General features: G+C 45.9%; 8 protein-coding genes across 8 annotated transcripts; 5 read left to right on the top strand and 3 right to left on the bottom strand.

The window, feature by feature from the left end:
* Positions 1–16,693: 16,693 nt before the first annotated feature.
* Positions 16,694–18,429, bottom strand: PtA15_2A890 (uncharacterized protein; the record flags this gene model as incomplete). Its single annotated transcript, XM_053166957.1, has 3 exons — positions 16,694–16,721; positions 16,801–17,224; positions 18,420–18,429. The coding sequence occupies 3 exons, from the start codon at positions 18,427–18,429 to the stop codon at positions 16,694–16,696; spliced, it is 462 nt and encodes a 153-aa protein (XP_053018128.1).
* Positions 18,430–26,972: 8,543 nt separating this feature from the next.
* Positions 26,973–32,764, top strand: PtA15_2A891 (uncharacterized protein; the record flags this gene model as incomplete). The annotated part of the gene is made up of 8 exons (XM_053166958.1): positions 26,973–27,069; positions 27,155–27,505; positions 29,560–29,669; positions 29,740–29,819; positions 29,917–30,011; positions 30,089–30,188; positions 30,288–32,537; positions 32,650–32,764. 8 exons carry the CDS (start codon positions 26,973–26,975, stop codon positions 32,762–32,764), a joined length of 3,198 nt encoding a protein of 1,065 aa, XP_053018129.1.
* A 1,137-nt stretch (positions 32,765–33,901) lies between these two features.
* PtA15_2A892 (uncharacterized protein) lies at positions 33,902–35,582 on the top strand (the record flags this gene model as incomplete). Its single annotated transcript, XM_053166959.1, has 9 exons — positions 33,902–33,953; positions 34,067–34,080; positions 34,156–34,335; positions 34,412–34,534; positions 34,590–34,852; positions 34,920–34,990; positions 35,058–35,202; positions 35,275–35,463; positions 35,552–35,582. 9 exons carry the CDS (start codon positions 33,902–33,904, stop codon positions 35,580–35,582), a joined length of 1,068 nt encoding a protein of 355 aa, XP_053018130.1.
* A 3,596-nt stretch (positions 35,583–39,178) lies between these two features.
* Positions 39,179–39,661, top strand: PtA15_2A893 (uncharacterized protein; the record flags this gene model as incomplete). The annotated part of the gene is made up of 2 exons (XM_053166960.1): positions 39,179–39,487; positions 39,575–39,661. 2 exons carry the CDS (start codon positions 39,179–39,181, stop codon positions 39,659–39,661), a joined length of 396 nt encoding a protein of 131 aa, XP_053018131.1.
* Positions 39,662–47,164: 7,503 nt separating this feature from the next.
* Positions 47,165–48,496, bottom strand: PtA15_2A894 (uncharacterized protein; the record flags this gene model as incomplete). The annotated part of the gene is made up of 8 exons (XM_053166961.1): positions 47,165–47,441; positions 47,544–47,690; positions 47,763–47,841; positions 47,917–47,993; positions 48,079–48,173; positions 48,250–48,266; positions 48,361–48,371; positions 48,447–48,496. The coding sequence occupies 8 exons, from the start codon at positions 48,494–48,496 to the stop codon at positions 47,165–47,167; spliced, it is 753 nt and encodes a 250-aa protein (XP_053018132.1).
* Positions 48,497–51,125: 2,629 nt separating this feature from the next.
* PtA15_2A895 (uncharacterized protein) lies at positions 51,126–51,877 on the bottom strand (the record flags this gene model as incomplete). The annotated part of the gene is made up of 3 exons (XM_053166962.1): positions 51,126–51,143; positions 51,345–51,446; positions 51,521–51,877. 3 exons carry the CDS (start codon positions 51,875–51,877, stop codon positions 51,126–51,128), a joined length of 477 nt encoding a protein of 158 aa, XP_053018133.1.
* Positions 51,878–51,912: 35 nt separating this feature from the next.
* Positions 51,913–52,955, top strand: PtA15_2A896 (uncharacterized protein; the record flags this gene model as incomplete). The annotated part of the gene is made up of 2 exons (XM_053166963.1): positions 51,913–52,534; positions 52,639–52,955. The coding sequence occupies 2 exons, from the start codon at positions 51,913–51,915 to the stop codon at positions 52,953–52,955; spliced, it is 939 nt and encodes a 312-aa protein (XP_053018134.1).
* A 1,349-nt stretch (positions 52,956–54,304) lies between these two features.
* Positions 54,305–56,037, top strand: PtA15_2A897 (uncharacterized protein; the record flags this gene model as incomplete). Its single annotated transcript, XM_053166964.1, has 6 exons — positions 54,305–54,365; positions 54,642–54,773; positions 54,839–55,069; positions 55,241–55,417; positions 55,512–55,798; positions 55,924–56,037. 6 exons carry the CDS (start codon positions 54,305–54,307, stop codon positions 56,035–56,037), a joined length of 1,002 nt encoding a protein of 333 aa, XP_053018135.1.
* Between the last annotated feature and the right edge of the window lie 12,238 nt (positions 56,038–68,275).

The raw sequence follows: 68,275 nt of genomic DNA on the forward strand, positions 1-68,275 counted from the left end.
CATGGTTGATAGACGTCTCAGCTACTATTCAATTCAAGGACAGCGGTGTGGAATCCCTCTCAATAAATAAAAATGGTCAGACTTACCTGGTTCCAATTTTAAACCCATCAAACCAAAAATACGAGACCACTTTTCCTGTCAATTCCGCCACAACTTTGAGTCATTTTTTAGCTTCTGGCACCTTCCAGAAGTAGGTGATTGGAAGGTGCCCAAATATAGTGTAGAAGAAAAGTTAGTGTTTGCGGCAAAATATAAATCAACGTCAAAAAAAATCAAGCCAGTAAATCAGTTCATGCCGCAGAACATAAACTCACCCTTATGTAGTCCTCCTTTATCTAGAGATCCTTATGTAACACCTTTAACTCCTCACCCGCCTAATTTTACCCCTACTTGGAAAATCACAGAAGACCGCCTTAAAGTCATTAATTTCGGTCCACCCGGGTGGCTCAAACCTGAAAAACTTAAATTATTCAAACATATCATCGTAATGCGGCAGGGAGGACTTGCTTTTCGGGAGGAAGAGAGAGGACTTCTCAAACACACTTACGGGAAACCTTACATCATTCCCGTCATCGCCCACGAACCTTGGCAGCAGCGACCTATTCCAATTCCTGCCGCAATTAAAGATCAATTCATAGAGTTAGTGCGGGAGCGCATCCGAACAGGTCTTTATGAGCAGTCTTATTCCTCTTACTCTAGCCCGGTCTTTTGCGTCAAAAAACAAGATGGAAGGCTCAGGATTGTCCACGACTTACAAAAACTTAATAAAGTAACCATTAAGGACTCTGGAATACCGCCTTCACCGGAAGAATTAATTGAATCTTTTACCGGGAGAGCTTGCTACGGTCTGGGAGATATAATGGGAGGCTACGATGAAAGAGAGTTATCATTAGAATCTAGGCCATTAACCACCTTTGAAACTCCTCTGGGACGATTTCAGCTTACCAGATTACCACAAGGAGCAACCAATTCTGTCGCCGTATACCAGGCGCAAATGATGTGGATTCTACAAGACGAAATTCCTCAAAATGTCGGTATATTCATTGATGATGGCGGTATAAAAGGTCCTGTTTCAGATTACAATCAAGAAACTTTGGCAGAAAACCCTGGCATCAGGAAATTTATCTGGGAGTACGCCGTTGTAAGACTCAAAAGTGGTAATGAAACCCTTTTGCTGAATGGTGAAGGGTATGGTGGAGTTGCAAGCTCTGCCCTTCTGTTATCAGTCAACAAGACCCACCAAGCTCAGCTTGGCAAGTTTTATTAAGTGATAGGTCTGGTCTGTTCCAGATGAAATCTGTTTGACTGGCAACGTGTAAGTGTTTTAATTACTTTGTTATAAGGGTTGAATTGTTGTTATAAGGGTTAATTTATTGTTATAAGGGTTTTAGGATTTGAGTGTGGATGAGTGTTGGGTGACTTGTGAGTTCTGGGTGAGAAACTGGAGAGCAGACCACTGGGGGTGGAGAGAGCTCCTTTTATAGACAAAAGTGGAGCCCCAAAGGGGCTTGTGGGTTAGGGTTTCAGCTAAACTAGACAACAGGGTGAGGGATTTTAGCTGGTGGGAGTAGATACAAATGATGTCATAACCCCTCAGGGGCGCATGAATGATGTCAGAATATACAACAGAACATTCTAACGCATGCCTGAGGTGACAGTAGACTGCATGAGCTGTCATACAGGGGGAATTAGTGTATACACAAGTCTGAGGCTGCAGAAACAGTGTAAATGATGTCATACTATGTATATAAAGGAGTGTATGTAGTTAATATGTAATGAGTGAAGCCTGACAGGGAGATGTATGTTTGTATCCTGTGATATTTATAAGTGTACTACTGTGAAACTTGGGTTGAGGCAGGTGACAGCTGAGTTACTGGGGCTGGCCGTGTGATATGTGTCCATGAGGTGTAACTTCCACACTAGAAGGGGTCCAGGGGTGCTTCCAGTGGTGACTAGGGGTGAAATTGGCCGTAGAATCCATTTCTGGGGTCCATTTGGGGGTATCTTGAGGCCTAGTATGAGTAATTATGTGGTATAGAAAAAAAACTTTTTATTTTTCCACTTTTCCGTCTACCACACCGTCACTCTGGAGCGGATCTTGTTTAGAATAGAAGAAGCTGGACTCACAATTTCCGGAAAGAAATTTGCCTGCTGCGTCCCCGCGTTGGATCTTGTGGGTCACGTTGTGTGCAGGGAGGGCAGAAAAATTTCGAAAAAACAGCTAAATAAAATTGAAACATGGCCGGTACCAAAAAATGCAACGGAAGTTCGAGGTTTTCTAGGAGTCTGCGTCTATGTCAGGATGTTTATTGAAGGACTTTCAGAGCTTGCCGCACCGCTTAGAAAATTAACCAGAAAAGACGCGGAATGGAACTGGAAAAAGGAGTGCCAGGATGCGTTTGATCTTTTGAAACGGATAGTAGGTTATGATATAACTCTAAAGGAATTGGACTACTCTGAAGGAGCAGGAAAAATAAAATTAGCGGTGGATTCTAGCTACATTGCGGCAGGAGCAGTACTCACTCAAGAAGATAACCAGAAAGACAGGCCAGTCTTATACGAATCCGTGGTTTTTTCGCCGGTGGAATCCAGATATTCTCAATCAAAACTGGAGCTCTGTGGCGTCGCAAAAATCCTAAAAAAATTACAAACTCAGCTTTGGGGCCAGCAATTCGACCTCTTAGTGGACGCTAAAAGCCTTATAGAAATGATTAACTCACCTGATCTTCCAAATGCTCCCATGACTCGTTGGGTGGCTTTTATTCAATTATTCTCTTATAATTTGGTTCACGTCCCTGGGAAAACTTTCACTATGCCCGACGGATTATCTAGAAGACCGCCAGACAATGATGAAGGAGAGCAGCCCAGTTTTGACAAAGATGAGAAATGGATTAAGCCTCATCCCGGTTTTGGCGTCAAAGAAGTTAACACTTTAAATTTGGGGGTGGAGCGCGGTCAATTTCAGCAAGAAGGAATTTGGGGCAAGCTTCAAGAATATTTGCTCACTCTAAATAGGCCAACAGATACCTCTGACGCGGATTGGAAAGTAATAAAGCATAAATCTGCCGGCTTCATGGTCTCTGACGGCAAACTTAAAAAGAGAAATAAACCTTTCCCGCAACTAGTTATCAGCAATCCAAAATACCAGGAACACATTCTGGAGGCGCTTCACGAACAACTTGGCCATAGAGGAGTGGAAGAAACTTACAAACGGACTAAGCTTAGGTTTTGGTGGCCGCACATGAAAAGAAAAGTCAAGAGTTGGGTCCAGTCCTGCAACGCCTGTCAGAAGAGAAGCCCCTTGAAACCTTTGGAACATAAGCACGCAACAGGGAAATCTACCATTTTTGGGCGCGTCAGTATGGATACAGTACATATTAAAGCGGGAAAGTGGAAATATCTAGTGATTGCAAGAGATGATCTCTCCGGATGGGTTGAAGCTGTGGGATTGGAAACTCTTAAAGCTAAAAAGATTGCACAGTGGTTTACGGACGAATGGATTTTCAGATATGGCGCACCTCACACAGTTGTAGTCGACGGCGGGGCGGAATTTGGGAAGGAACTTCAGGATTGCTTAAAGCAGAAAGGATCCATTGTAAAAGTCACTACGCCATATTATCCGGAAGCAAACGGGATGGTAGAAAGAGGTCATGATCAGCCCATTAAAGATACCTTGGTTAAACTGGCTGGGACGGACGGAAAGAAATGGTGCAGCTACTTACCTCTTGTCCTTTTTGCGGATAGAGTTTCTACGAAGAGAACCACTGGTTACACGCCTTATGAACTCATGTTTGGCCAACCGGCGGTTTTACCAATTGACCTCGAACTGGAAACTTTCTTAGGGACTGATTGGGAGTCAGTAAAATCAACCGCAGACCTTCTCTTTGCCAGAGTTCGCCAACTGGAGAGGAGAGAATCAATTTTGCAAGAAGCCTACAAGAACATGAAGGACTCCAGGGAAAATTCTGTCGAATATTGGAATCAAAAGAAACCAGACAGAGGACCGCTTACGCCGGGATCCCTAGTTCTTGTGTACAATAAATCCCTAAAAAGTCAGTGGGGAAAGCTCTTTGAAAACCGCTGGAATGGGCCGTACCGCATAAAATCACAAGAAAAAAGTGGCTCATATACTTTAGAAGAACTTGACGGTCAAGAACTCAAGCGCAGGTATGCGGCGCCGCATGTGAAGCTGTTCCATTCAAGAAAACTCTGATTTTATTCTGGCTTCGTTGCTTTTTTTGGGAAAGATTAAATTTTCTATGGCTATTCACATTTCAGACAGTTAGATCTATAAGGGCTTTCAAGATTTAAAAAAAAAAAAAAAAAGAAAAAAAGAAAAAGAAGTGGGGGACTGGTGTTGCCGATAGGAAGCATAAATTAGTAAAATAAAGGAGTAAATTTCAGTGAAAAATAAAAAAATTAGGGGCTTACTTAGTAGGCCATTTGAATCTCAAAGCTACCATTTATCAGCGCCTCAAGTTCGCGCTCAACATGGCGGAATTCCAGGACCACCGGACGACTGCCGCGGGCACGGCCATTTCGACGAGCTCTTCTAGTCGGTTGATTGTGTTGGAATTGCGTTCTGGCGACAAGGAGGCGGAGGCGTTGCCGAAAAACATGAAGTTGCGGGAGTTCAACAACCCGAGTGACATAGGAGGCTGCTACATGTGCTCCAGCGATGAAATCTTTGTCGTCGGAGTGGATTAAGATAGGATAATTTTGTGAACCAAGGGGATAATTATTTACTAAAGATAAGGGAGTATTGGTTTCGCCGTAACCGCTGCAAGCGTTTGTTTGGGAGTTTGGATCCCAGGCACCATCAATAGGAGATTCAGGAATAAAAGACATGGTAAACAGGAGATGAGGCGAAGTTTGTGTGTTGGCTTAGCAAGGACTGATAGTAATGAGGAACTTGGGGTGGATGTGGATTTTCGCCATCATCTCAATCCCCTTTATATAGCTTTGGGTGCTCTCCTTTTGCTCGGGAGAATCCGAGGACTTCGAACTTTCGTCTAGTTGGGAACAAGACCATCGGCTTAGATCTCTGCGACCACGCCGAACTACAAGCGTTTGTCTAGCCAGTAACAAGATCTTTGGCCTACATCTCCGCGACCACGCCGACCTCGAGCTCTCGACGGGCCAGTAACAATAACGTCGGTATAAATTAAAGAAAGCAAGTTTCCGGCCTAGGCCGGTCCAAAATCGAATCAACAAACGTACAAGACAAGTTTCCGGCCTAGGCCGGTCCAAAAACGAAAACAACAAGCATAGCTTGCACAACTGGGACTGGAAATGATGCTTGAGGCGATAGCGGTAGCGCCATCCTCAGTTCAAAGGTGGCCTTGCTAACAACGCGGCGCACAATACCATCTAGAAGCTAGACCGGAGACGATTCGCGTGGTGCTTGTTGATTGAGGGGTTTGACCGACCGGCGCACACCCCAGTTTCTTTCCCTCCATCTCGCGAGAGCCTTCTTACCACGACACACTTACATCCCGCCAACCTGTTCGGATTAGCATTTTTTTGTGAACATCTCAATACAACTCCTTCGAAATGAGTAACCATTTTAAAGTCCCTGCAAATCAGTCGGCTGAAACCTCCTTAGCACATTTCTGGCCCATCTATCTCTTTAATATTGCGCCGGGAACTTCCGCCGCAGACATCACAGAAGCGCTGAAAGAGCACGGATCTATAAGGGAATCTTTTACGCCACACGTCGGATCTGGGATAGAGCTATTTGCTTTGGTCGTGTTCACGAGTCGGGAGGGAGCTAATAAAGCTATTGGAGCTCTTGATGGCGCGAAAGCAGACGGATTACTATTGGAGGCGCGAGCAACGACAAAGGAGGAGCGCCGAGGTCTGGAACTTCTAGCGCGGATGACATAAACAGCTCTGGAGACGAAACTAAGGATAGCTACGCCGCAAGGATCACACCAATTTGGGGGTGGCTTCTCCACCCATTTCCCCTAAAAATTCTTTTTACATTTTTCCTTTATTTCTTCATCTAGATATACCTCTTCGTCATCACATTATTTCCTGGAAATTTACAATAAAATCAAACAAGAAAAAACAGCATAAAATTCACTAAAGAAATATAAATCAACCAAATCTTATTTCTGCCTCACTTGTTCATAGCTTTTCTATTCTTCAAACTCAACTCAATTTTTTTACGCTAGAAGGAAAATCAAAACATACAAAAAACAAAATCTGCACAAAAACCAATCAAACTTGCCACGTCACAGTCTTCTTTTGCCTTGCCCTATTTTCTTTTCTCCTCTCTTCGTCATACCTCACTCAAGGTTGGATGATGGGGACATCATCTAATTTGGGGGTGGATGTGGTGAGCCTAATCAAAACCTTATTACATCACTCAGACACTCACCAGGAAGGAATCACCGCCAAACGCCCTCTAGAAATCACTCTGGTACCTGTAATCCACGCCCACAGACACTTCATAATAGCCTAGAATCATCTCTACAAGGCGCCTCAACTTCTCAGTATTCACTTTCATGGATGGCCCTCCACAATGGGTAATAAAATATGTACACAATCAGGTTCAAAGTGGGAGAAAGTCCACCATCAAACAGAGCCAGACTATTAGGAAGGACCCTGAGTGTTCACTAGAATTAACTCCTCTATATTCCAGCAAGGCGTAACTCTTTCTCAGATGCATGGCGGCTGATGCGCCATGGTTATTGTTTTCCTCTTATGTCATCCCAAGCCATGTAGTAGATGCCTTGTTGTTTTGTTGCCTTGTCACCTTGTTGGAGGCTTTTTGTACCCTGTTCCCATCTTTCTCTTCGTCTCAGAACCACCTGTTGTCCCCTCACTATAAATGTAGAGCCTTTTGGCCCATTCTGTTTGTCCCCCATCAGATTGTCACTTTGCATCCCTGGTCACAGAATAAGAATTACATAGCCTATTTTACCACATATTTTACAGTATATTTTCCCCCTTGATTTCGTCTAGAAAGCACTATTCTCAATACTTCATCAGCCACACTTTTCTTTAAGAGTCCATACTCTTATTCTTGTCCCATATTACTCTCCCAACCTGAGAGGCAGCTTTTCACGCACTCATCCCTCTCTAAGCTCTATTCCCCCAAAGAGTAGTTCCACACCGCGCCCAAGCGCAGCCTCGCTAACGGGTCACGGGCCTCTTACGGGCTCTTCACCCCGCCTCTCCGAGTGGAGCACCCAAGGAAACGCCTTGGCTCACAAGCAGGGCCGACGCTGGCGCAAGAATGAGCACATTTCCGTCTACCCGGAGGAATCATCTACAATGATTCCCAGGATATGAGATTCCCTGAACCGTCAGGATGTTGAGTATCTTCGAGCCACCCACAAGTTGGCCACGCAAGACATGAGTATAAGTACAAGGAGCTCGTCCCCAAGGAAGAGCTCCCCAGATCAGTTACCACACCCGCTTCCATTGTTGCCTTTGACTACGCACGCCAAACACAACGATTGGGGTTTTACTTGATCCATCTCTTTCTCTTTCCATCCTTTCCGCACTCAACCCAGCTCCCAGTTCCACTAGGTAAGATGGGCCTTTTCCCTTTTCTCTCTTTCCTGTCCTAGACAGGACCAAATCTTTGAGCCCCTTGGACTTCGGTTGTATACGCTCAACCAGCCCCTCCAGACGGAGGCGCGGCTTTTCCTCCTTGCGCTGCGGCCAAGTCGAGCTCCGACTGACGTCGTGACAGCTGAGATCAGCTGAAACCTTAGATCATAACTAAGGTTTATATTCAGGGCGCGGCCACAATAGAGACCCACCCTGACAACTCAACAGTACCCCCCCTTGCTACATGATTGGAAGTGGGGATTGAACCCAAGAGAGAGTGGGAATGAGACCCAGGAAAGATGATCAGCGTAGGGATTGAACCCGTGATCTAGATGTAGGCTTATAGGGGGTTGTGTGGTCTTACAAGTAAGCATTCACAAATTCATCAAGTCTCTATTGTAAGCAAGTAGCACTCAGGTAACTCTGGGCTCATAACCTGTAGAGACTGTAAAATGAAGATGTGTCTGGTGAGAGTCGAAATCACGACCTCAGCTAAGCTGAGACACATACTAGAGTGCTGTCTTTACCAACTAGGCTACAGACGCTTGTGGCTGCCAGCTGGGTGGTTGGTTGGTAGTGCTCATGGGTCAATCCAACAGCCCTCCATACTGTGGTGATGCATCATGGTAGCAGACTAACAGACAACTCAACAAATTTACCAAGGAACTTCTGTTCAGTTTTTGATGAGACCAACTGATCCTCAGTTCTGTCCAGCTAATACTCAGCTTTGGTACCCAGCTCATACTTAGCTTTTTTGCCCAGCTCATACTCAGCTTTTCCACGCAGCTCACTCTCAGAATTGGAATAAAACCTTTTTACCAGTCCTTGCCCAGGTGATGCTCAGCTATGTACTAGTCCTGGCGCGGCTGATGCTCAGCTTTGTTGTAAGAGTCCAACTGGGACTCTTTGCTAAAGGGCTCGAAGGGGGGCGCAGAGACTTGTCTCTAGAGTTCAGGGCCCAAGTATCTTGTATTTCTAAGGGGAGCAAGCTAGCAAGGAGAGAAAGATCTCTCAGTATCTACAATAAGGTTTTGAGAGAGAAAGAGAGAAGAAAGAGAGAATAATGAAAGACATACCTAGCAATGAGAGAAAGATCTCTACCAAGCTAGGTAGGTGGCTGAGGAGCGGGGACTATATGGGTCCCACTCAGTATCTTGTGACTTTTGTGTGACACCCTAGGAGGGGGCTCACATTTTTACCAGTCCTTGCTTAGCCTTTTCCTAGTCCTTTCCCAGATGATGCTCAGCTTTGACCCAGTCCTGGGCCAGCTGGCCAGCTGATGCTCAGCTTGCTGAGTATCAGCTGAGCCAGGCCAGGGAAAAAGATGGGGATCAGCTTGGACAGTACCAGAGCTGAAAATCAGCTAGGCTAGGGCCAAAGCTGAGCATCAGCTGAGCCACTTCCAAGGCTGAGCATCAGCTGTGCAAGGGCCAAAGATGATCATCAGGTGGCCTATGCCAAAGCTGAGCATCAGCTGGTCCAGGGCAAAAACTGAGCATCAGCTCAGCCAGGGTAAAAGCTGAGCATCAGCTGGGCCAGGGCCAAAGCTGAGCATCAGCTGGTTTTTTCACATTGAGTGCTTTGATCCTGACACCTGTCATGTGAGCCCTAGATGTGCTGGTGGGGAAGATCATCATTGGAGCAGTGTTGGAACCAAAGCTGCATCATGTCACTTGCCATCAAGTGACTACTTTCTTTTCACTGGTGTAATTGCTGCACCAGTAATGTGCAGTGATAGAGTTAAAAAGAATACCCACAACTAAAAACAACCAAAAGGAATAAACCTGCATAGCCCCCTAGTTGTATACTGCAAAAAGTCTATGAAGGGGGTGGTGCTGTGTGCCAGGCAGGAATTGATTGATTGAACATGCATTTTTTGGAGTCAGCAAGCATCTGATTACCAACCCCATCCAATTGATTTATGGTGTTCAAAGTTGAAATCAATACATGCATAAATGTGTAAATCATAAATTCATAAAGCTTTGTTTGCAGGAGACTGCTTATGTAATCTTTGGTTTCCCAGCCAATTTTTTTCATGAATTTATACATGCATAAATTCCAACTTTGAACACCATAATGTCTGCCACGGAATGGAGGACTTCCCATTGGGTCTGTGAGACCCACAGATTTCAATTTACACCAACTACAGTGCCCCCCACAACTTCTCAACTACCCTGTGCCTGCAAAAAAACAACTTTGAATAATGTGTTCAAAGTCACCAGACATGTATCCAAGTTTATTGAATCCACACAATCGTGGAGCTCAAGATCATGGTTTTGGCCTATTTTTCTTTTTCTCAAAAAACTGTTGAATTTACTCCCCAAACACTCCGGAGAGCACCTTGGAATCACCCTCCATCCCGTGCTGCAGCAACACACAAAATAGGGTGGGTCAAAATGAATTTCAAGGAGGGCCTAATCAAGTGATTAGGGCAGCTCCAGGGAGGGAGTAGGACAAAACCTGATCCCCTGGGGGGAAACACACCTCCTTCTCCCTCCTTTTATAGACGTTGGGTCACCACCCAATTCTGAACCGATGCAATACATACCTGTTTGTCACCGGCGGCCACCGCCACCGCCCATGCCTCGCTGTCAATAACAACGGGCTCCCACGCGACCTATCCGGATCAAACTTGTCTGTCTTTGGACACTTCCCACTACAAGGATAATTAAATTTCCCAAAAAAAATACTTAAAGTTTGAGTTTGGGAAAATTATTGAAAAAAAATCACTCTGTACTGAAAAAAAATGCAAACTGAGCGTGCTCAGCCAAAAAAATAAAAATGTGTCAGACTGAGTAAAAAACAATGGGGCACATTTTTGGGGTGATTTGTTGGACAGGCCTGCACAAGGCCCGCATGGGCCCCTAACAGGCCCATTGGGCCCATTGAAAAAGTAGTATTTGTTTGGAATTCCGATGCTCTGCTAAAATGTGAAATGGGTCAAACTGAATAAAAAACATGGGGGGTAAATTTTTGGTGAGATTTTTTGGACGGGCCTAAATATGGCCTGCATGGCCCCCACCAAGCTCAGTAGGCCCATTGAAAGAGTAGCCTTGGTTAAGAAAGCATATGCTCAGCTAAGAAATAAAATGTGTCAGACTGAGTAAAAACCATAGGGGCACATTGTTGGGGAGGCTTTTTGGACGGGCCTGCATCAGGCCCTTACGGGCCAACAGGGTTCCAAGGAAAAGGAAAGGGCCTGGACATACATTCCGTGACTGCACAAATGTCATACAGCTGTCAGAAGCCCTTCAATATCTTCTGTTGATTAGTGGTCAATTGGTGCTGTTCTGAAACATCATATGGGCATTCTTAACCAAGACTACTTCTGGATTGGCCAAACCAGCTTTGGGTGGGCCCTGACAGGCCTGATGCAGGTCTGTCAAGAAGCCCTCCCCAAAAGTGTGGCCCCATGTTTTTTACTCAGGTTGACACATTTTTGTTTCTTAGCTTAGCATAGGCATTCTTGACCAAGGCTACTCTTTCAATGGGCCCAGTGGGCTTTGTGGGGGCCATGTGGGCCTCATCCAGGCCCATCCAAAAAATCTCCCCAAAAATGTACCCTCATGGTTTTTATTCAGTTTGACCCATTTCACATTTTAGCAGAGCATCGGAATTCCAAACAAATACTACTTTTTCAATGGGCCCAATGGGCCTGTTAGGGGCCCATGCGGGCCTTGTGCAGGCTTGTCCAACAAATCACCCCAAAAATGTGCCCCATTGTTTTTTACTCAGTCTGACACATTTTTATTTTTTTGGCTGAGCACGCTCAGTTTGCATTTTTTTTCAGTACAGAGTGATTTTTTTTCAATGATTTTCCCAACCTCAAACTTTGAGTAATTCTTTTGGGAAATTTAATTATCCTTGAAGTGTCCCCTCGCCTCATTGGTTCACAACCAACGCCACGGCAATAGTACCACCAAGCGGCATTAGAGATGTCATCAGGTACCTCTTTGCGGATACCTTGTGTCTGTGGGCGGGCACCTGTTGGCGGCTAGCAGGTACCCGCCGGCGGGTGCGGGTGTCTGGCCTGATGAGCTGCTACCCCCCCACTACCCGTCTCCCTCGCCAAGTGGAATCCCTCATGGCGAGCGGTATACAAACAACCCCTTGCCAAGAGGGATTCCACTCGGTGAGCTGGTATACATATACCAACTCGCCAAGATGGATCCTTCTTGGCAAGTGGGTATACTACACATACACCAGCTTGTCGCCAAGAGGGATTCCTCTTGACGGGCTGGTATGATACACCAGCTCGCCGAGAGGGCTTCCTCTTGGCTGGCTGGTATACATACACCAGCTCGCCAAGAGGGCTTCACGCCAGCTCCCGAAAGGGCTTCCTCTTGGCTGGCTGGTACACCACGGGTGAGGTTTTAAATTTTCCATCCAGTAAATTTACTGGATGGCACAAAAAACCAAAAACCACTCGGAATCATTCTGGTATGGTCGAAGGACCAAAAACCAATTGGAATGCTTCCGGTATGGTCAAAGGACCGGAATCATTCCAAATGCAATTTGGGTTAAAACCAAACCCAAAAAAAAAGGTTTGCATCGGAACAAAGTCAAAAAAGTTTTTGACTTCATTCCAGGAAATACAGACTGGGATCTGTTTCTGGTATTTTTCCGGTATTTTTGCCGGAAAATTTCTGTATGTGAGTGATCAAGCCTTGCAGATGCAGGGTCATAAACAAAAATCAAACTTTGCCCTGCATGGAATTGTCTAGCATAGTGGTCAAGGGGCTCCTGTGGAGGTAGATCAGCAACACGTTGCTGGTTCAATCCTCCCTTTTGGCTGGGTGATTTGTTTGGTCCCCATTTTGAGCCAATAACACCCCGCCACAGCCCAGAACCATTCCAAAAAACGTTTGAAAGAAATTTGGAACGGTGTTGGCAATCCGTGGTATTTTTGGATTGCCCTCCAGTAGAATTCCAGGAAGATTCCAGTGGAAACGCCGGCGGTCTGACGGCGGTCCCCCCTTGCAGGCAGACACCTCAAAATGGTTTTGGTTACCAACCGAAGTCATTTTGAAGAACTTCACCTGTGGTGTATACACCATGGGCGCAATTCACCAATGGGACAATGTTCTCCCACCGGTTTGCCTTTGGAGGCGCCGCCTGCAGCGGCTTCCGTTAAAACACGGCACTCATGTCATTCTGATGAACGTTGGGCCCACCAGACTGTTGGTTTATTGGTGGGACCACTGTTTGCAATCGGTTGGGCGGGGCGTCTGAGCGTGCAAAAGGGGGTGCCACTCCTCAGAACCAAGGCATGGTGGTTTGCTGGTCCCCGCAGGGGAATCTCTGATTGCGAGGGCACAGGGCATGGTGCAATCAGCAAGCACCATGCACAATTGGTTGGAGAGTACACCCGGAATTGCAACCTATGTAGGTCCCCAGGAAGGTCCTGGGTTCGATTCCTGGGATCAGAGTCTTCATCAAGACACCAAATGTTGTCTTTGCGTTGAAAACTTGTCTGCACAACGGATTATTTCCATCCGTTGTTGCAGCGGTCAGACCTCCGCATGCTCGACGGGTCGCTTGACATAGATGATGCAGGCCCGTTGGGAACATGTCTGCTGAACCAGACCGTTGCAACAACGGTCTGGGATGTCAGAAACAGGCCCGGTGGTGTACGTGAAAGCTTGCGGTCGCGGCCCCTGGGTTGGGACCCCCCAACTTGACTTCAGCCACCAGAAGAATACAGCTCCTGTATTCTTCTGCAGCACCTCTCTCCTCTCCCCATGGCCCCCACCCCCGAATCCGGCCGGCAGGAATTTTTTTTTCGCCCAGCCCACCCACCCAGAATCCGGCCAGCACCCTTCCGCACTACCCACCCAACCGGCTCCCCATCAAAAAACCCCTCCAACGGCATTGGTGAGTCTTCATTCCTCTCTCCCTTCCATGTCCCCCATCAAACTGACGGCACCACTCTGCCAATGTCCACCAGCCAATCCACCTGCCTGCCAACGTTCAATACCAGATTACCCGCAACCCGCCGATTGGTAAGTTTTTCGGGTGTTTTTGTGATCATTTGCCGGCCACTATACTAAACAAATGCCTCTGCCTTTGCCATTTGTACAGTCAATCATGGTTTTCATAAAGTACGCCCGCGATGTGAAACTCATCATTTTCAAGCTCAGCATCCACGGGCTATCCCTCAATGAGATCAACAACACAATCGACCAGAAGGTCTCTCAAGACTCGCTGGCGCAATTGAATTGGCTCTGGCGAACAACTCAAGACGTTGTGTGCGACCCAGCTTTTTACGGGGATCAAGGCCGACCCTTATTTTTCTCCACAGAAGAACAAGAGTTCATTCTGGCTGTGCTTGAACTGGAGCCCACCCTCTACTTGGACGAAATCCAGTCACACCTCGAGATAATGACAGGTGAGCGGCACCCGATTTCCACTATCTCGGATGAATTGAGGGACCGCCTCAATATGACAAAGAAGGTTGCGCGCACCGTCCACCCGGCACAATGCCCAGAGAAACGCGCTTGGTAAATTAACCAGGTTGGCCCATACCCGTCTAACTACTTTGTTTTTATTGGTTTGTCTCCCATTTGGCCTTGATGCCTTGATTCTCATTGAATTTGGGTCCTGTACCTTTGCTGACCATGCAATCTGCTTCCCACATAGACAAATGTGGTGTCTCTCTGGGCACCCACTCCCACAATTGTGCTTGAGGCACCCGGGGCCGTCGCACGAAGCGCATTCATTGAGCACACGATGCAACACGGGTTACCGTTTTGCCGGCGGTGTCCCTTGATGGCATGCTATTGATGATGGCCCAAGAAGGTTTGATGTGCCGCCTCAACATTGAATACTTCTTGGAGGATTTACTTGTGAGTCAGGCAGGCTTGTCACACACCCTACGGCTTCACACTAATGTCACAAGTATTTGCGCTTTTTGGGGGGGATTCAGATGCCTGTCATGAACCCGTTCCCTGGGCGGAACGGTGTTCTGATCATAGACAATGCGGCTATCCATCACCGTGGGCGGATTGCCGACATTTTTGCTGAGAACCAGGTACTCCTTATCTATCTGCCACCCTACTCCCCCGACATGAATCCTATTGAGAAGGTTTTTGCAAACCTCAAGTCCGGCCTCAAACAAAACCGGATGCTCACCGGTACTGAACTTGATGCCGACATAATCAAGGCTTACCTCCCAAAGCTTGTGACCCCAAACTTGATGAGGGGTCTCTTCAGGGGGAGTGGGTACAGACTGTAATCTGGCAAATTGTAGTTGATAATTTTGCAATGAATTATATTTCCTGATCCGCACATAAATCCTTGTGTGGTCTAGTGATCAGTTGCAAAAGAACAGTGAGAACATGCAGCTTGAGGTGCTTGTGCTGTACAATTCTCCAAAGGCTTGCTTGTGCTGTAAAATGTACAGGAGCACATTTTGACTCTCCAAATTGTTTGCCCTTTGTGGGCCAAGGGCCTCAAGGACTTAGCAAATTTTAAGAAATTAGCCAAAATTTGAGCCTTGATGGTCCATCTCATGGAATTGGCCAAAATTTGTGGCTTTGCCATCTAAGGGGCTTCGCTGAGGGCAGCTCGGTCTTAGTCTTTCACAAGGACACTCCTTGGCCTTGAGACTTAGAAGATTTATGGTCCCACTTGGAATTTAGAGGGCTTTGGTGGGCCAAGGGTATTGGTTTTTTGATCTTTGGGACTCGTTGGGCCAGATCCTGCTGGTCATTATTCAGAACATAACTGATATATTTACTTTGGACACAAGTCTGGCTGAGTCATAAATAACAGGCAATAGAGAGAGATAAGAAATGGAAAATTGTGGATGGGGCTGCATGGGGTCTCATCGGCAGGAAAAAAAGGGCTATTGCCCGCAAAAAAAACCTGGGATGCTGGGCATGTTGAACAACGGGCCTCAGCCAGTTTGTGTGTGCTTTCGACCCAATCATCAGCAAGTGTCACACACGACATGTCACAGGAACCGTCACGCATTCGATCTACCGAACTAGAGATAGACGATCCCCGTCTACCCGAACTACAGGCCACCGAACATGCTCAGCATGTGCGGGTGGCACTAAGGTACCGTCGAGAGCAACACAGCAGACAAAAAGCAGCCAAGCAGGCTAAATGGTCAAGTCAGGAGCTCGCTGCGCTCATAGATGCGAATGCGCAAGTGTTAGCCGAGAATGTCAAAGTAGCATTCAGAATGAATGCAAGGAAAAGAAAAGCACTGATTGCTGAGCGCACAATCGTCAAGAGAAGGCGAGTGACTCTTGGTAAGTACAGAGTGAAGCAAGTGAAACGCACTGAGAAAGCAAGCGTGCTCAAATGCTTTGATAGGAGGGGAGGACCCACCGGGTTAATTCACACCCACCAGTGGTGGGCATTAGTATAAATAGGCCCATTCGGCCCAGTTGTAATTTCAACATCTCTTTCATCACACAATATCTTATCATCACATTATCATCACTGTATATACAAATCATCATATAGCAAAGACTGGTAGCCTCGCTCAACAGTCTTACAGAATTACATATTTATCACATAGAAATTATAACATCATCTTAACAGGGCAGATTTCCGTATCCACGTACGCTTGGCTGGCTAAGCATCATAATGCGTTGGGATGAGGCTTTGAGCGCCGGCCAACAGTTGCCTTGCAATTGGTATTGGATAGTTCATGTCGGTGACCAACTTTTCCAGGTTGTTCTGCGCAAAGAAGCTCCAGTGACTGACTTGGGAGATGTTGATTAAACCCCGAGGTGTTGGGTTCTGTCGGCTGAAGTTGCAGTGATCCAAAAATTCTTCAATTGTGAGGGCCCGCCCGGCCAAGTTGAGATTAACCGGGTGACGGGTATGATATTGCCTAGGGGGACTGCTATCGGAGATCCAGCCATTGAGGGGGTCTGTGCTTGTGGATTTAGGGTGTTTAGGGTTGACCGACAAGGAAGCACCAGACCCGGGTGCCTTGCGGGTTGGCAACTGGCCGGGGCTTTACCGCGAGGCGATGATTGACAAGGGTTGAACTTGAGACGGCTGAGAGTGTGGGCCACCCCATTGGTCGCTGGACTGCGTGGTAGCTTGCGCACCGGGGATCATTCAATTGAGAGCGTGCAGTTCCCACCTGAGACATACTCAATGTCACTAGTCAAACTGGGGGCCACATGCTTGGGATTCTTGGACACGGGGACCAAGGCCAAGCGGTCCGAATTTGCTTGCTTGCTTGTGCTGGGGTCTGGCTCAGGGCTGTCAGACAGTTCCCGCGGATTGTTTGGGAGGCTGGGCAGATCGTCTTCCGGGGACATAAAGTTGAAGCCGGAGGACGGGACCTTAGAGGCCAGGGGGGAACCATGAGGCGCAGCGTTATTGGGTGGTAGTTGGTCCTGCGCGCCAACAGGAGGGGGAGAAGCAATTAGAATGCCCACTACGCCGTTATGAGGTTGAGAGATTGGAACCATGGGGCCTGAGTAAGGTTCACCCCAATAAGTGACCGACTCAGTAAGAGGTTGGGCTGGTTGAGCTGCAGGTGAGTCGTTGGGACTAGGTGGTAGACTCTCGGGTATCACACGTGGGGGCCGGACTTGGCCCAATGGGGTGACTCGCGCCGGGGTGAATTTAGGGGCCAATGGCACTGCCGCAGGTGTTGCTGCTGGAGGTGCCGCAGGGGTTACTTTGGGGCCTGAAGGGCATGTGTTGCCTTTTGGGGCACCCTTGCGCCTCTGATTGGCCAGCTCGTCGACGGTGTAAACTCAACCTGGTACACTTGGGAAATCCTTGGTGGTTGGCAGGGTGTCCATGTCAACATTTGGCGCTTGATGGATGAGGGCCCAAGCCCAAAGCCATAAGTTGCTTGAGTAAATCTCAATTCCTGCAGCCGTTGGATTCTGGGGGTCTTGGATGACCATATGCTTGCTGTTTCCCCCGTATTTGGCGTTGATGTGGGCGGTCAGCAGCTGTACCTTTTGAATGATCGCCGCAGAGTTGATGTCGGTCTTGGGCTGCGCGGGGGGAAATACTCAGCAAGAGTTAACATGGGCAGAATGGTCAAATGAACCTACATTCATGACGGCCCAAGACGCCTTCCTTTGCAATGCTAGGCGAGTCCCTTTGAGGGCGTGTAGTAGGGCAAGATTCTCATCCTGAGCTCGGACCTGGATAGGGGATGACAGAGATATGGTCAGAACAGGACATTAGAACAAGGCCAAAATGGAGGATGTGGGACATACCGCAGCGGCGTTCTTCTCCTTCACAGCTGGATCCTCCATTGTGACTCTCACCCTGACCTTGTTTGCAGGGTTCCGTATCACCTCTTGGACAAACACCCGGAATTTGTCCTTGTTTGATACCGCCACATTGGCCTTGACCCCGTAGCTACGGTTGTTTACAATGATACACCTCCACTGGATGATGTTTCCCTCGGCGTCAAGCTTCTTGAGGCGGACACCCACATAGTCGCGCTTTTGGGAGACCCGCGCGATGAACCCCTCCTTGAAGCTGACAAAGGAGTGTCCGGTTAGGCATACAGACCAAGTAACACGCCCGTCAGTACCTAACTTTGAGTATTCTGGGGTCGAAGGCGGGGCTTTTCCCTTCTGGACAATGGCTAGCTGATGTGTCATTGAAGGTGCAAACACGGCAAGCTCCAGAATCACCGTTTGTGGAGGTTCTTGGGTGGGCCGAGGTTCTAGGTTGGTACTGAGATTTGGGGATTGGGGGGGAAGGTTGTGGGCCTGTGACTGAGACTCAACGGGGTCTTGTGATTTTGTTCAAAAGGATGTACGACCGAGAGTCTCCGGGATCAACCAACAATGGCTCTAAATAGGATTCTTGTGAACCAGTTGGGGCGTTCGGAAACGGCAGCGGGGGGATCTGACAGGCTTGCATTCTGCGGACAAGGACAAATCTGGCGGGGGCAGGCCGTTAGTCAGAAGAGCAGATGGGGGACATGGAAGGGAGAGAGGAATGAAGACTCACCGATGCCGTCAGAGGGGTTTTTTGATATATTTTTTTGCTGGGCAGCCGGTTGGGTGGGTGTTGGTTGGTGTGGGTAGTGCGGAAGGGTGCCGGCCGGTGTGGTGCTCCATTCCAAACCATAAGTAGTATTTTATTGCTTTCCTTTACATATATTCATCATTACATTGCCCATTTCCCCATAACCCTTCACAAATACCTCATTACTATTGCATATTCAGATTCTACGCCAAATTTCACCTATAGTCACTCATACATAGTACCCCCTTATCTTCAATGGATCAATAGTTATAGAGGATATAAGACTTACAGAAACCTTACAGTCTTCATTAGTTACAATACTCATTTCATTAGTAACTTAGTTGAATCATTACATCACATTCTTTTCACAGATATTTTCTCACATACTAAACTCTTTACATACTTTACTCATTATGTACTATGCCTATTGTACACATTACATCATTGGATCTGTGCTTACCTCTTTCAGTAGTGCTCATCATTACAAGTTGTTACTATGTTCACATCACCTTCCCCATTTGTACAATCTTTTATTCCCATAGCCAGAACCTTTTCCCCATTTGTACAACCTTCACTCCCATAGCCAGAATTCCTCATTGTCTGTGCTCATTTTCCTTTCATATAAGAACTGTCCTTCCCCTCTCACTTGTACCTTATGCAGAATTTATAGAGAATTTTAGATACAGAAATTATAGTGCCCATTCTCATCAACCCATTGCTATTGAATCATTGCCATTGCTTTGCCCCTTTCAACCATTGCCCCAACCCTTTCATCCTCAGTAGTCAGTAGTCAGCTCATAGTACTAGCTCCTAAGATCAAGTAGAAATCAGCCACACCTTTTCTTTCTTTTTCTTAGTGTTAATCTCATCCCCTCAGCATTAGTCAGGAAGGAAGCCTCATCAGCATCCTTGCATAGCTTACATTAGTACTAGTGTTGCTATCCATTTCCCTTCCAAGCTCTATTCTCCCCATTGAGTAGTTCCACACCGGATTCTGGGTGGGTGGGCTGGGAAAAAAAAATATCCAGCCGGCCAGATTCGGGGGTGGGGGCCATGGGGAGAGGAGAGAGGTGCTGCAGAAGAATGCAGGAGCTGTATTCTTCTGGTGGCTAAAGTCAAGTTGGGGGGTCCCAACCCAGGGGCCGCAACCGCAAGCTTTCACATATCTGCTGTACACCAACTGGCCAAGAAGGCTTCCTTGCTTACTTAGCCGCAAAAATTCTCCACACCCGTGGGTACCTGCTTCTTGCTCCTCAGAGGGGTGCGGGTGCGGGCAGTGCGGGTGCTGAGAATTAGTGGTTTTTTGGGGAGGTACCCACACCTGTGGTGGGTACCCGGGTATCAAGTGACATCTTTATGCGGTATACCCAACATAATGAGTTCATCCTGTGCAACTGAAATTGACAACACTTTTGCAAGAGTGTTTTCTTGATGATTGATTTCAGTCTAGCACGTTCCACCCCTTGATATGACAGTTTTGTTTTGTTAAATTTTGATGTTTGACAATCTAGATGGCCCATATCTCAGGACTGATAGGCAAACCAGTGGAAACCAACCCCTTTGAGGAGTATGATGTGGTGATAAAGACAAACACAAAATTTCACAATGACCACAGTCAAGAATGATATGTTTCTGAAAGGATAAAAATGAAACAATCAAGGATTGAATCTAGAAGGAGGTGTTTGCGGGCTGCCAGGGCGGGCCACAAAATCACAAAATTGCGGCCATAGTGGTGGCTAAGCCGAGCTTTGTACATTAAGCACGCCTAGCTTTGTAGATTAAGTGCAAGCGGTGATCAAGAACTGCAAGGCTCTTCTGGCAGAATTGTTGAGCTTGGGCATAACTGGAAGCAAGGTCGGGAAGATCTGTGATCTATGTTGAGTCCACCCCTTTGTTCAAAAAGGATCCTTCACTTTTTGCCTGAAGAGACTCTCACTCTTGAGGTGATTCCTTTTTTTCAAGACTTGTTTACTATTAACAAGACAATTCCATTTCTGGTGACAACAAGCCCATGTACCAGGATAAGTCCAGCTATGAAGGTACCTCAGCAATCAACACACATCTTAGGAGATGAGTGAGAAGGCCAACTTCATGCATTGCGTTGTCCATGAGAAGCTAGATTTTTGACGCTTTTGAGCAACCTTTTCTTGTCATCATCTCACTCCCCAAAGCCTTCAGGCCAAAAGCAGTCAAGTACTTCATCGACCATTCCAAGACAAGGCTGGTTGTCAACGCCTGCCACATCATTCGTGAGCTGCACTACACACATGTGACCTTGTCCATTAAGGTCATCATCTCCACCAAAAGCACAGGAACTCCGGCCTGTTGAGCCCAAGACTGTCTTTGCTGGGGACCAGCCCCGACGCCTGAAGTGATTTGATTAACAGCTTGGCATCAGCATCCAAGAAATTGAAGCAAGGATGTTGGACGCAGCACTTTCTTTGGGACAAAAATTTACACATGTGTACTGAAATCAACACCCTTTCACCAAAGCTTGAAGTTGTTCCCATCCTACAGCTCACATTCCTTCAAGTCCAGCCTCACTGAATTCATTTGGCTGCACCACTGGGATGCTTGGGATGCTCAAAGAGGTTGCATGACTCAATCAAACCATTGCTCTTGTGTGGTTGGGCAACTGACCTGGCTCAGGTTGGACAAAAGGGCACAACATTGTGTTCTTCTCTAAACTCAGTGGCTAATTTGTCTCAGCCAACCAACCTATATATTTGATTGCAGCTTAGCTATGTTTTGAACTGCACTGATGCTCTGGTTAGTGAATTCTGCCTTTCTTTTCCCCTCCCCCCCACTTCCCCCACATTTTGTTATTTGTGACTCCTTTGACCTGCCAATTTTAGTTTATTTTTTCTGATGCTGGAGATTAGTTGTTTTTTTCTTTTCTGCAATGTCATGCATCCTGAGGGAAGAAGAAAAATCAAAATGAGGCCTGTCCTGATTGGGTGTTATTTTTCTTTTTTTGAGTTTTCTCAGATGTGTCGAGCTGTGGTGAATGTTGAATGAGTCCCCTTGAATCTTTTGAACTGACTTATTTGTGATCCATACTTCAAATAAGAAGAAAGCAAAGTTTGATTTTCTCAAACTTATGGGTCTTTGTCAAGTTCCCCCAGGCTGTTCTGCAAAATCATGCAATGGTTGTACAGTGCCCTATCAAGTGTTTAGGGTGGTGCCAAAGCTTTTCCACCAGACCTCTGGCTGAAAAAAATTCATAGGAACCTGTACATACCTGGTAGAATTGCTTTGTTGAAAGGTTTTCCTCCACTGAAAAGTGGGAGAAATACTATGGAAAAATTTTCAAGTTTGAATTTGAGCTTGGTGGCCTCTTGCTGTGCTGCGGTTTGCAGCGGCGAAGCCGCCTTGGCCTCTAGTCACAAGTAAACTATGAATTTTGGAGCCCTACAGAAGTAGGAGAATTCAAAAATATAACTTTGAAGTCCGTGCAATGCCTCAAAAAAAAGTTCCATTTTTTCAGATGCAAAATTTGGAACACCTGGTTTTAAGACCATAGTATGTGGTTACAGATGTGTAATATGGACTTATAGGCTATTTATTATTTATTTAGAGACTAGATTATTTATGTCCATACATACTACAGGTGTAAGTATTTATGTAAATATGTACCTCCTGAGTTATTGATAACTGCAAGATCCATCAGGGCAATCTTTGGAATGCGGCAATGTGAAGAATATTTCTTCATTTCTCTCTGGGCAGCGGGTTCAGTGAGATTTCAATAACTTTGGACCAAGGAATTTGACTTTCTTTTGGAATTTTGGGTTTCTTCTTGGCTTGTTTAGCACTTTAAGCTGGCTTCTTCTTCATGGATGACTTCAACCATTTCCACCCTGAAGTTTGACCAAATGTGAGGGTGAAATTCATGGCTCAGTTGTACCTGCCATCAAGAGGAGTTGACAATCCCTTCAATGACTGGTACTGTTGGGCTTCTGGCCATAGAGCTCATATAAGTAATGACAAGAGATGAGCCAGAGGCTTGAGAAAAGGGCAGCAAGGATGGTGATCTTGCTGGATGTGGCTCAGATGGAGTACGGAAAAAGAAGGAGAGAACCAATGAAGATTGATTTCTTGTACAGGGCCAACTGTAAGTAGACTATGTACAAGCATCAATCTGTGGTTGAGAATAATAATGAATAAAATGATAATGAATTTGAAACTTCTTGAACTCATTGTGACATGTCAAAAGGTACATCAATATCCCCAGAAGAGAGTGCGTACACAAGCGGATAAGCAATAAGATGGAAAGCTGAAAATCTAATCTAATCAGGGATCAAGGTCTACAAGATAAGAAAGCATACATGAACATAATAAGAGACAGACCAAATGGATGGGGAATCGTAAGTGTTGGATATCTTTGATCTGAAAACATGCCTATAGAGGAGGATAAAAAGGGTGGAATGGAGGGAGTATAAAGTGTAAGGATTTTTAGGCATGAGTGGAAACAAGACTGAAATTCAACAGGTACAAATCAGCCATCATAAGAATGTTGCCTCCCATTGACCAGCGCTCTGCACCAGTCATGAGGAGAAATTCACACTTCCTTCAATGACTGGGCTGTAGCAGCTATTGAAGAGAGTACGCACACCCTTCAATGGCTGGTAAAACTCTGCAATTAAGCAGAGTGCATATTCTGCTTGATATCAGGTTTGTGCTGGCCATTGAGGAGACACACTCCCTCAAATGGCCAGTACAACCTTGCCATCAAAACACTGTTGAATGAAGGTTGGTAACAATAGTGATTCACTGGACCACACTTGTTCACGCACTTTATAAATTAAGGGAAAATCCTGGATAAGGTAGCCACTACTCAGGTCTGGTGATGATTGACTGTTAAACTTTGGAGCCCAGGGGATCATGTGTTTCTAGTGGTTGGGTGATTTGAAAAAATGATGCTAATTACATCACATATGAACAACGTTTGGCCTGGACACAATTGTTGCAACATGCCAGGCAGTTAAGAGATGATTCTGGTGTCTTCCACCTCTTCCCACTTCAGTTCTATCTGAAAAAGAAGTTGGATTGCACCACCCTGAAATGATAACCAGGAGATGCATACAACTTGAGGTCCCCTTGTGGCTTGATTATTAGAGCTTTCCTGGTCACAGTGAAGCTGACCAAGATTTACCTTTTATGATGGAAACATGGCTTTCAGGATCCTCAGCTGGAACAACCATTGAAATTGGTGAAATTTAGTCAAGCTGGAGTTGATCATTGGTTCAACTTCAGGTGAAGATATGAACTTTGCCATGAGGTTAGGATAAAGGTGAGATCAGCCTGAGGTGAACATAACATTCCCATTGACACAAGCTTAGGCTGCATATGTGTCACACATGTTTACATGCTTGATACCTGCCAGGGTTACTAAAGGAAGTTACAGTCTGGCACTCTCTGGAGAGTGCCACACTTTCTCCCCTGGTGAAGCCTTTGTCAAAGCTTGTGTTGACAAAGCTTCAATGGACAGTGACTGTTCAACAAAAGATAGTTTAAAATTTTGTTGATAAACACTATAAGATGTGCTTTAAATTGTTTGTAAATTTCTCTTGAGATCTCACCCAAATAGGGCTAATGTGACATGTATGATTTTCAAAGTTGAAATTTATGCATGCACAAATGTGTAAACCATAAATTCATAAAACTTGCTTGAGGACTCAGGAAACCCCTGATAAATGGGTCATGGTGGCATGAAAATTTATGAATCACCAGGAAAAAAAAATAGTCACTTGATGAAAAGTGACATCATGCCAGCTCCAGCGGGCTACCCACCATCTACCCACCATCTACCCATCATCTACCCACCATCTACCCATCATCTACCCACCATCTACCCATCATCTACCCACCATCTACCCATCATCTACCCACCATCTACCCACCATCTAACCAGTTTAAGAATTTCCACAGGAGATCCTCAGTTTTTGCTGGGCACCACTGATCCCCATTTCTGGTCAGCTGATACTCAGCTTTAGCTCCCAGCTTATGCTCAGCTTTGGTGCCCAGCTCATGCTCAGCTTTGTTGCCCAGATCAGAACCAGTCCTGGCCCAGCTTATTTTCAGCTTTATTCCAGTCATGGCTCAGCTTAGACTCAGATTAGGACTATCATTGGCCCAGCCAATGCTCAGCTTTGGACCAGTATTGGCTCAGCTGATTTTCAGCTTTGGATAAATCTTGGCCCAGCCAATGCTCAGATTCTGAGTCTGACCACTCATGTAACAGCTTATGCTCATCTGTGGACCAGCCTTGGCTCAGCTGATGCTCAGCTGTGGACCAAACTTGGCTAAGACAATGCTCAGCTGTGGACCAGCCTTAATGGCTCAGCTGATGCTCAGCTGCGGAACAGCCTTGGCTCAGGTGATATTAATCTTTTGAATAGTCTCAAAACATCTGATACTCAGCTTTAGAACAGCCTTGGCTCAGCCAATGCTCAGCTTTGTACCAGCATTGGCTCAGCTGATGCTCAGCTTTTGAAAAGTTTTGGCCCAGCTGGTGCTAATATTTGGAACAGTATTGTCCCAGCTGATCCTAAGCTCTGCACAAGCCTTTTCCAAGATGATGCTCAGCTTTGGACCATTGTTGGCTAAGCTGATGCTCAGATTTGGAATATTCTTGGTCCAGCTGACACTTGGATTTTTTTCAGGCTTGGAATATCCAATGCTCAGCTGTGGGCCAGGCTCAGCCAATGCTCAGCTTTGGCCCAGGCTCAGTCAATGCCTACTGCTCAGCTGTTCCTGGGAAAAAATTAGGATCAGCTGACTGTGCCACATTGAGTGCTCTGGTGCAGTCCTGCAAGCTCTACAAGTGCTGGTGGAGCAGACTTGGAGCAGCGCTGGAGTAGCTCTGGAGCAGAAACCAAAGCTGCATCATGTCACTTGCCATCAAGTGACTATTTTTTTTTCCTGGTGAATTCTGGCATTTTTTTGCAAAATGGTGGGCACAAAAATGGTATGAATGGGCTGTGAAACCCAAAAGGTTACACATGAAGCATCACATAAATGTATGAATTCCCAATGAAATTCAGGTAAATAATAAATTGGCTAAAAACCACAAATCTCCGCTTAGAATTGGTTTTATTGGGATCCCTGGTTGGATTTTACCTCAATCATATGCATGAAAAATTATGAACCAGCCAAAAAAAACCATTCCCCAGTGCCCCCCAATGTATGAACTTTGGCAAAATTCTGACATTGTTGTTACCCCCATTTATCAGGGGTTTCCTGGGTCCTCTTGTTTGCAAGGAATCTGACCAATCTGCTATGGAATCTTTGGCTTTCCCAGCCATTGAAACTTTTATCAAGTTATGATTTATGCATTCATGCATGCATAGATTTCAAATTTGAACAAATGGAAGATAATGAAAAATGGAGGACTTCCTATTGATCTGGAAAGTCAGATCTGAGCCAACAGATTTCAGATTTTGCAGGGCAATCTAGGTCTCTGAAGATCCCCAAAGTGATCCAGAGTTCCAGATTCCAGATTTCCCTGCAAAATCTGAAATTTAAGATTTATTCAAATTTGACAGGAAGTCCTCCATTAATACATCACACAATGTGATTGAAAATATAAAATTGAAAGGGAGTTAAGGCCGTGTGTGTAAGCAATATATCACCAGTGCAATAGTCTAAGGGCCTGTACCACAGGGCATGAAAATTGAAATTTTCCAAATTTATTTGCCTCAAAATTTCTTGGGACAAAAACTGAGCCTGGCCAAAATGTAGGCTTAAGCCCAAATGTGAAGAATTTCAACATTTGAACCCTCCGTTAGTTTTCAATTTTTGTGTACAGGGCAAAAAAAGTTGGAATTTCTCAAAATTGAGGCCCATGGTACAGGCCCTAATTTTTGTATGACATCCTGTGAATTCCACCAAAACTTCATCAGGTGTGCTCGCCATATATGGCTGGCAAACACGGCCTAAGTATTTGTAATGGAGGGGTTTGGAGGAAGAAGAGGATGTTAGCAGACTAGAATTCTGAAACATGTGAGTGAAAGTTCTGCTGAAGGCAAAAAACAATAGGAGACACATAAAACTGCTTTTACAGGGGAGCTGCTCAGCAAGCTTTGAGACTTTCCGCGGAATAAGCGAGGTTCAATTTTGCCAAGGTGCGGCCGCTGGTTACGAAATCAGCAGTGCATCAACCCCCCTAATATCGGCAAGACGTGCGATGAAGAATGTACAGGTTGATCAATCATGATAGGAGGTTGGCCTTAATTATAAGATTGTTAATCCCCTACAAAAAAAAAGACTCAGCTCTCTTGCCCAAAGGCAATTTCAAGACTGGCAGAGTTTAAATCCGACGGAAAGTGTTTCTCGACAAAAAGCTGGTGGAGGTTGTGGTAGTCAAACAAAACACAACAAAGTTGACAGCATCCTTCAGCTTTTCTCACCCACAATATACTGCAGCTAACGAAAGCATGAGGGTTGAGATCCATCATCTGGTCTATTTCGGATTGATGATTGCCTGCATAGCCGTTGATGAAGACACCAGGGAATTTGCTTCGCTTTGGGATGGTGAGATACCTACTCTGTTTTCCTTCCCATCTTGGATGCCCTGTAAAATTCCGTTATAAATGTCACTGCTTGAATTTTTGACCAGGTCACGCTCAGGCGGATGGCTTGACCGTCGCAGTATCACCACTCACAGATCTTCATCGAACAAATCAAGATCACCCCCCAGAAGCAATCAACTTTCTCTCAAAGCTCGAAGCCCACCCGAATAATCATCATAAAAAGGGGCGCAAGGGAAAGAAGCCAAGTTTCCTTGGCCCGCTTGTACCCGGATCTCAGATTCCTACGATGAAGTGGGGAGAGGACCTACGTTTGTTATCCAATTCCGATGAGGATCTGGCTCCGAGTGGATCAACATGTTACAGAGACCTTCCTCAAGCATCTGCACCTTCTCACGATCGAATCGGAATCCTCTCCTCATCATCGACACGAGAATACAGTGGGCAGCACGCCTGGATTGGACCAAGGCCCAACTTGCTGGCTTCTCTAGGGCGTAATCCACTAGAAGCAGCAGGGAATATATTTACGGCTGCCTGTGATTGTAATTGCCTTTCTAGAATCCAGAGACAGTCCAATGAAATCCAGAGTCTTAGAGTTGGTCGTCCGAACCCAGCTCAGATGGACAAGGGAAGAGACCTAGTTCGTACATCGGTTTATGATCTTCCAGTAAGAATCCAGAGGCAGGCCAGTGTCTCCAATAGAGATGCATATGTTAACCCAAGTCAGATCGACGAGGGGAGAGAGATGGCCTCAAATATTTTTGCTCGTGCCAAGCTCAAATCTGCCACGACTTCTGACAATCAGAACACTTTACCACAACCAGTCAAGAAAATGCGAATCGGTCAACCTAGTCTTGGTTCTTCATCGGGTGCCAAAATTTTAAAATATGAAACCTTGGACAATCTAATAGATTTACCTCAGGTCCCATCAACCAGATATTTTTTTCTCAAACCAGCCACCAAAAAGGAAAAAATCAAAAGCCACACTTCAACTGATTGTGAGGTTAGTTCACTCAGACTTGAATTTACTGATGAATTTCTTGGAAGTTTTAACCCCTTATTGGAAGATGAAGTTATCATTAAAGAAACTAGGAAGCTTTTTCAGGATGGAAAGTTAATAATTGAGCAGAACAAATTTCAAGATGCAGTACATGTTTTTCAGGCTTGTCTGAAGATCATGAAAAAATATTCAAGGAAAGATCTGAAGGACAGATATCAAGTCAAACACCCTAGAAGGTTGTATGTTCAAGAAAGCTGCAAGAAATTATGGAATAACATGGCTGCATGGTTTGATGTTTGGCAAAGAAGAACCAAAATCAGCCTTGATGAAATAATTCCATATGGTCCTAATCACATCAGAATGAGGAAGTTATTAGTGCTTCTCTTATTTTTTTCTGAGATGATTGACACAATCATTCCTGATCCAAACAAATTTAAAAGATCTTCCAGCTTAGAAGAAGACTGTAATCCACTAAAATTTGCCATTCATGTGTTCAAAATCATGCATAATCCAGGTAATCTGCCTGATGTAGAAATCATTAAATCACAATTAATTCATCAATGCAATATTAATATGGAAGTTAAAAGATTTTTAAATACTGATGATTCTGCAGATACAATTATTTGGAGATTTATCAGGATTTGGATTCATCTATCTGGCAGGCATGATATCAGACAGGTTTTCTTCAAGGATTCTCATTCTAGCTTAGTTTTTGTTAGCTTTTTTAATAAAATTTTCTGCCTTTCAATTGATAGATTCAACCAGAAAATCAAAGCAGGTGGATCATCTGATTTGTAATTTGTGTTCTAAGTCCTATTTGTTGTATATTAACAAGACATAGATAGTAAGGGGTTTCAAAGTTGGCCAGATGCGACTTGCATGCAATTTTGCAAGTTGGTGTTCAAGTTCATTGTTGAACACTGATTTGCAAAAGTGCATGAAAGTCACATTCTACTACACCTCCCAAACCTGCTTGAATGTTGGGTTTTCAAGAAAAAGCCTTGAAAACCAACTTGCAAAGGTACATGCAAGTCATGCATGGCCCACTTTGAATCCCCCTAGTTTATTTCTATGGGCAATACATGGGCCCTTGGTCTGGCACACATTAAATGAAAGCATTGCCAAAAAACAAATTTCATTGTTTATTAGACTCTGACTTCTACATAACTCCGGTGTATGTATTGGAGGCTCCTTGTAGAGTCTGAGCTGGCGTGAAGTGCATCCTCCAAAAGACGCACAGTCAAACCCTTGAAACCGCATACCCCTTGGTGGACTGAATTTGCTATGTGGTTTGGCAGGTTATGTAGTTACAAGGGTTAGCTACAGGCCAAAATGAGATTTTGGTGGACCCAAATGAGTATGTGGTTTGGGAGGTTATGCCCTTATACAAGTATGTGGTTTCACAGGTTTGACTGTACTCGAAATCTGTTCGGGTTGGGGTGGTTCTGGAATGCTGAATGCAAATTGAATATGCAATTTACTATCGCATCTCAGAAAGATCCCACAGAACACTGGCCTGCCCACCCAATCCTGAAGACATTATCAGTATCAACATGAAATCTCACTTCGAATTCTCTAACCTCCTGGGGACAGTCTACACCAAGGTAAGAAGCGGTTTCCTCTCCCAGCTGCCATCAACGAGCAGTGGCTGATTGTATGATTTCCACCACACAGGGCAATGTGATCTTCACCCCCGATGGCCAGAGCGTAATAAGTCCCGTCGGGAATCGTGTGTCTGTCTTCGATCTCGTCAAGTAAGTCGCCTTCCAAACCACGCTGAGCTAGCTATATTCTACCGATCAATCCTGGAATCCTTATCCGTTTTTTTCTTCTTCTCTACTTTTGAAATAGTAACAAATCACGAACATTAAACTTCCAAAATCGGAAAAATATTCATCGTATCGCTCTAGATCCACGTGGAACCATCCTAATCAGCATTGATGAAGGTAAATATCCTCAAACCAGCTATTTTACTCTCGTAACAAAAAAGCAGGATCTCAATCGTCACATTCATCTTTCTTAGACGGCCGGGCCTTGTTGGTCAATCTGAAACGATCGATTGTACTCCATCATTTCAATTTCAAGCAAAGGGTTGAAGACGTTAAATTCTCTCCGGATGGCAAGTTCGTCTCTTAAAGAAACAATCTCACCCTCGTCCTCTGCAGCTTTCAATTCTGATCCACTCCTTAACTGACTTCGACCTGTTGAATTATTCTCTACAGATACCTCCTCGTCACACACGGTCACCATGCTCAGATATGGCTGAATCCATCGCCCACCATCAAATCTTTCACTCCATTCCATTTACATCGAACGTATACCGGACACTTTGATGATATTGTCTCACTATCCTGGTCGCCTTGCTCGAACTATTTCCTGACAACCAGTCAAGACATGACGGTGAGGATGTACACAGTCAATCCGGTCGAGGGCTACCGGCCGAGGAATTTTACCGGCCACAAGGATACCGTCCTTGGAGCCTGGCTCACCGGAAACCTCTCAGATCCAACCGACGAGCCCCGGGTGATCACCGTCAGTAAAGATGGAGCGTGTTTTGTTTGGCGGAACAAGGACATGGTCGGTCAAGATGATGAATCAGATGGCGAGCAGGATCAGTCTTCCAACGAATCCGTCACCTCCAAGAAAGAGTGTCGGTCTCTAGACCGGGTCCGCTGGGGAATATCGTCTCGACATTATTTCAACGTTGCAGGCACTTACGTCACCACCTGTACCTTCGATTCTTTAACCAACATTCTAGTCATCGGCTTCGCCAACGGTATTTTTGGCCTGTACGAAATAGCGAAGGAGGTCGGCTCGTTTTCAAACATCCATTCTTTATCAGTTTCACAAGAGAAGATCACCAGTGTCGCAATAGATCCAACTGGACAGTGGCTGGCATTCGGGGCATCTAAACTTGGACAGCTACTTGTCTGGGAATGGCAAAGTGAAAGTTATATCTTGAAGCAGCAAGGGCACTACTTTGACATGAACACGCTAGCTTTTTCTTCCGATGGGCAGACTATCGTGACAGGTGGAGACGATGGGAAGGTCAAGGTTTGGAACTCGACGTCTGGCTTCTGTTATGTCACATTCGCCGAACATCAATCGTCAGTTTCAGTCGTCGAGTTTGCAAAGCAAGGCACGGTGATCTTTTCAGCCTCGCTCGACGGGACTATTCGAGCCTTCGACCTGATCCGCTACCGCAACTTTAAGACCTTCACCTCGCCCCATCCAGTCCAATTCAACGCACTCGCCGTCGACCCCTCTGCCGAGGTCGTCGTCGGTGGCGGAGTCGGCGAAGGATTTGAGATTTACGTCTGGTCAGTTCAAACAGGCAAAATCGTCGACATCTTAACCGGCCACGAAGGCCCGATCTCCGCCTTAGCATTCTCCCCACTCGGAGATAAGTTGGTCAGTGTCAGCTGGGACAAGACCGTACGGATCTGGGAGATGTATGGAAGGAAGAACGGGGTCGAGCCACTGCAGTTAGCCTCAGACGGATTGGCAGTCGCGTTTCGTCCCGATGGTGCCGAGGTCGCAGTCTCAACCTTGGACGGTCAAGTGGCCTTCTTCGATGTCGCAGAGGGCAAACAAAAGTCGCTGATCGAAGGACGGAAAGATATTTCTGGTGGAAGGAAGTTTGAAGATCGAATCACCGCTGCAAATAGTGCCAGTGGCAAAAGCTTCAACAGTCTCTGCTACACTGCTGATGGATTGCAACTCCTGGCTGGAGGTAATAGTAAATACGTTTGCCTGTACGATTGTCGTGATGGCGTGCTGCTCAAACGATTCGAAATCTCGGAGAATTTGAGTTTGGATGGGACCGAAGAATTTCTGGACAGTCGAAAGCTCCTAGAATCTGGCATATCAGTCAATGAGATCAATGATACGGCTGAATTGTCTGACTTGGATGACAGGCTGGATGCAAATAAGATCCTTCCAGGATCCAAAGGTGGCGATATGTCCCGGCGGAAATACAAACCCGAGATCCGGACCAAATCGGTGAAGTTTTCGCCGACTGGAAGGTCGTGGGGAGCCGCTTCGACCGATGGACTGCTGCTCTATTCCCTGGATGATACGATTCACTTTGATCCCTTTGAACTATCGCTCGAGATCACCCCGACATCGATCCAGCAAACCGTCAAGAAATCAGAATATCTCAAAGCTCTCGTGATGGCGTTCAGATTGAATGAAAAGTATATGATCAAATTCGTCTACCAATCGATCCCGTTCAAAGAAATCAAGATCATCGCGGCACAGCTCCCGCCGACTTATGTGTCCAAGCTGCTCGAATTTATCTCGAAAGCCATGGTTGACGGCTCGTCTAATCATCTCCAGTTTAACCTCACTTGGATCAACTCTATCCTCACCTCTCATGGACGATACCTCAAGAACCATTCCAACGAGGTCGCGCCGACGATGCGCTCGGTCCAAAAAGCTCTCCTCGACTCCCATTCTTCCGTATCTAAACTGTAAGTCCTATCTTCTCCAGAGATTGAGGGGCATCTCAGGCAGAGAGACGAAGATTGAAATGGCTCGTACTGACTCCTCCTCATCGACGGTCATGATTGTTTTGCTCCACAGATCGAACTCAAACACTTATATGCTCCGCTACTTGATTGACCAAAATAACCTCCAGCGTAATCCTCTTGCGCTTGGTTCAGATCCTGATGGTGATGGTGATGTGGAAATGTCTTGATTGACTTGGTTTGTTTATTGGTGCCACTCATGCTCTCAAGCATTTGGCTACATTTTTTATGTCTTTCTTAGGTTCCTTTGTTGATTGAGTTGTTACATTCTTCATATACCTCCTGCCTTTTTGCACCCTCAATGTTACTCTTTTTTTGCCGACCTGTGTTCTTTTTTTTACCTCTCGCAAAAACACATGGAAAAAATAATCAAACAAAACCGATTTTCGCAATAAACAGTCGAAGTTACCTATTCACACGAGAGCTACTCTTCATGTATGAAAACATGATCTCCACCCAAATAACAATTTCATTTTTGTCTAATATGCAAACCTCTGCAGGGCTTGGGTTTGGGTGGACTCGAGGACATTTCAGCATCCAACTTGGGAATTCTGAATTTCTGATCATATGTTCACCAATTGTGGCTGGGCGATTGTGTAAGATTAATTGGAGGACTTCCCGTCGATCTGGAAAGTCAGATCTGAGCCACCAGATATCAAATTTCGCAGGGAAATCTGGGTCCCCGAAGATCCCCGAAGTGATCCAGAGTTCCAGATTCCAGATTTCCCTGCGAAATCTGAAATTCCAGATCTGTTCAAAAGTGACGGGAAGTCCTCCATTATCCAGTTGTAAAGTTGCAATCTGGCCTGGCGGTAATGTCTTCAGGCCCGATGAAACCAGCGTCAAGTACCACTTGCGCATCGGAGTACAAAACCTGTACCACCGGTGGGGTCCTCAGGGCTCAATGCAACTTGGCTGCCCGTCTCGAGTCCTCGACACACCGACCACGCACAGTTAACTTTAAGTGCCTCATTCTTCCGGGTGACTGGGCTGAGCAGGAGGCCATCCGCAAAGAATATTTGGGCAGCCCCGATTGGTTGCGTTGTCAGGCGGAACATGTTAAACTAATCTCCTCTTCTTAAAGAGTCACTCATTCACACGTTCCGACAGGACAGTCATATAGCCTAATAGCCTTCTGCTAAAAGTCCGTAATAATTGACATCTCCAGCAGTCCCCAAGCCACCTTCTTCACTGCAGCCAATCAGCTTATCGTCCATCCCTCAACTCGACTCCGAGCCTTTTGGATCTTTGAATAGAGTTTTTTTTCTTCAGTAAATCTATAGATTGGACCAAGCCGTGAAATCAACATGTCATCGAACAACATCACGACGGGTGCTGTAAGTATTGAGGATGAGTGCAGTCAGTCTTTCGCGTTTCTTCCTCTCTGTTACTTTGCTTTCAAGGTTCAGAGTCTTCCCTGCTGATTTCTCCCTCTTGGATTCTCCATTCTGATACTTTGATCGCTCAAACAGGCAACATTGCACCTGTAAGTAAAATTATCATTGAACATTATGATTTTTCTGACAAATCTTTCAACCCTGTCTTGATTTTCAAACTGTAGCTCAATGACCGACTCCCATTACGCATTGCAGCCATTTTTATTATCCTTGTCACTTCAATGCTAGGAACATTGTTTCCAGTCCTCACCCGACAATCCAAACGTTTTTCTGTTTCCCCCTGGATATACGAAGCGGTCAAATATTTCGGAAGCGGGGTCATACTGGCAACTGCACTCATTCATGTAAGATCATCTTTCTTTGACTTTTAATATATATTACCTTGACACAAAGAAACTTATAATTTTCCAATTCATGAAGCTCCTAGCGCCTGCGAATGAAGCGCTATCATCTCCGTGTCTGCCTGTCGGATGGTCACTATATCCTTTTTCACAGGGTATAACACTAGCATCCATCTTTGTAATTTTTATAATCGAGATCATTGTAAGTGAAGCGTATCCTGAGTAAGGAGCCGACTCAAGCTTACGCCCTCTTCCAGGCTATTCGAGTAGGAACTTCACGCCTTGCAGCTTTAGGACTCAAGTACTGCGCTCATGGCATTGGTGCCGATCAATCACCAGCACACGGATCCAATATACCTCCAGCTTCTGGCGCACCACATGATACAAATCATCGACTGGAATCAAAGTTAGATAAATTGAGTGAGGAAACTGCCGCCACTCCCACTTGCTTGCCCACCGCCGAGGTGGGCTCCCAACTCATAGGGGCCGCTATTTTGGAGTTGGGTGTTATTTTTCATAGGTAAATTCGAATTCAACTGGTGTCAGAAAGGCCTTCACAATCGCTGACATGTCTATTAATTATACAGCATTGTGATTGGCCTAACCCTTGCAGTGAATGCGCAATTCACCACTTTTTTTTTAGTTATCATTTTTCATCGTAAGTCTTTTTGAGACAGTGCATCTATAGTTACAACTTAATGACAAGCCATCAATACCTTTTCCAGAAATGTTTGAGGGTCTGGGCTTAGGCGCAAGGCTGTCTCAACTCACACTCCCGTCACGATTCAGACGACTACCCCTCTGGGGTAGCTTGCTGTACTCCTTTGTCACTCCACTTGGCTTGTCAATAGGCTTAGGACTACGGAATACGTGGGTAGATACCAAAATCAGATTTCTGACCAGATGCTCACCAAAGATCTCTATTTCTTACCTTTCTTCCAGCTACAACCCAAATTCCGCGACCGCATTGATTGTGTCAGGATGTCTAGATTCTTTCTCCGCTGGAATACTACTTTACACAGGACTTGTAGAGCTTTTGGCTCATGATTTCATTTTCAATCAAACTTTGCTATTAGAGCACAGTAATAGCAGGTTAACTTTTGACATCACATGCGTGATTTCTGGCGCAGGGTGAGCACGACTTCTGACAATACAGGCGCTGCTTGCAAACTATTTGGCTTGGTCTCATGTGTTGGATTTTTTCTTTCACTATTTTTAGATTAATGGCCCTGCTAGGTCGATGGGCTTAGAAACCAATTAGGTATCTAGGGTATTCAAAATTGATTTTTGAATATCATTTTACTTAAAATCATAAGATTTATCAAAGTTTTGAGAGGCGCTTGAAATGAAGAGAACCCTCAACTTTCACCCCATCAAAAGTTTGGACATGTAGATCTTATGATTTTATGTAGAAAGTGGTTTGAAAATCAATTTTGAACACCACAATCTTTCCAAATTTCGCATCTGGAGCATTTGTAACCGTATTTTCCTGTCTTTCCAAATTTTGCGTCCGGAGTATTTGTAAATGTATTTTCCTGTGGCTTTACCACTAGAATATGTTACATACTTTCGTTCTGGATGGATACAAAAGGTTGTGATGGCTAGTTGAGAATCCTCCAGGAATCCTCCACGCTAAACACGTGGCTGTAGCTGAAAATCGAAGCCTTTCTGGAATCCCGTGAGGGCACGTTTCTTCGCAACGGATGGTTGCAAGAATTTATGCATACACACACTTTATAAATGGCCTGCATACCCAAATCGGCCACGTATCGTCATGGATATCCCCGCTTTGTTCGTCGCTCCCTTCTGGGCTACATATCGGTGTGGCTGGGTCGCTGTATGGTTACATGCCCGCCCTCTAAAACCACCCGCCGTGCCAGCGCCTCACGATTGCAGGGAAATTGCACACAACAAATTTCACTTTAGATGTTGCAAAATTAATAACGGGCAATCTCACTGACGGAAGCTGGAGTGTTGTATGCCTTGCGGATTCTTCCGATGTTGATTGTTGCCGCCTTCATCTTATGTAAAGTGATTCTATAAGATTTGAAATATAAAATCTCCGGTGCTCTTTGGCGTGAAAAGAAAAGCAACATTTATCGAGATTTATCGGCAGTCATCGGGCTCCGAGCTAATCAAATCAGAGACAGACATCCAGTACATAAAGTCTTCCCACCCACTCAGCCACAGTGTACCAAGCATCACCAGTGGGGCAATCCGCATCGGACAGAGATCGGACAGGCTTCTGGCTCCCTGGGGGCCGGCCGACTTCTGAGCCCAGGGGAGCACCTGAGGCTGTCCGCCCCAGATTCTGCTGCCTTGGTGGCATCTATAGGAGCCTTTAGGAGCATGGGCTTGTATAGATTGCTCCAGGTAAAGCCCGAAGGAGACCGATGTTATAGTCTCCTCCGGCTGGTTGAGCCGCAGCCGAGTACCACTGCTCTGTAAGTCTGGTGTTCTAGACGAACAAGACCTCAATCGAACACTCACACAAGCTTCGATGATAGAGCTTCATATTTACATACATCAAAAAGGAAAGCGAAGGTCGGTCTGTGTCTGGGCCCTGAACAGTGAACATACATAATCAAATGTTTGTAGTCAGGACTCTGGGCTCTCGGCTGAGTTCTTTACAGTGCTGGACTTCTGTAAAAGGCCTGATCCTGATCAAGGCGGTGCACCGGCGGTTGCTAGTTATGGCCAAGGACTATCGTTTTTTGCTTGGCGGTCTGCTTGGTTTCCTTTTTTTGTCGGCTTGGTTTGTGAAGATCTGTTGATTGCATGCGCATACATGCTGCTGCTGGTAAATACAAAAACTTACAAAAAAAGTATCCTACAATAATATGCCGCTGGATATCAAGTAAAAGGAGCGGAAAGAGAGCCGATGGAGGAAGACCCTGGGGATATCAGTCGAGCCTGTTCATTCGCGCTCGATCAAGAGGTAAACTTCATGGGCCATGTGTATGGTGATTGGTGTCGATGTGTGTTATATCCGCAAGGAGTACATGAAGTTCTTGTTTTTTTTTTTAATATTGAAAATGGAAATCAGCTTTCGATTAACCGCGTATGCACCAGCTTTCGAAGCTGCTCAGCTGAGCGTATCCTTGCGACTAACCAGGACAGGGCAGCAGCTGGGGGAGCAAGAATGAGGAATGCTAGACTGTCCTTGAGTGTTCGCCTAAACAGCACATGCCTCATGAGGAAGAGGGCTTGAGTGCAAGGATGTGTGGCCGACATGGACTGAGCCCATATGGGCCTGCCCTTGACTCGCTTAAAGCCGAGAATGCCGTCGACGACAGGTGTGGTATTTTTGTAGAGTCTACGATGTCCCCCAGTGCCCTCTCACGTCGAGGGGTGCCGGGTGTGCCGGGTTTGACGGCGATCAGGAAGACGATGGCCGATAGGAAGATCGGATGATGTCGGTCGGATGTTGGTGAATCGATAGATGGCTGCTCAACCCATCTTGTTGACCCTTGTCAGGTGGCCCACCCGCAAAGCTCGATCAAGAAGAACTCTCGTCCATGGCCGAGGCCGATTGTATGCATTTCCAGATGATGTGGATGCATATTACATACGCTGCTTGTATGCTGTCCTTATGTAATGCCAGTTTTCTCTCCTGTTTTTTGTACAGTTTTTCTTTTTTTTTGGGTTTTTTTAATCGCCTGCGCTCGCTGATGAGCAATCTCGTGTGATCCACATCGATCACTCTCTTCGACCTTCCCCCAACCCCACGAAGCCATACACATCCTCCTCCTCTTGTTACGGTTTCCGCTCTTGTTTTCCTTCCTTCTCCTCCTCTCCTCTCCTCCCCCCCAGCCCCAGCCCCTCTCTGACCTAGCCCGAGCCTGTTGTGTATCCTTCCTTCTCGCTCGCTCGCTGCCACTCGCATCAGCGCCACCCAGAAAACACCCGCCTCGACTCGCTCCTCGCCGTGACCGACGCGAGCTGTCCTTTCACGATCGTTACCTAAAAATAAAAGTAAAAATACATATTCAAAACACATTATAAACACTTGAAATAAATCTGTCCCTCACTTTGTTTGTTTGGCTTGGTGGATTGTTGAGTTTGATTGATTGATTTCTGATTGTTTGTGTTTCCCCCCGCCTGTTCATCCGTTTGTCACTGGGCCCTTCCACCTGGGCCGATTGGCTTGGATTGCTCGTTTGGGTTTACAGAAAACAGCCATTTAAATACTCCATCCGCCCTCCTTTTCCCCCTTTCTCCCCTGAGCGAGCGGGCCACTAGTACCCTAGGAACCTATCGCACCGTCATTCCTGCTGCAAATATTCGGCCATCAACCTTGTTTTACATACTCATTTACTTGCCATCTCTCTCCGCCAGGCCTGCCTGCCCTCCCCCCTTCCCGCCACCCCCCTCTCTCGCTCTCGCTCTCGCCCTTTGAACCGCAACTGAAGTGGCCCGGCCCTCGCTCCGCATCCAGAATCTCTATATAAGCCGTCCTATTCTCAGTCAACAGCTCAGCCTTCCCCCCACCAAATCTCCGTACACTCCCCTCAGCACACCTTCCGCGGCTTCCATCGCACTTTTTTATCCTCCCAGCCCGCCAGCCCTGAAACTTGTCTCAAGACCCAGCACAACCCGCCTCTCCTTCTTCGATCTTGTACTACATAACTTCCTGATCTCTACCGGCCTTCACCGAAATCTACCGTAAGTCACCTCTATGCAGTACAGTGCCCGTTGACGTCATTCCCCCTCTTGATGATCTGCCGGAGTGGTGCTGATCAAACTTGAAGATAATGCTAATTGACGATATGTACGTTTTTCTGCAGGTGGTAGGTGTTGGATGGACTTCAACAAACTGTGACCGGCAAACCCAGGACGAGCCATCATGGACGATGACGGCCCTTCATTCACAATCTATCAAGATCCCCCGGATCTACACCCGCCACCCTCAACCGCCGAACCCCGCCGCCCCCTCTCACCTTCCACCCGCCCGGCACTTGCCGAGATCAGACTGCTCTCGTGGGCAAATGAAGCCCATTGCGACAGTGCACTCAAGCACGAAATGTTATCATCTCAGCCAGACTCTTCATCCGAGCCACCCGCCAGTCCTGCCTGTGCTGAAGACGAAGAATCTAAAGAAAACATCGACTCGAGACCAGTAGATGCTCAGTCATTCAAAACGCCTCCCCGCAAGGTATGTATTTTCTCAATCCGACCACTTCCTACCCTTTTCTACGATTACTCTACTAACACAGCACCCCACTTCTCTCTCCCAACCCAGCTCCTCTCGCCTGCCATCAACCGTACCACGCCAATCCACACCGCAACTAGTCCGACAACTCCCTCACTCGTTCCGCTTCGGATTTAACTCCTTCGCCATCTAGCTCTCGATTCATGATGGCCGACTTGGGTCTCACTTCCATTGGACCATCAATCGCGCTCCTCCCGCCCTTGCGACTGCCGCTCCTTTCGTGCAACGCCGCCACCAGCTACCTTCTTGCTTTCCTCCTCAGCTGCTACCCTCAATATCTATTTAACCAACGTGTGTACTATCGATCCGTTTAATTGAATGACACTCTTCTGTGATCTGTCCTCAACCAGAATTTCCTTAACCAGTTTCAAATAGATGTGATCCCGTTTTGTTTATTTGCGATCTAAGTTGTTGATAACGCATCTCTCTTCTCTTTCTCTAGTTTCCTCCTTTTTTTATAGCAACGTCTTGACACTGTCTTGGATATATTTCCGCTCTCTCTCACCTCCCTTCGATTTCTGTAGTCAATTGTCTTATTCTTTCATCAGTTTGTTTTGGTGTTTTCTTCGATTTTTTACGTTTTTTTTAGAAAACAGAGCAGCCCTACTCCCGTATCTGTTGATGACCAAAATTAAGTCAACTACCTATCCCCATCCACCTCATATCTTACTATATGTTACGCCTTCAGATTATGTCTGATTCACAAAACTTAAACCAAATCAAACTATGCGTCACAAAAAAGAGAAACAATACCCTTTCTACAAATATAACTTTTAGCTGTCCAGCGACAGGAGGGCGCGAGGCTACTGCGCCCCTTATTAAACCCAATCCCGGGAAGGAGCTTGAGCGTTCGTCTCTGATTATTGGTTAAGCACCTGTTGCAAGAAAGCCAATATGTAACCCTCACAGGCTCTTTCATTGCCTTCACAAAAAAATGCCTGTCGAGTGCACGCGGATGGGCGCCATGAGCCTTCAAGTATCTGCGGAGCCTTGTCGTCGTCAGCATTTTTCTTGAAATGTGTTTCCCCGCAAGACTCGCTTCTCTATTGGCATCTCTGTCTCTTCTGTCTGAACCAAGATACTGAAAAGTGCAAGGTAGCTAATTGCTAACGCATTCCCAACGTACGAACAATGAAACCCATGACGAGACGAAAATGACCTCGAGTGAATACCTGTCCTAAGGTGGATTGCAACTAGCGTACGTGAAAGATGGATGGAAACAACTCCTGACCTCACTGTCTGCTGGGGTTGGAAGTTCGGATGCTCTTTTACCCTCATTAGCGTGTAGGATGAAGTATAATCACATCAACTTTGTTTAACTTGTTTTGCCGTTCTTGCTTTCTACTTCTTCCTCGTGGTCTCCGCTCGTTCTCACACTTAGTTTGTTGTTGATTCTTTTTAAATAAGATAATGCAGAAAACTGGTTTGTACGATTTGAAGACACGATTTCAATAAAATGGAAATGATGGACTCTCCATGGAGAAAAACAAAAAACATCCAAGTACATCAAACCAAAGCGGACTCAGGTGAGAGATGAACAAGAGGTCTGATAATCGACGTCCTTCTTCAGAACTTTCGCGACCAAGCCTTGGCCGATACCTTCACAGATTTCTGAGAGCCAAGCCTCGGGATCGAACACAACTTTTTGGCTACGGCCATCACGATCAGCACCACGACTACCAAAACCAGAAGTCTTGTTAGGATTATACGGTAGTAATGTCATCAACCGGCTTGTGAGATTTTTCATTCCTGAGTCTGAGTGTAATTGTATGAGTCTTTCCTGCCAAACTGATTCTTTGAGGGTTGTGAAAGGGGTGTGATTGTGATGGTGTGGTCTACCCCCGCAAGCAATCTGTAGTGTTGAGGTTACGCTTGTTGACTGAGAATATGGGAGGCGAGTAGTGGGGGTTTTTGAAAGAGGAGCTTGACTCAGGTTGGGCAAAAGTGGGTCTCTTGTTGTTGGGCTCTGACTCGATGATTTTATTTCATACTTGAGGAGCGGACATGTATACACAACTAGAGAGCCCCCTGCACAAGATCCAGAGGGGGCCTAACAGCATGTAACATACAAGACAAAATAAACTAACATCTGTAATAACAAGTCAGTGACAGGGACAGGACAGGAACTGGGATAGGGGACAGGGACAGGAACTGGAACTGGACAGAGGACAGGACAGGAACAGGGAACTTTACTGGAGACTGGGAAAGAATACTTTACTGGGGACTGGGGACTGGGGACTGGATAATTTACTGGGGACTGGGTACTGGGGACTGAATAATTTACTGGGGACTGGGGACTGGGGACTGAAGACAGAATACTTTACTGGGGACTGGGCACTGGAAAATTTACTGGGGACTGGGGATGGTAGGGGAATGTGAGCGGACAGAGAGACAGATATTCTGACACACCCCCGCGCGAACAGTCGGGGAACAGGGGAATGAGCTAGAAGTTGAGAGATTGGAGAGGTTAGAGTTCGCTGACTTCAGATTGATGATCATCGTTGTCATCGAAGGCAACATGGGAGGGGAGCTTGTCAAAAGAAGCAGCGAGATTGTCCGTAGATTCAATCGTTGAGGCGTTGGGTTCCACGACTTCGACAGAGAACATGGTTGGCGCCGGCGGTGCTAGCATTGCAAGGTGGGCTTCGGCTTCTAGCTTTGCTTTCAAATATTTCCGATAATCTGCAAGCTTGCCTGGATGGAGAGAAAAACAATCTTCTGCTTGATGAGGGGCTGAAGGAAGGTGACGACCTTGGGGACACTTTTGAGTGAGGAGCGCTGAGGCCTCGTCTGAGTCGGAGGGAACGTTAACTCGAGGTTTGGATTGCACAGGAGCGGAGTCGGCACTGATTTGGCTGTCGAGCATTTCGAGGACGGTCTCGTATGTCACTTCCATGGACGACGAGGTACCTGAAGCAATGATGGCATTACGGACATGAGCGAGCTCGTTGGGGATCTTCATCAAGATTATGTGACCAAGAGACTCCTCGTCGATCGACGCATCGAGAGATTCCAAGACTGCGATGCCGTCCCAGAATGCTGAGATGAACTGCTGAACGTTATTGACTCGTAAGGGAAGGTGCACCAGTCGATACCAGGCCTTAAACTTGTTCGCTTGCTTCTTCGAGGCACCGAACTCAAGGATGTTTGACCATAGCTTCTTAGGACAATTAGCTCCACCGTTCTTCTTTACGCGACCCGAGACTGAGAAGTGGACCCTAGTGATGATCGTCGCATGGGCTAGATCCAAACGTTTTGATTGATCGACTTCGAAGATCTTTCCATCGTCGCCACGGATCTTGGCGGGTTCTTTACCAATAACGAGCTGATAAAGTTCTTTAGCTTTAAGTACAGATGACATCTTAGAGACCCAGTCGACATAGTTGTCCTTGGTGAGCTCGGGAATATGAAACTTGTCGGTGCTGGCCATGTTTAGCGGAACGAGAATACGAAGGGGTCGAACAAGGAGGAGTCTTGACGAGACTGTAAATCTGTTGAGGTTACGCTTGTTGACTGAGAATATGGGAGGCGAGTAGTGGGGGTTTTTGAAAGAGGAGCTTGACTCAGGTTGGGCAAAAGTGGGTCTCTTGTTGTTGGGCTCTGACTCGATGATTTTATTTCATACTTGAGGAGCGGACATGTATACACAACTAGAGAGCCCCCTGCACAAGATCCAGAGGGGGCCTAACAGCATGTAACATACAAGACAAAATAAACTAACATCTGTAATAACAAGTCAGTGACAGGGACAGGACAGGAACTGGGATAGGGGACAGGGACAGGAACTGGAACTGGACAGAGGACAGGACAGGAACAGGGAACTTTACTGGAGACTGGGAAAGAATACTTTACTGGGGACTGGGGACTGGGGACTGGATAATTTACTGGGGACTGGGTACTGGGGACTGAATAATTTACTGGGGACTGGGGACTGGGGACTGAAGACAGAATACTTTACTGGGGACTGGGCACTGGAAAATTTACTGGGGACTGGGGATGGTAGGGGAATGTGAGCGGACAGAGAGACAGATATTCTGACATGTAGTTCCTGTGAGATATTGGCCAAATTTACAAGTGATTTCAACCTGGTTGATGGTTTTTTTTATTAAAAAAACAGACTTACTTCGTGCACTGCAAAAAGCTCTTCGCGCACTTATGGTGTTCAAAGTTGGTTTGCATAATTTTATGCATGCATAAATCATAAAATCATAAAATCTTTTTTGCAGGGGATATGGCTGTCTGATTATGTAATACAAAATTTCCTCACCAAAATATTTTTATGATTTTATGATTTATGCATGCATAAAATTATGCAAACCAACTTTGAACACCATAACTGTACAGTGGGTTATCCAAAGTTTTCACCTACACAATTTTCAATGCAGAAGCTCAGGTATGGAGGTACTGGTCCGCCAATTTTGCCATAAAAGTCGAATTTCCGCCCCTGGACTGCCAATTTGGCCAGTTTTCTGCCAAACTTGCTAAAGTTGTGGCACTGAACCACCATCCATTCCAGGGCTCAAACCGACCCCTCCCCATCTAGATTACCGCAGCGGTGCCCAGCCCGGGCTGTGAGCCCAAACCGGTACATCTCTCTCAACAGGCAAGCAGAGGGACATATACTCCTGATGACTGGTATTGTTCCAGTCATCAATACTTGATAAAAAGTGAGGTACACACCTCCTTGACTGGTACGGTCCCAGTCATTGAGGTACACACCTCAATGTCCAATATTGTATTGGTCATTGAGGTATACACCTCACTGACCAGCCCAATTAATATTGGTCATATAATGCCAGTCATCAAGATACATGCCTTGATTAATGACATGACACCATTCATCCAGCTACAATAACAGTCATTGAGGTACCTTGCTGATCAGTATCATATTGGTATTTGAGGTACACACACACCTCACTGACTGATGCTGTATTGGTCTTTGAGGTTTACACCTCACTGACCGGTGTTATATTGGCCATTGAGGTAAACACCTCACTGACCAATGTTGTATCAATCATTGAGAGGGGTAATATATGTCCCTCCGGTTGCCTGTCAAGACAGATGTACCAGTCCGGGCTCACAGCCCGGGTACCACTGCGGTGATCTACCCGGGGAGGGGTCTGTTTCCGCCCCGGCATGGATGGTGGTTCAGTGCCACAACTTTGGCAAGTTTGGCAGAAAACTGACTGGCCAATGTGGCAGTCCAGGGGCAGAAATTCAACTTTTCTGGCAAAGTTGGCGGGCCAGTACCTCCATACTCAGGCCACAGACTTTAATTCATGAGATTGGCCACAGGGGTGGAAACAAAGTTCCAAAGAATGATTATGAAATAAAAAAAAGTAAAAATGTGAAAATTATTTAATTTCTTGCAAATTTCTCAGAATTTTCATTACTGCTCAAACCAAGGAGGGAGAATTGGAGAGCACAGTATGGCATGCAACAAGAATGATAAAAAATGGAAATTTTTGAAACCATTGCCAATGATTTTTATTGGATCAAATAAATTGAGTCAAATTAGTGGTTATTTGGGCTACAGTCCCTGAGTTCAATTTGAAATTGGTGGATAGCCCATCCACCCAAAAATTATTGAAAATGGTTTCAAAAATTTTCATTTTTTATCATTCTTATTGCATGCCATACTGTGCTCTCCAATTTCTTGGTTTGAGCAGTAATGAACTTTCTGAGAAATTTGCAAGAAATTAAATAATTTTCACATTTTTACTTTTTTTTATTTCATAATCATTCTTTGAAACTTCTCTCCCACCCCTGTGGCCAATCTCATGAATTAAAGTCTGTGACCTGAGCTTCTGCATTGAAAATTGTGGAGGTGAAAACTTTGGATAACCCACTGCACAGTGCGCAAAGAGCTTTTTGCAGTGCACAGAGTAAGTCCGTTTCTTTAAAAAAAAACCATCAACCAGGTTGAAATCACTTGTAAATTTGGCCAATATGTCACAGGAGTTACAGATTGCTTGCTGTGAGAAATCACGCCTAGGCAAACGGCGCAGCACCCATAAATTGGGAAAGCGGCCGGGCGCTCATTTAGCTGCGGACACACTGCAAAAAAAACTTGGTCAACTGCTTGCAGTTGACATGCAGGATACTCAAGCCAAGCTGCCATTGTAACTCCACCTGAATGCACAAGTGTCTTTGTTGGCACAGTCACTGTGCAAGGTGTACAGTGACTGTGCATTGAAGCTTGGGTTGAGTCAAACCTTGAGTAAGGCTGGTGTAACACCACAAGCTTCCTCAGAGTTACCGCATGTCAACTGCTCACAGTTGACACAGTTTTTTTTGCAGTGACAATGGTAAGCAAAGCGAACCATTTCCGCAGCCCAAAATAGCCGCGTGGAGCCGCAACACTGACGCAGTAAATCTGTTGTATTCAGGTTCGACTTCACAGAGCAATAAAGTTAGGCTCGTGGATAATCCCGGCCCCCAGTCGCTTAGAGCCAGAATATCAGCCAACACCGAAGGTGAGCAGCTGACAACTTCTCTCTTAAACAAAAGCTGACTAGATGAGCGCTAACGCCTCATCTCATCTCCTTTAGATAAAATCGACAAGGACAAGATCGACGCAACCGATTCCTTGCACTCAGCAGGAAAGACAATCGGTGAGTTAAAAAGATCTCACAGCTAAGGCTGCAAGACATGAGACTCACGAGCAATCTTACTTCAGATAACGTTGCTCGGCTTCTACGTCGCTTTACCGAAGCAAAACAAAACGGACCCTAAGGGCCCAGAGGCGCAAATAGCGTAAGAACCAAGCAGAGTCTACCAAGAGAAAGCTGGTTGATCGAGAGCTGACAGATAACGGTCTATGCAGATTGCCGCAGAACAATCCGACCAGTCACAGACTCAGCTTTCTCATCTTCTTTCTCAACTTCATCAGAAAGAGCGGCCAGTTGCTTGCTCCTAGGTAAATCCTATACAGACTTTTTCCTTTTTAATTAAAAGAAAACAAATGTTAAATGTAAATACAGAATCTAACTAGAAGAAATAATATCCTAGTCGTTTGAATTCTTTCACTTGCGGGGGCAGACCACACCATCACAATGACACCCCTTTCACAACCCTCAAAGCCCCCTCAGAGACTCAAAAATGGGTTTCTTGAAACACATGTAGAAACCTCAAGAATGCACATTTTTTTTAGGAATGATAGGCAAGGTAGGCTTCACTTCCCCAAATTTTTATTCTTTTGTAAGATGCTTACTTGTAGGTGCTACAGGATGTTGAAGTCAAAACACAACAAACTGTGCAAAACAAAATGTTCTTCTCAGGCCACAACCCCGACTTTACACGTAAGCCTCTCCTCCAGGCCTCCTCGGAGAGGATCCATCATCCTTGACAAGGTGGTCTTGGAGTAGACTTCAGGCAAAACTGAGTTCATATTCTGAAATGGAGCTGCTTATTGACCCCTCCAACCAAGGCGCATAGTGATAGACCGCCGACTGAGCACCAGACTGTTACATAACCTGCAAGGGACGAGAGGGCTGTGGGATACTCCAGCCAGAAGGTAATGTAGAAATCAATAATAAAGCCATACACCAAAATAATAAAAAAAGAAAAGCTCCAAGCTTTCTGGTAAAGAAAATAGTTTCTCTCATATGCGCATGTACTTCAATTAAGGACATCTTCGACCTTCTTGCCTTGGACCACGCTTTGAACAACCTGCTTGACCTCAGTGAAGCTGTGAAACTTGACGTGCTTAATTCCTTCGGATTCGCAGTGTTTGGCAAGGTCGTTGCCCGTGCCTTCTTTTATCTTGACAAACAAGCAGTCGGCTGATCGTGCTGCAGAGAGATCTGAGACTCCATCGCCACAAAAGAAAATCGTAGGACGCTCCGAAAGCGATCTATAAGGCGATATGCATCGGTCCTTGTCATGCCCGAATCCACTATTTTTTTTTGGTGACACACGTAAGCTTCTATCAGCATCAACGATTCCACGAGATGACCCGACTGCAGGGGAAAATATTGGGAGGAAATAAAGCACTGACGATTCAGGGTGTCGATATTTGATGGTCCATTGTCCAGGACCAGAACCTTTGGTCGTATCCACTTCATTAGCCACGATTTCAATCCGATCAGCCTCTTCCTTTCCGATCAAGTTTTCCAAGATTGCTCGAATTATAGGAACCATTCCACTATGTGCGTAAAAACAAGGTCCATCATTTTTCTAATGTCCAAGTATGAAGGCAACTTGGTCAGATGCCTACCTGGACACAATCACTACCGGGACATTTGCTGATCTTGCCCAATCCAAGAAATCTTTGAAGCCTGGATCCAATTGGATATCTATATTTTTTGTTGATTCCCTAATTAGTTTAGCTCGCTCTGGTCAAGCTGGAAGAACATCTCGCTCGACTCAACTCTTCTTGACAATATCCCGGCATTCGTCAAATGAATGCTTGGCACTAGCACTCTCAATCATCTCCTTAAACATGTCTCTGTTCCGCAGCGATGGCCCGATGATAATGTCAATGAGCTGTGTATGGTTATTTGAGGTGTGGTCCGGCTGGGGGAGGGACAGACCTGAATGTAGCTTTTCCTTCCAATACCGCAAGGTTTTGCTCTCGTCGACGCTCGCGTCCAAATCCGAGGTTATCCGTCATGTGATCATTACTATCCTAGAAATTCAAGACGTCCGGCAATCTCAGTCATGAACACGAGCAGGCGTCTGCGGTTTGAAGTGAAGTGGCCAACCTCGCTGGTAATTGTGCCTTCATCGATACAACGGTAAAAAAGTATGAATCAGCTTGCTTGGAAATAATCGAAAGGTGAGACAGGCAAAGGTGGATTTTGTGAAGGACAAACCGTCAAAGTCGCTAAACATTGACATTGCATAATTCTCACATAATCAGTTCGCGCGGACAAGGAAGTAAAGGAAGTGTTCAACTTACGAGAAGACGATGAACTTGGCGTCCTTGTGAGCTAAATCAGAGTGCGACATTTCTGTATTGATGCCGTGGTCCAGTTTCACGCCCACTCCGTCAAGAATGTTAATACATATCCCGTGCGGGATCAGTAAACAATCCGGTACATCCGGTTAAGCCCCGCGGATCACGCCAGATATTTGTGATCCAAAGATCCTGAATCTACCTCCAAGGATCCTGAATCTGCGGATATGAGTAGAGATCCGGATATCCGCGGATATTCCTGCATCCCACATCCCCATGTTGCACACTCCTATAGGGATGGCAATAGGGCAGGCTTGCCAATGGGCCACCCAAACCCAGCCGGGTTCAGTGTAAAGAACACACAGACTCTGTAGCAGAAAATGAGTTTTTATCTCCAATTGTGAAGTCAGAACATACAAAGTATGTATTTGTAAAAATAATGATTTTGAGAAAGAAAACAAGATAAATCCCATGCTGAAAATATAAAAGCAACAATATATTGTAGTAGGGGGATTCAAAGTTGGCCATGCATGACTTGCATGTAATTTTGCAAGTTGTGTTCAAGGCTTTTCTTGAACACCAACATTCAAAAAAACATTCAAGCAGGGTTGGGGGGTGTAGTAAAATGTGACTTGCATGCACTTTTGCAACTCAGTTTTCAAGCATTAACTTGAACACCAGCTTGCAAAAGTGCATGCAAGTTGCATCTGGCCAACTTTGAAACTCCCTAGTATTTGTTGTAACCCAAGTGGTTAGGTTACAGTTAGTGACACTTGCCTGCCCAAAGACCATACTATGCATTTGGGGAATAAGCTGCAGAGCTTATTCCTCACTTCCACGCAATCCATACGCTTTTGGTCATATCAGGTTATGAGCCTGTAAATCTTGCCATACCGGATCAACAATTTTTTTTTCCATCAAGGTAGCTTTGAGTCAAGCGTAATTGACCTGATTCTTTTTCTCTCTACATTCTTCAAACTTCAACAATCTCGGGTATCCCAGCATAGGGAGTAATCAACCCAAACTTTCAATATTTCTCTTCAATTTTCTCTGTTGGATCTTCAATGTTGGGCAGAGGTTTGTGCTCCAATCTGATGGAGTGAGACTCATGGGCACTCATTACATTTGCTGGCCACTGGAGCTCTTTGTGGTGCACTCCAAAGAATCTTGATTCCCCAGTTCTGCACTCCAATTGAATTGGGGTACTCTAGTCTGTACTCCAAAAAATCACTTGAGACTGAGTGCACACTCCATACACTCACTTTTGGAGTGCTTTTGGGATTTTCTTGCAGTGCATTTAGTGTTGAATTTCAGTCTTGTTTCCAAGCTCATCCCTAAAATCCCTACACTTTCTCCTCCCACCATTTCACCCTATTTATCCTCCCCTACGGGCTTGTTTTCAGATCAAAGATATTCTATACTTATGAGTCCACATATATGGTCTGCTTGTATTTAGTGGTCATGTTTGCTCACCGTACTAGCCTTGTTGACTTTGCTCCTTGCCTAGATCAGTTTGTCAAACTTTCCCAAATCCTTCTTATCCTCTTGTGTGCGCACTCTCTGCTGGGGATATTGATGTACCTTTTGACATGTTGCAATGAGTCGAGAAGTTTCTTATTCATTATAATTTTTTTATTCATTTTATTCTCACCCACAAGTTGATGTCATGTACATAGTCTATATAACCATAGCCTAGTCCAGAGTAATCAACTCATTGGTTCTCTCCTTCTTTTTCCGCTCCGCATCTGAGCCGCATCCAGTGATCCATCCATCATCACTGCCCCCTTTTCTCGAGCACCCTCAAGAGCTCTTCTCTTTCTCCTCACCGGTGAAGAGTTGAAATTCCAACATTTAGGCTGACCCTTGCTTTTTCCTTTTTGTTTTTTTTGGAGTACAAGGGAGGACTTGAAAGCTGGCTATTTGTTATTGCTATTTTTCCAGCAAATAAAAAATGAAAATAGATAATGGGTGACTTCCCGTTGAGATCTGCGGGTCACCCGGATGATCTAGAGCCCAAAAAGCTAGATTTCCCTGCAAAAATCTAGACTTTTTGCAGGGGTCCCAGATTGCACAGGAAGTCCTCCATTCTGCATTTTGTCTAAAATTGGGTCTTTGGCCACCACAGCCTCCCAACTTTCAGAAAAATTTCTTCAACTCCTCCACACATTTCCACCAATAACAACAACATGGAAACCACTAGGGGGTTTCACAATAAGGAAACCCGGGAAGGTGTTTGAGCGCTCGCAAGTATTGTTATGAGGATGCTTGGGGCGATTTCTTGCGGGACCTCACACCAAATTTTTAAGCAATTAAGCCACCCGCAAGTAAAGGAATTTAGTGCCACGGGAAGCAAAAATGCTGATTGTGAAACCCCCTATTGACCATAGACCATACGACACCACCACCGATAAGACAAGCGCAGGAGAGATGAAAAAAGTCCCCACAAAACGAATTGAGACAACAAATGGTGAAGTTTCGTCAACACCAGGGGGACTATTGACCTGTCATTGGGAGTCGAACCCAAGTTACCAGGATGTCGCTGAGGGCCAAACCCAGAGCACAGGTCAAAACCTGGTGTCCTAACCACTAGACGATGACAGGTTGTGAAAGCACAAAATTATTGGACACAGGTCCTTCAACAAACGAGGCTATTGAAATGAAAATATGCGTTATTTCTATGTTTCACCATTTCTTACCAACCTGTGCATGATTTGTTGAGTAGTTTGAGATTGCAAACAAATCGATGTTTTGCGATGTTTAGTGGTATCAAGCCAAGAGCCAAAGTCAAGACCAAAGGAGTACATGAACGGTCAATGAAAAGAACAAATAAAAGTATATAGAAGAGAAGGAACATGATGACTATTGAAGATACGAGGCAGAGGAGCGGGACGGAAAGCTTACGGTTTGTTGGACGCATTGTTTGAAGGTCATGAACTCAGCCAAACACGAGTCTCTCTCAACCTGTTGATAGTTCCGAGCAACGCACTTCCCGTATTCAGAAGACTAATCAGACACCCAGCAATAAAAAGTTAGGATGAGGTTTACGAAGCAGGAACGGGATCGAGAGAGCTGCGTACCGCTTGGCGACAGGGCCCATTGGCGTTGACTGATTGAGACAGTCGGTTTAGAGGGGTAGGGCCACTCGAGAGGGCCGTCAGGCTGTTGGCGACTGATTGGAGGTGTGGCCGGCTGACTTGCATCGTCGATAGATCGATCGGCTCGGCTTGGGATAAGTGGACGCGCGGTGGAAGTGGGACTCCGGGGAACTCCGATCTGAACCCCAGTCCCCCCTTCCCGCTACAATTGAGTTTGGCTGAGTGTCGATCCCTCTGCCCCGGGGTCGGCCCGAGCACCCGAGTGGTATATCCTCCGAGTCTGTGGCCTGCACGCTTGCAGGAATCAATCGGCGTGGGGGCAATTTCGGGCGGCGTCATTATCTTACATAGTCGATCAGGTGTAGTTTTGGCTGATGTCGGCTGAAGCAGGGGAGCTGTGCTCGAGCTCAGAAGAGTTGACGCTGTTGTTGCTTTCGGACTCCAGTTTGCCAGTCGGCGGTTTCGTTTCTTCGTCGGGACTCGAGTCGTTCACGAATCACGGCTTCCTGGCCCACTGCAAAACTGATCTTGCCCGCTCACACGCCCTGGTCAAGTTCACCTTCTCGAACGCCCAGAGCTATGCCAGCCTCTGTGGGGCCTTCTTTTACCATCTGCATACACTCGTCACCGATACCTTGAAACCGAACGCAGAAGACCAGGACCGCCTCGATCCATCGCAAGCTTCTGCCGCACAGGAGGAGGAGGAACAGAGGTTACAGCAGATCGCCAGGATTGTTCACAAGCTCAACCAGCTCTTCGATTCGATGTGTCTCTCCCCGGTCAATCGTCGAAACAGTTACGCCCAAGGGGCTGCATTTTTGCTCTTGTACTCCAAGTCATTTGGCCCACCTGCAGGCCCTTCGAGTGGGACGGGTCTTGAACGCCTCAAGTCTCGGCTGATCGACTCTCTCAAGCGGGAAATCAGACGCGGCAACGGGTCTATTCACTATCCCATTAGCTTTGCGTTTGTCACCGGCCTCCTCGGGCTCTCGTTTGGTAGGTCCCTAGTGGTGCTTCGACAAGCCCTACCACCAGCTTAAAAAAAAAGCAAGAAACTGACTAAAACGTTTCGACTGCATTTTTTTTTTCAACTCATGTAGATCGGGCGATACATCTTCACATCTTTCTGCACATTCGATCGATCTTATCTGCGGCAGTACGGCTGAACATCATCGGGCCATACCTCTCGCAGAAGATCATGTTTACGAATATGAAGTCGATGCTTGACTCGATCAGCGGGGAGATCGACGGTAAGCGGCTGGCCCGAAGCGACCTGGTCGAATGTGGGCTGCTCGATCCCGGTCAACCAGAGTCAGTCGCCGATCGCGTCGAGGATGGGCCGGCAACGACTTGGCCATTCGGGGAGATCATTCAGACCCGTCATGACTCTTGCCACGTCCGATTGTTCAACTCTTGAGTCGAGAGAGCACCCTACTTCGCCTTAACAAAAGCTTATAATTACTTGACAATTACTGACTACTGTACTCATACAGAGTGACTATGTTTCTGCGGCTCCACATTGCTCATCACGCCTCTCGAAAGACTCCATGTTCTGAAGAAACAAAGTAAATGGTCTATTTGCGCACAAAAAGGATTAGAATCCCGCGGATTCTCTCGGCGGACATTTTTCCTGTTGGGTCGGTAGGCCTTCCAGTTGTAGTCAAGAAGATGTACGACCTCGTGATTTGTTTTGTTAAGGTTACCAAGGGTAGAAACATCGAGTGGCCAGGTGAATGATTCTATGTATGCAAATTATATATGTGAACAAATTGATTTATATGTATTAGTGAGCTGAACACTATCACTTATGTGCCATCAACAAGGCAAACAAAATCAAATAAGTTTCCAGCTACACAGTATGTAGCTTATGGTGTTTATTTGACCTGTTCTCTAGTATTTTTTTAGTGATTACTTGACTAGTCTGCTCTGGTGGAATCAATCACCACTCCCAATCAAGGGGTTTTGTTTTTCTGAATGGATATCAATCATGAAGTTTCTTGATGGAAGTGTCCAATTGGCTTGCCATGATTCATGGCTAGAACTGATGATTGAGTGACTGTGAAGTGGAGAATGGAGATGCTGTGGGTGATGATACATGATCTTCTCCTGTGATTTGACTCCCTACTGAAAGCTAATTAATGCAAGTCAGAGCTGAGGTGAAATATGATGTTTTGGTTGACCAGCAATTATTTGTTAGGGGGGGGGGGGAGCTTTTGTTTCCGCTGTTTTTGTTTCCGCTATGTACATATGCAGTAGGTAACGCAGATGTGTAAAGTTCAGCTGTTGTGCAGTGCTCTTTCATCAGTTAAGTTCGGACAGAGTTGCAGTGGAGGTATGCTTGGGATCTTTTTGGACCGATTCCATGAGTTAAACTGAGTGCTGCTCCACGGCCACCCGACAGGCGAGCGGACTGCCCGCTGCTGCGATTTAAAATTGGAGTCGAGCGGCCGCTTCACATGGCAGGCTGTCAAAAAAAAAAAAAAAGAAAAAACAGAAAATGGTCAAGGAACGAGGGAAACCCCCCGGGCCACCAGCCCAGCAGTACTTAGCCCATCCACTGCCCCACTAGCAGCCAACCCATCCCCCATACCCAGCACAACCCACTCCCTCCACTCTCTCCCCCGAACGACCTCAGCCCCGAAAACAGCCTTCCTCGCTGCTCGCTCTCTCTCTCCGTCTCTCTTCCTCTCCTCCCTCACCCTCCTCTGCCCTCACCGACCCTCCAGCCACCACCCAACAACACCACAAGCCTTATCATATCCTCCGATGGCTGATCAGGGCGGTCAAGATATCGACTTAGACTCGGTTATCGATCGACTCCTCGAAGGTACCCTTCTCTCCCCACCCGTTTCCTGGCCCGCTTCCTCTTCCTTTCCCTTCACATCACCATCCCACCAACAGCTCCTTTTTTTTACTCACTCGCATCGAGCTCTCTTTCCCTCGTAAAAAAAAAAAGAATGCAAAAAAACACACACACACAATTTGTCTGGTCACTAAGTACTCCGATCGAGATAACCAAGCCACTGACCACCTTATCTCTCTTTCTCTCTCCTCCTCCCCCCCCTTATGCTCTGATCTTTGGGCCATCGCAATAACCATCCAGTCAGGGGAAATCGACCCGGTAAACAGGTCCAACTACAAGAATACGAAATCAAGTTTCTATGTACTCGCGCTAGAGAGATATTCATCAACCAGCCTATCCTACTTGAATTAGAAGCACCCATCAAGATCTGTGGTAAGCAACCCCATCCCCCAATAGAAAGACAGAGAGCCTTCTGACCCTCCAAGCTTCGATCACAGGTGATATCCATGGCCAGTATTACGATCTGTTGAGATTATTCGAGTATGGTGGCTTCCCTCCCGAAGCCAACTATCTGTTCCTGGGGGACTACGTCGATCGTGGAAAACAGTCGCTAGAAACTATCTGCTTGTTGTTGGCCTACAAGATCAAGTATCCCGAAAACTTTTTCATCCTGAGAGGCAACCACGAGTGCGCTAGTATCAATCGGATATATGGCTTCTATGATGAATGTACGACTCCCCCTTATCTCTCTCTCTCTCTCTATCAATCCTCACTCGAGCTGACTTGTTTGCGAATCTGTCCACTTCTGCCCTCTCATTCCTCCGACTTTGTCGCGTCTTTGATCTTTCTTTTCCCATCTGGCCTTGAAAAACGCTCTCCGCTTTCCTGGGATTCGCCAGGCAAACGGCGTTACAACATCAAACTCTGGAAAACGTTCACCGACTGCTTCAACTGTCTCCCAATCGCCGCTATCATCGATGAGAAAATCTTCACCATGCATGGCGGTCTGAGTCCCGACTTGCAAAGCATGGAACAGATCCGTCGCGTCATGAGGCCCACCGACGTACCCGACACGGGTTCGTTGATGAGTATTGCTCCCCCGAGGGTTGATCACACGATATCTAACAAGAGATCACCTCCCTTTTCTTTTTCTTTTCTTGAATTGGATAGGTCTACTCTGTGATTTGCTGTGGTCAGATCCTGACAAGGATATCACCGGCTGGTCCGAAAACGATCGAGGGGTCTCATTCACGTTCGGGCCAGACGTGGTCACTCGGTTCTTACAGAAACACGACATGGATCTGATCTGTCGAGCCCACCAAGTCGTCGAAGACGGCTACGAGTTCTTCGCCAAACGTCAGTTGGTCACCCTCTTCTCGGCCCCCAATTACTGCGGTGAATTCGACAACGCTGGCGCGATGATGAGCGTCGACGAAACGTTGTTGTGCAGTTTCCAAGTACGTTCCTTCTTTCCCTCCACTAACTAGCAGAGAGACTGTTCCTTTAGGCCATGTCCGGCCAACATCGGGGTTTTGACTTTTCTATCGATCGTTTCTTTGTGTTCTCTTTACCGATCGATAAGATCCTCAAACCGGCAGAGAAGAAGCAAAAGTTCATGTACGGAGGGATGAACACCGGACGACCGGTGACACCACCCCGAAAGCAAAAGAAAAAAGACGGCGGCAAACCGGCATGAACGTCTCCTTGATCCCACTCTCCCATCGGCCATCCCCTATATCGGTTGGCTCCCCTCGTTGGCTCTTCTTCTGCTCTCCCTTCATCTGATGTTGCGTATTTCCCCTCTTCTTCCCTTCTTCTTTTTTGCTCTTTCTTTGTGGTGTGTGTGTGCATCGTGTGCCCCTGTGTGTGTCTACCCTATGTGCGTAGGAAATGGATTCAAAATGAAAGAAGATTGAAGAAGATCAACAACGTCAACAACAACAACAACAAAAGTAAAACATTTCATCTCCATCATCCTCCTTATCATCATCGTCCTTTTTCTTTTTTTTCTTTTATTAATTTTTTGAAGACAAAAGAATAAAAGAGACAAGCCACCAAACATAATCGCTAAAACAATAACAACAGTACCATGATCGGATGAGCTGATGGGCAGGGTGGGGATGATCAACAACTAATTATCAAACACAGATCAACTGTTCTGTTTTCTTAGCTTCACCATATCCTGCTTTTTGTTTCTGTTCACTGTTCTCATTTCTTTAGTAATAGTGGTGGGGTATTAATGATTAGTGATGACATGTTTTTTGATGTGTTTAAGTTTGATTGATTGTCTGTGTGTATTGGTTTCCCAATTCCTACTCCATTCCAGTGAACAAGGGTGCTTGATTACAAGGCTTTTTTGTTGATCTGATCTTTCTTCCTGTTTTGTGCGTACAAAGTGGCTTGGTGAGGACAGAGACTGCAAGTGTCTTCCTTCTCTCACCTTCTTAGACCAGCTTTGGATCAAAGAATGTACATGAGTAGATATATGTATAACCCTTTCTCTATAACCAAAGAAAAGCAGAAAGATCATCTTTTTTTGGATGTTTGCACTGCAGTTTCATGATTCTACATTCTTTAACAGATCTATGCTTTTTAGCTCTCTTCCTTATTTTTTCTTCTCATCATCATGTATGAATATATGTGTGTTATGCAGATACTTGGGAATATGGTTGAGGGTGTGTAGCAAACACAGACACACACACATAACCTGTGTCTGCTTGCCCTGCTGGATCTCATCCAAATCATGTGTGAGGTACGTGTCATGTGATCAGAGTGATCAAGGCTCATGTGGAATTAAGCTCTCCAGATCCATCTCTACTTGCACATGGGGTGGGATCAGCATCTAGATCTCCAGATAGTCAGTTTACTTAAGCTTGCTGCTGATTGCAGTGACATTCTCTCCTCAGATTAACTTTCCTTCTCACTCTTGCCTCTGTGGCATTCCATTGATGGGCATGTGATGTCATCAATTTTGACTACGGCAGTGCAGACATCTATGGTGTTCAAAGCTGAAATTTACCCATGCATAAATCTGTAAATCACATATTTATAAAACTTTGGTGGCTGAGGAAAGCCAAAGATGAAATAAGCAGATTGGTGAGATCCCCTGCAAACAAAGTTTTATGAATTGATGATTTACACATTTATGCATGTATAAATTTCAACTTTGAACACCTACATTGGGTTTTCAAGTCAGAGCTTTCAAGTCAGAGCTGTATACATCTGATGATGTCACATTCCATCTGTTACAGCACAAATTTTTGAAGAAGCAAGCACATGGGCTTGGCTGCAGGGTCAGAAACAGGTCTGGCATGACCTCTCAGCAGTGGGGACAGATTGACACCAGGGATGGGTCAGAAGTTTGTTGGTCTGACCCATCCAACCCAAATGTCAAGCCAGCACCACCAACAAATTGTGTTGGCATGACACTTATCACATGCCATGGCTTGCCCAGCCAACCCTATTCAGCCCTGGTGAGCAGCCCAATGGTGTCATTGGGTTGGGTATGCCTGATTGGTAGATTGGCAAAACAATTGTTTGAGCCTCTTTCTCTGTAAGAAAGAGGCTACAGAGCTTCAAATTTTTACAAAAAGAGAGGCAAATTGATGACCAGCAAAATACATTGTAGGATTGTTTTTGATTAGTTTCTTAAGGGAAACTACCGCCAGTACACCGCCAGTATACGGCCAGACACCCATCCAGCAGTGCCGGGTGCGGTGCCAGGTGTCCCATTTGGGCTAAATATCATACTGGTACCCAGACCTGTGGGTGGTACCCGGGTACTGTTTGCCATCTTTAGGTTTATTGGCCCACATAGCCACTTGTTTTGGAGTCATTTGGAAGAAATTGGTGGGGTTTTTGGGATTGATGAAAACACCAACCTCATAGCTTCCAGTGAGGTGTGAGCAGGTTTGTGCACACAGCTGGGCTTGTTAATCTACTCATTCTAATACAAAAATCTTTGTCCCCCCCCCTTTTCTTGTGTATTTTTTGCCTTTCCTTTCTTTGATTGCTGAATTCCATCCTTCCACTGAGCCAGGTTCCCTTCTGCAATATTTCCATTCTTTGAATAGAAAGCCACCATCATACCTTGGCTTATGGATTGTGCTGAGAGCTTGCACCTCTTTCCAGGAATATAATTGTGCCCAAAGCTGAACGCTCTCTTGACATCAACAGAGGTTGCTGTGAATTTTTAGATGATCAGATGATCAGTTAAATCAAGGGTTGGGCTTTAGGCACGCCAAAAAATTGCCAGATGCACGCCAGAAAAGGGGTGAACTCCGGACCACTCCAAGATTTTTGGAGTGGAGGATTGTTCACTCCAAAACCAGCCCCCATTTGGAGTGCCCAACCCGGCACTCCAGGCTGGTATGGAGTGAACACCCTGCCACACCAAAACCAGCCCCCCCCTTGATGGCCGCTCTGCGGTACACTCAATGACCAGCATAGACCGGTCATCAAGAGACACGCTCCTCTCAATGACCAATTTGTACCAGTCATAAAGAGGACAAACCCCTCTTGATGACCAGCATAGACCGGTCATCAAGAGGATATATTCCTCTCAATTACTGGTCTGTACCAGTCATTGAGAGGGATCTGTCCTTTCAATGAGCGGGATAGACCGGTCATTGAGAGGACAGATCCCTCTCAATGACCAGTCTATGCTGGTCATTGAGGGGGGTGTGTACGCTCAATGGCCGGCCTGTGTCTGTCATCGAGTGTACTGATAGGCCGGCCATTGAGTGTACATACTGCCCTTGATGACCGGCGCAGACAGGTCATTGAGGGGCGGGGGGGGGGGGGGGCTGGTTTTGGCGTGGCAGGGTGTTCACTCCATACCAGCCTGGAGTGCCATGTTGGGCACTCCAAATGGGGGCTGGTTTTGGAGTGAACAATCCTCCACTCCAAAAATCTTGGAGTGGTCCGGAGTTCACACCTTTTTTGGCGTGCATCTGGCATTTTTTTGGCGTGCCTAAAGCCCAACCCTTAAATCAATTGATCACTAATTTTGGTGAATTTCAAACTCACCCAAACAGCTCAAGAAGTCCATATATAAGAGACCACCATGAGTGTTTCCCGATTTCTTTTGCTGGAGCCACCACCTCAGCGGATTTACAGGTTTGTTACCATCCAGTATGAGACCCCCGGAGAGCCAAACATCCAAAGGGTCAGACAATAGGTGGCCGCCTTGAGCCGCAGCAGCACTACCAAGGCTTGCAAGCATGCTGGTCCTAGGCTGTGGAAGATTAAGGTACAGATTAGTAATGAGACAAAATAGCTTGAGTTTGAATCAAAATCCTGAGATAACTACATTGGAGCTTGTGGTTACCGTTGATGATGCCACGGGGGTTGAATTTTTTTATTGAGGCTTATAGAATGTTACCCACATATCCCAAGTCGGTTGTATAGCTTTGGCCATCCATTCCAGCTCCCATTTTGCTAGTTTGAAGTATATACTCATCCCTAAAAGATGGATGAAGTACTGGATTGAAATGTGTCAGATCAAACACAATTAATGAGATGTAGACAAGAAACTGGAACATACTGATTGCAATCCTATAAAGCGGGGAGGTATTGGCCAGGCCATAATACTTGTTGGTTACTTTCAAACCAATTCAACAAGCATTCCTTAAAGCTGGTGGATAATTAGAACCACTGATTGCTGTAAATAAGTGCTCAGTTGTTTGGTTGATGAACATGACAATGTGGGCTAAGCAATCCAAGCCTGATACCAACACTTGAGGTGTGATCTCTTAGGCCCCGTTTGGCAGCAGTGATGTTATGTAATAACTACTGCTTTTCTATAACCGGGCCTCACCAAGGCCCAAATCATATCACTCGCGCGTTTGGCAGATTTGAGAAGTGATGAAGGTCATCACGACTTTTGTCATCACCGCTCATCATCCCCACCATTTCCCACATAGTACCCCTGGGGGTGTATTTGGGATGATATCGGCACACTTACACAACACATCCCCAACCATACCCTCCCACCAGTACATTTGTTCCGGTACTCCCCTCAATGGCCGGTACAGACTTTGTACCGGCCATCAAACTTAGTCCACACTCCACTCCCATTGATTCCAACACACCCGCTCATCAAGAGAATATGTCCCCTGCAAGGTTGGATCTACCAACCATCCTCGTTAGCGACCAACTGTGTTGGCCATCATCGGGAGTGGATGATCCCTTGATGACCAATACAGTCATTCATCAAAGGGAAATGACCTTGTATTCCCTTTGGTGACCAATTCTATTGTTCATCAAAGAGTCTACATGTATGTATATGTACTCCCTGATCTCGATGAACGATCAAGTTGGTCATTGAAACGACCTTGAACTTGCCTCAATGAGCATTTCTACCGGCCATCGAATACACAATCCAATGGCTGGTATGTACCGGCCATGCAGCTTGTTATGTAGATCAAAGTACATGACTCGAGTGTCTGCCAAACACTCGAGTTATTTAGAAATATATGAAATACACAAGTGATGTGTATCACATTAGGTAAGTGCATGTCATCACATGACAGTACTGCTGCCAAACGGGGCCTTAGAAAAGGTTGAGCACATCAACCAAGTCGCGTGCCAAGTCAAAGTCAGCTGGGTTCAAATGGTAATTCCAATCAATGCTGTGCCGTTTATTCCGCTGCCACTCAAGACTGGGGTGAAGAGTTGGCTTTAAATATACAAGTAAACATTGAAAAGGATGACTTCCATGGTGTAAGGCTGTGCCCCAAAAGCGGGGTTTGGGGCATGACTTTGGGATCATGCCCCGGGGTCTGGTATGGAGCTCCGTCCGGTGCTAGGCCGGCTGCAGCGCTGGGAGGGGATGAGTGCCTGGTGGCTGCCCTTGTGGATGATCTGAGAACTGAGTTGTAGGGATTCGAAGTGATAGCTTGTGGTGGGTGGTTTTGAGATGTTTGCCGGGGTGTTGGATCCTTGGCGGCGGTTTTGTTGAGGATACTGAGATGATTCACGTGATTCGTTGGAGAGAGGGGGGGATTTGTAAGACTCAGGCTCCCAATTCTTCAGATCAATAATCTTCGATGGCGGATCAGAATGCCATGCTGCTCCCCTCCTCCAAGTTCTGCAAACTTGGACTCGGGGAGACAACATGTCACGTACATTTCATTGTATCCTTGCGCGCCGTGCGCGCGCACACAACACAACACAAAAAGACAAGAAAACAAAAGAAAAATAGAAAACAGAACCAAAACAGAACAGAACAACAAAAACTCAGCAGAATGGAAATAGAGTAGAAAGAAGAGAAAAACCACAGCCTAAGCAATGAGAAAGAAATGACACAAACTAGAGAGTGAAAGAAGAGAAATAAATCAAAAAAACAAAAGACAGGGAATAAAACCCACAGCACAAGCTGTGTTAGGACCAAGAAAGGAAAAGGAGAGGGGATAGAGAGGGAAGTGAGGAATAAGAAAAGAAAAGAAGGGATGAGAGTTTTGAGGCTTGAGAACTGAGTCTTGGATCTGTTGTAGTGGTAGCTCGCAGGATGGATGATTTTATTACACAGTAAGAAAATCATGTAGATAAACTATCTACAACATACGCGTGACAGTTGTTGCAGTCAAGAACTATGTACATGTCACAACAGGATCTTGATGGGAGCGCCAGTGAAATTTGAGAACTGAAAATTACTTTGACCACCGGTTTGACCACCACATCCCACCACCACTTACAGTCTGTCCCTAGACTGTAGGCCAAAGACCCTGTCGATTTGCGCTGAAAGAAAGAAACAGAGGGGACCCGCGGGTGGCTCACGAGAGTGGCAAATGTAGAGCTTACAACAATTTTTTGGTAGTAGATACCCAAGGTGCATACTAAGGAGGGGGAACTTACTTTGAGTCCTCAATGCCCCCACAAGGAAAATACTCCTTGAATTGATCCGCTGCAAACTGGAGCTTGAGTGCCGTTCCATCCAGCTCAGCAAGAACGTAAGAGCCGCCTTGAACTTGCTTGACAATCCGATAGGGCCCATTCCATTTGTGGGCAAAAAGCTGGCCCCACTGAACCTCCAATGACCGGTTGTACGCAAGAACCAGGGTCCCGGGTGAGAGAGGTTCGCGCAATTGATTTGAGTTCCAATCTTGTCAATAGCGGTGTGGTATACAAAATGGGAAAAATCAAAAGTTCTCTCTCACTAGTAAATTTCACCCATAGAAGGCCTCAAGATACAACCAAACAGACCCCTTAATCAGATTCTACAGCCAAATTAACCCCTAGTCACCTCTGAAAGCGTAACTGGAGCCCCACTGCACTGGAAGTTAGACCCTCCGGACAACCTGTAGCACCCTGTCATTCCCCAATATACACATACATTTCCCTACTCCATGGTATCTCCACTGCATATGTTAGTTTGCCTTTGTTTGCTATCTGAATTACATCATTCAGCACTGCCCCTGTAGTCTGTGCCATTGTTCTCTGCAATCTAGAACTTTCACCTCCACTTTTGTTTGGTTTTATTGCATCACATGCCATTGTTCCCCGCATCATGCATGCACTCCTTGCATAAATTGTACACAGCCCAAGCCAGCAAAAATCCCTCACTGGGGCTTCCCTGGAGCTAAAATCCCTCACATTTGTCTATATAAGGAGCTCTCTCCCCCCCCCAATTTTGTTCCTCAGTTTATTACTGATCAGTGATTCACTCACCACCTTGTACTCTTGGCACTTCCAACTTACAACTATACTCATAACAACCCTTATATATCAATAAAAACTCTTTATACGGTGTCTTGAACAAACTCATCTTGAGCATCCACTCCTATCACCTAATTAAAACTTGCCAAGCTGAGCTTGGTGGGTCTTGTAGCTGGTAGTATAGAAGGGCAGAGCTTGCAACTCCTTCATCTCCTTCTCCATTCAGCAAAAGGGTTTCACAACCACTTTTGAGTCTTACAGCAGATAGACTCTGCTCAAGATTTCATCATCCTTTTGTGTGCTATTCGCCGAGAATCCTTGCTGCGCTCCAGCTGCCGAGAGCGCGCAACCAACAGATCCGGGGTACTCCAAACCTCCTCCCAATCAACGCCGAGAAAAGATGCAATTTCCAGATCAATAGGGAGGGCAGCGCGCTGCCCGAACACCAGCTTGTACGGGGAGTAGCCTGTAGTGCGCTTGATTGAGATGCGATCCGCAAACAGTACCAACGGCAGGAACTTCCAACAGTTCTTGCCGGACTCTCCTGCTAGCTTGACCAGAGCTGCCTTGAGAGGTGCGTGCCCTTGCTTGACCATGCCCTGCGCTTTGGGATAATACGGAGTCAAGACCCAATGTTGTCCCGGCAAAGAGCGGAGCATCTCCGCCAAAGATCCACTGAACTCAGAACTGGGGCATAGCAAGGTTTTTTTCCAAAGGGGGGATTCCCTTGCACTGCAAAAAAAACTGTGTCAACTGTGAGCAGTTGACATGCGGCAACTCTGAGGAAGCTTGTGGTGTTACACCAGTCTTACTCAAGGTTTAACTCAACCCAAGCTTCAATGCACAGTCACTGTGCACCTTGCACAGTGACTGTGCCAACAAAGGCACTTCTGCATTCATGTGGAGTTACAATGGCAGCTTGGATTGAGTATCCTGCATGTCAACTGCAAGCAGTTGACCAAGTTATTTTTGCAGTGTTGGGGATAATGTATTTTTTTTGAGATTTCATGTTTTTTGGTCATTCCAGTGGCCATCAAGTATGTACAGGATCAGTTTAGTCAGAGCTTGAGGGAAAAGAAAATAAAATGAGAGGCCAAGCAAGAGCCCGTCCTGAGACTGACACAAGATGAGACACGCAAGCATGAACCCCAAGGAAACGGGGGTAGACACTAAAGTAACAACAAAGGAAAGGGTATCAGAAGGACCCATTGAAGGCTTGGGACCATCCCTTGAGACACAACTTGTGTCTCAAATGCTCAATGCTTCTTGGTTGGAGCGTGTATTGTTGCCAGGAGACAATTTGTTGGCCTTTGGAGAGAATGCACGCTTGGAAGCAGCGCTAGTTGCCGGTGTAAGACTCAAAAGTGGTTGTGAAACCCATTTGCTGAATGGAGAAGGGGATGATGGAGGTGCAAACTCTGCCCTTATATACTATCAGATAACAAGACCCACCAAGCTAAGCTTGGCAAGTTTAATCAAGTGATAGGTCTGGTCTAGTTCCAGATGAAGTTTTTCAATGACAGGTATGTGAAAGATGAGAGAGTTTATGAGGAGTGGAAAGGGTGAAAGTTGACTTGATGTTTCTGGTGGGGTTTGAACACAGGTCCTTGAGAGGGTGATATAAGAAGTTGAGAAGAGTGTCTGGACTGACACTACGGGCAAATAGGTGTTGTTGCGGCCCGCAGTGTCACCTGACGTTGCATTTGGGGTCGCGGCCGCAGTGACTGCGCCTACTTGCGCAGTCACGCGGTCTTGCAACAACAGGGTGACGCTGCATCCCGCAGCAACAGCTACATGCCTGTAGTGTGAGGAGGGTATATGTCTCAGTCGGGAGTTGAACCAGCAACCGGGTGACTCGTGACAGGTAAGGGATATGTTAAACAAGAGAGATGAGAGTGATTTCAGTGGTTATTGAAGAAGAGAGGAATGATATGGTATGTTATATGATATAAAGTATAAGGATAAAGATAGGGTCTTGGAAAAACGACTCCCAACTTTTGGGAAAACGACTCCCATACGTCGGCGCAACTATTTTTCGACCAGTGCTCAACGTCAACCTAGACCCTTCTTTTGGGTACGGGCTTTTTGGGAGTCGTCAACCCAAAACAATTTTTTTTTGGGAGTTGTTGTGCTAATTTTTCATGTTATTTTTTATTATTTTTAATATGTATAACTTTTTTGTTCCACGTACTAGAGACATAAAAATTTGAGAGCACAGAGATTTATGCATAAATTGTACCCCCTGAATATTTTAGCAATAGTGTGTCATCAGAACATGTGATATAAAGGGTGCGCGTAGGGCTTAGTAGGAAAATGACCGCCAACCACATAACTTTTTTGTTACACACCCAAACAGTCCAAAAATTTCAGGAAACTTTCCATGATACATATATTTTGTGCTATCAAATTATGAGCAATAGTGTGCCATTTCAGAATGACGTATAAGGGGTGCGCGGAGGGCTTAGTAGGAAAATGACCTCCAACCTTATATCTTTTTTGTTACATACCCAAACAGTCTAAAAATTTCAGGAAACTTTCAATGTAGCATATGAGGCTTGCTATAAAATTTTTAGCCATGGGGTGTAATAAAAATAGGATATATAAGGTGTGCGCAGATAAAGCCCACTGGGCACACCCCATATCTCCTATTTTTATCACATCAAGTTGCTAAGAATCTCATATCACAACTGATATGCTAAATGAAAGATTTCCTGAAAATCTTGGACTGTTTGGGTGTGTAGCAAAAAAGTTATATGGTTGGAGGTCATTTTCCTAGTAAGCCCTCCGCGCACCCCTTATACGTCATTCTACAATGGCACACTATTGGCAATTGCTAATAATTTGACAGCACAAAAAAAAATGTATCATGGAAAGTTTCCTGACATTTTTGGACTGTTTGGGTGTGTAACAAAAAAGTTATGTGGTTGGCGGTCATTTTCCTACTAAGCCCTACGCGCACCCTTTATATCTTGACACACTATTGCTAAGAAACTCAGGGGGTAAAATTTATGAATAAATCTCTGTGCTCTCAAATTTTTATGTCTCTAGTACGTGGAACAAAAGATTTATACACATTAAAAATACGGATGTACTTCGCGCACTGCAAAGAACTTGTCGCGCACTGCAGGGGGCGTCCACTCGAGCGGTAGCTCAAAACGCTTTGCGCACTGCAAATGAAAAAGCTTGAAAATCCCCTTTTTTTTTCTGCCAGCTGGCAGAGGGGATTTTTCTTGCCCCTCCTCCATTTTCTTGGGTTATTTGGACCCCTCAGCATGATGTAGAAAAAGGATGATAAAGAAATACAAAGACTAAGCGGAGCACCTCCCCGGGGCACACCCCCCGTGGATTTTCAACCTGCCAAAAGTCCATGGATCGGGTACACAGCCACTTGAAAACAGAGTTTGAGGGGCAGAAGTACATACCCCATGACTTTGCCGTGCCAATGGCCGGCACAGGCTGGTCCCGGAGCGGAGTACTCTACAACATGCAAACTCCCCCGATGACCGGCCAGCACCCAGGGGGAGTGCAAATCACCGGTCATCAAGTGGATTAAACAGTCCTCTCAATGACTGGAATGGTCCCGGTCATTGAGAGAAGTAAACACACCTCTCCATGAACGGGACCATTCTGGTCATCAAGAGGAGTACACACACCTCTTGATGACCGGAATGGTCCCGGTCATTGAGAGGAGTAAACACACCTCTTGATGGCCGTAACGGTCCCGGTTATCAAGAAGAGTAAACAAACCTCTCGATGACAGGAACAGTCCCGGCATCGAGAGGAGAAACTCTTGGTGACCGGAGCAGACCTGGTCATCAAAACTTAATCCGCTTGATGAACGGGTCTGCTCCGGTCACCGAGAGGAGAAGCACTCCCTCAATTGCCGGAGCAAACTGTTCAAGGAGAGGAGTGATGAACGGTTCCCTCCGGTCATCAAGGGGAAGCTTTACTCCTCTAAATGACCGGAACAGACTAGGCCATCAAGAGGAGGATCACTCTTCATGACCGGGCTCTTTACTTCCCCAGGTCATTGAGAGAAGATTAAAGACTCCTCTTGATGACCGGGTCTGTTCCAGTCGTTGAGAGGAGGAGTGTTTCCTCCTCTTGATGACTGGAATGGACCCGTTCATCAATAAGAGGGTTTAATGCTCTGAGTCTTGATAACTGGAACGGTTCCGGTCATTGAGAGGATCATTTGGCCCTCTTGATGACTGGAACGTCCCCGGTCATTGAGAGGACCATTTTGCCCTCTTGATGACCGGAACGTTCCCGGTCATTGAGATGACCATTTAGCCCTCTTGATGACCGGGACCGTTCCAGTCATCAAGAGGAGTGCTTATTCCACTCGATGACCGGTGATTTGCACTCCCCCTGTGTGCTGGCCGGTCATTGGGGGAGTTTGCATGTTGTAGAGTACTCCGCTCCGGGACCAGCCTGTGCCGGCCATTGGCACGGCAAAGTCATGGGGTATGTACTTCTGCCCCTCGAACTCTGTTTTCAAGGGGCTGTGTGCCCGATCCATGGACTTTTGGCAGGTTGAAAATCCACGAGGGGTGCGCCCCGGGGAGGCGCTCTGCCTAGTTTTTGTATTTCTTTATCATCCTTTTACTATGTCATGCTGAGGGGTCCAAATACCCTAAGAAAATGGAGGAGGGGCAAGAAAAATCCCCTCTGCCAGCTGGCAGAAAAAAAAGGGGATTTTCAAGCTTTTCATGTGCAGTGCGCAAAGCGTTTTGAGCTACCGCGCACTGTGGCCGGGACGTCGAGTGGATGCCCCCTGCAGTGCGCAACAAGTTTTTTGCAGTGCCCGAAGTACATCCGTAAAAATAATAAACAATAATACAAAAAATTAGCACAACAACTCCCCAAAAAAATTGTTTTGGGTCGACAACTCCCAAAAAACCTGTACCCAAAAAAAGGGTCTAGCTCAACGTCAAGCGTTGGTTGAAAAATAGTTGCGCCAACGTATGGGAGTTGTTTTCTCAAAAGTTGGGAGTCGTTTTTCCAAGACCCTAAAGATAATGGCTGATGGGTGATGTCTGTATAACTGGTGGGTACTGAACTGGGGGAGAGAGCTCCTTATATAGACAAATGTGAGGGAATTTAGCTACAAGGGGGACCCTGGATGAGGGATTTTAGCTGGTGGCCTGTGTACAAGTGGTGTCAGAAGATACTAAATACAGGCAAAAAGTGGGGTGAGAAATGAAAGATGGTGTCATACTAATGCAAGGAGGGCATAAACAAAGCGGGGAAATGTCAAATGCAGGGGTACCTCA

Source organism: Puccinia triticina, chromosome 2A (genome assembly GCF_026914185.1).
Source record: "Puccinia triticina chromosome 2A, complete sequence".
NCBI classification, from domain to species: Eukaryota; Fungi; Basidiomycota; class Pucciniomycetes; order Pucciniales; family Pucciniaceae; genus Puccinia; species Puccinia triticina.